General features: G+C 46.3%; 1 protein-coding gene across 1 annotated transcript; it reads right to left on the bottom strand.

Annotated features, from left to right (window-relative positions):
• Positions 1-26,017: 26,017 nt before the first annotated feature.
• PRAP1 (proline rich acidic protein 1) lies at positions 26,018-71,535 on the bottom strand. The gene is made up of 5 exons (XM_038744443.1): positions 71,461-71,535; positions 56,798-56,864; positions 39,659-39,714; positions 32,210-32,292; positions 26,018-26,518 (listed from the first exon to the last, which is right to left on the bottom strand). Exons 1-5 carry the CDS (start codon positions 71,469-71,471, stop codon positions 26,319-26,321), a joined length of 417 nt encoding a protein of 138 aa, XP_038600371.1. The 5' UTR covers positions 71,472-71,535; the 3' UTR covers positions 26,018-26,318.
• Positions 71,536-72,089: the final 554 nt, after the last annotated feature.

The following is a 72,089-nucleotide window of genomic DNA, read 5'->3' as shown; positions in this document are numbered from 1 at the left end:
TAAAACGGGGATTAAAACTGTGAGCCCCACATGGGACAACCTGATCACCTTGTATCTACTCCAGTGCTTAGAACAGTGCTTGGCACATAGTAAGTGCTTAACAAATGCCACCATCATTATTATTATTATTATTATCATTATAGACTGTGAGCTCGTTGTGGGCAGAGAATGTGTCTACCAACTCTGTTGTGTTGTACTCTGCCAAGTGCTGAGGACAGTGCTCTGCACAGAGTAAGCGCTCAGTAAATACGGTTGGTTGATTGATTGCATTTGACATTGCCACCGATCAGTCTGCCTAGTCAGTATTTGTTGAGTTACCACAGCACACTCAGTTCTCCTCCTCTTACGGGAAAGAGGTTTAATGGAGGAAAACTCGCATCGTGTAGGAATTGTAGTGATAATTGTGGTATTTTTTAAGAGCTTACTATGTGCCAAGCATTGTACTAAGTGCTGGGATAGATATGAAATCGTCATGTTGGGCATAGTCCCAGTCCGACATGGGGCTCACAGTCTATAGGGGAGAGCGAACGGGTATTGCATTCCCAATTTACAGATGAGGAAACTGAGGCATAGAGAAGGTAAGTGACTTGCCCAAAGTCATACAGCAGGCAAGTGGTAGAGCCAGGATTAGAACCCAGGTCCTCTGACGCCCTCGCCTGTGCTTTTTCCACTAGGCCACACTCCTTCTCTAACCACACCGCTTCTCTGATCTTATTACCTCTACCACTGACTGATTGATTAATAACTGTAGATTTGTTAAGCATTTACTATGTGCCGAGCACTGTACTAAGTACTGGAGTGCTAAGAGTTAATCGGATCAGGAAAAATCCCTGTCCCACACGGGGCTCACAGTCTATGTAGGAAGGAGAGCAAATATTGAATCCTTATTTTATAGATGAGGGAACTACTTAGGTTACTTTCCTAATTTCTCCCTTGGCCTTCCCAGTCCTCCTGAAGCCTCTCCCAAAGAGCTCTCCCCACCACCCCCCACGGCCCTCACACAATCTCCTGATTGTCTCTGCTCCTGTCACCCTGTAATCACCCAGGACTGCTAAAATCTCACTGTATTTGTAGATGTTTAGATGTTTTGGAAGCAGTCAGTCAAGTGTGCAAAGCACTGTGCTAAGCTATTGGGAGGGTACAATATAACAATTTAACAGACATGTTTCCTGCCCATAACGAGCTTAAAGTCTAAAGGGGGAGACAGGCATTAATCGAAAAACATAAATGACTGGTATGTACATATGTGCTGTGGGGCTGGTAGGGGGGAATGAATAATAATAATAATAATAATAATAATAATGGTATAACCAAGCGCTTAGTACAGGGCCCTTTTAAACTGTGAGCCCACTGTTGGGTAGGGACTGTCTCTATATGTTGCCAATTTGTACTTCCCAAGTGCTTAGTACAGTGCTCTGCACACAGTAAGTGCTCAATAAATACGACTGATGATGATGATGCTCTGCACACAGTAAGTGCTCAATAAATACAATTGATTGATTTATTAAGCACTTACTATGTGCAAAGCACTGTTCTAAGCCCTGGGGAGGTTACAAGGTGATCAGGTTGTCCCACGGGGGGCTCACAGTCTTCATCCACATTTTACAGATGAGGTCACTGAAGCCCAGAGAAGTTAAGTGATTTGCCCAAAGTCACACAGCTGACAATTGGCGGAGCCGGGTTTTGAACCCATGACCTCTGACTCCAAAGCCTGGGCTCTTTCCACTGAGCCACGCTGCTTCGTGGGTGGATGAAGGGAGCAAGTCAGGGTGACACAGAAGGGAGTGGAAGAGGAAAGTCTTTTAGACTGTGAGCCCACTATTGGGTAGGGACTGTCTCTATATGTTGCCAACTTGTGCTTCCCAAGCGCTTAGTACAGTGCTCTGCACACAGTAAGCGCTCAATAAATACGATTGGTGATGATGAGGAAAGGAGGGCTTAGCCAGGGAAGTCCTCTTGGAGGAGATGGGCCTTCAGTAAGGCTTTGAAGGAGGGGAGGGTGATTGTCGGATATGAGGAGGGAGGGCATTCCAGTCCAGAGGCAGGATGTGGGCGAGAGGTCGGCGATGAGATCGACAAGATTGAGGTACCGTGAGAAGATTGGCGTTAGAGGAACAAACTGTGCAGGCTGGATTTTAGTAGGAGAGTAGCGAGGTGAGGTAGGAGGGGGCAAGGTGATGGACTGCTTTAAAACCAATGGTGAGAGGTTTCTGTTTGATGCAGAGGTGGATGGACAACCACTGGAGGTTCTTGAGCAGTGGGGAAACAGGGACTGAACGTTTTTGTAGAAAAATGATCTGGGCAGCAGAGCGAAGAATGGACCGGAATGCGGAGAGACAGGAGGCAGGGAAGTCCTCAAGGCAGTAATCAAGGTGGGATAGGATAAAGGATTGGATTATTGTGGTAGCAGTTAGGATGGAGAGGAAAGCAGGGCCTAGTGGAATGAGCACATATCTGGGAGTCAGGGGACCTGGGTTCTAGTCTCAGCTCCACCTCTTGTCTGCTCTGTGACCTTGGGCAAGTCATTTAGCTTATGCGGGCTGCAGTTTCCTCATCTGTAAAATGGAGATTCAATACTTTTTCTCCTACTTAGACTGTGAGCCCCACGTCGGGCAGGGACTTTGACCTGATTAACTCTTAGTACAGTGCTTGGCACATAGTAAATGCTTAACAAATGCTACAGTTATTATTAATCAATCAATCAGTGGTAGATATAATAAGATCAGAGAAGCAGTGTGGCCTAGTGGAAAAAGAACAGGCCAGGGCATCAGAGGACCTGGGTTCTAATCCCGGCCCCACCACTTGTCTGCTGTGTAACTTTGGGTAGATTACTTTTCATTCATTCATTCATTCATTCATTCAATCGTATTTATTGAGCGCTTACTGTGTGCAGAGCACTGTACTAAGCGCTTGGGATGTACAAGTTGGCAACATATAGAGACGGTCCCTACCCAACAGTGGGCTCACAGTCTAGAAGGGGGAGAGGTTAATTAACTTCTCTGTGCCTCGGTTACCTCACCTGTAAAATGGGGATTGAGACTGGGAGTTGGATTGTGTCCAGTGTGATTATCTCGTACTTACCCCAGCCTTTAGTACAGTGCATGGTACAGAGTAAGCACTTCACAAATATTGCAATTGTTGTCATTATTATTAAGGACTTTGCTATTAGCCTTCCAGAAGGACAGAGAATGAAAGTAAGAAATCTACCCTAAATTATTCTGATCAATTCATTCCAATTGATCAGACGAGAACCGTGAATCTGAATATTTCACTGAGGGACTAACAGAAGTTGAATCGAATCCGCTGGCAGAAGTCCAGAGTCTGATGGATGTGGGTGTGAATTTAATCTCATTCGAAAAATAGGGTTAATAATAATATCGATTATGGTATCTGTTAAGCGCTTAATATGTGCCAAGCACTGTTCTAAGTGCTGGGGTGTCTTGTCTTATGCCATCGAGTCGTGTCTGACCCATAACGATGCCACAGACAAATCTCTGTCAGAATGCCCCACTTCCAACTGCCATCTTTCTGGTAGTGGATCCAGAGAGTTTTCTTGGTAAAAATCTGGAAGCGGTTTACCATTGCCGCCTTCCATGCAGTAAAATTGAGTCTCCTCCCTCGACTCTGTCCTGTGCTGCTGCTGCCCAGCCTGAGTGAGTTTTGACTTCTAGCAGATGGCCTGTCCCTTGCTAACCACTGGCCAAGCTAGGAATGGAATGGACAGGCCTCTGTTTGACTCTCCCTCTCATAGTCGAGGCTGGTAGAGGACTGGAAACTCTCCAGGTGCCACCCTGAGAGGATAGTGCTGGGGTAGATATGAGTTAATCGGATCGGACATAGTCCGTGTCCCATATGGGGCTCATATGGGAAGCAGCGTGGCTCAGTGGAAAGAGCCCGGGCTTTGGAGTCAGAGGTCATGGGTTCAAATCCCAGCTCCGCCAATTGTCTGCTGTGTGACTTTGGGCCTCAGTTCCCTCATCTGTAAAATGTTGATGAAGACTGTGAGCCCCCTGTGGAATAACCTGATCACCTTGTAACCTCCCCAGCATTTAGAACAGTGCTTTGCTCATAGGAAGCACTTAATAAATGCCATTATTATTATTATTATTATTATTATTATGGGGTTGAGTCTAAAATTTCCCTGTGGTGGCAGGGAAGGGAGAGAGTCTGCTGGGCCCACTGTTGGGTAGGGACTGTCTCTATGTGTTCCCAACTTGTACTTCCCAAGCACTTAGTACAGTGCTCTGCACACAGTAAGCGCTCAAGAAATACGATTGATGATGATGATGATGATGATGATGCTGGGCCAGAGCATTCATGGATGAAAGCTGTGGGCTGCAGAAACACGGAGGGCGGCGTCCCGTGAGGTGATGGGGCTGGAGGGGGATCCTGAGAAGCACCAGGTGGTAAAGACCGTGGCATCTGCTGTCTCGACCAGTGCTGTCTCTGGTGATCACTGGCCCAAAATAGGTCCTTCCCTTGGTGCATTGGCATCAAGCCCCACTCCTGCCTGCCTATTGGCTCGTCCCCCTCCATGCCCCAGGGGAAGCACCAATCAATCAATTAATCGTATTTATTGAGCGCTTACTGTGTGCAAAGCACTGTACTAAGCGCTTGGGAAGTACAAGTTGGCAACATATAGAGACGGTCCCTACCCAACAGTGGGCTCACAGTCTAAGAGGGAGACAGGGAACAAAACATATTAACAAAATAAAATAAATAGAATAGATATGTACAAGTAGAATAAATAAATAGAGTAATAAATGCAAACAAACATATACATAAATATAGGTGCTGTGGGGAAGGGAAGGAGGTAAGGCGGAGGGGGAGAGGAAGGAGGGGGCTCAGTCAGGGAAGGCCTCCTGGAGGAGGTGAGCTCTCAGTCGGGACTTGAAGGGGGGAAGAGAGCTAGCTTAGCGGATGTGCGGAGGGAGGGCATTCCAGGCCAGGGGGAGGACGTGGGCCGGGGGTCGATGGCGGGACAGGCGAGAACGAGGCCCGGTGAGGAGGTGAGCGGCGGCAGAGGAGCGGAGGGTGCAGGGTGGGCTGTAGAAGGAGAGAAGGGAAGTGAGGTAGGAGGGGGCGAGGGGATGGACAGCCTTGAAGCTGAGGGTGAGGAGTTTCTGCCTGATGCGTAGGTTGATTGGTAGCCACTGGAGATTTTTGAGGAGGGGAGAAACATGCCCAGAGCATTTCTGGACAAAGACAATCCGGGCAGCAGCGTGAAGTACGGATTGAAGTGGGGAGAGACAAGAGGATGGGAGATCAGAGAGGAGGCTAATGCAGTAGTCCAGACGGGATAGGATGAGAGCTTGAATGAGCAGGGTAGCAGTTTGGATGGAGAGGAAAGGGTGGATCTTGACAATGTTGCGGAGCTGAGACTGGCAGGTTTTGGTGACAGCTTGGATGTGAGGGGTGAACGAGAGAGCGGAGTTGAGGATGACACCAAGGTTGCGGGCCTGTGAGACGGGAAGGATGGTAGTGCCGTCAACAGTGATGGGAAAGTCAGGGAGAGGGCAAGGTTTGGGAGGGAAGACAAGGAGCTCAGTCTTCGACATGAGTTTTAGGTGGCGGGCAGACATCCAGATGGAGATGTCCTCAAGGCAGGTGGAGACGTGAGCCTGGAGGGAGGGAGAGAGAGCAGGGGCAGAGATGTAGATTTGGGTGTCATCAGCGTAGAGATGATAGTTGAAGCTGTGGGAGCGAATAAGATCACCAAGGGAGTGAGTGTAGATCGAGAACAGAAGGGGACCAAGCACTGAACCTTGTGGAACCCCCACAGTAAGGGGATGGGAGTGGGGGGAGGAGCCTGCAAAAGAGACTGAGAATGAACGACCAGAGAGATAAGAGGAGAACCAGGAGAGGACGGAGTCAGTGAAGCAGTGATGGGACAGTCTGGCAAGGGCTGCCCAAACTGATATCAATCAATCCATTAATCATATTTATTGAGCACTTAACTATGTGCAGAGCGCTGTACTAAGCGCTTGGGAGAGTACAATACAACAGAATCAGCAGACACATTCCCTGCTCATAGCGACCTTACGGTCTAGTTTGCTGTAGGCAGGGAATGTGTCTACCGGCTCTATCACAGTGTACTCAGTGCCCAGAGCTTATAACAGCGCTTTGCACATAGAAAGCGCTTAATAAATGCCATTATTATTATTATAATTACTCTCCCAAGCATTTAGTGCACTGCTCTGCACACAGGAAGTGCTCAATAAATACTCTGTGCTATTGATTCATTGATAATAGTAATAGTATCTCTTGAGTAAACACTGTGTACCTGGGGAAGCACAAAAGAAAGACGTACTACATTCCCTGCCCCTAACGAGCTCACTCTGTCACTCTTACGTTAATAATAATAATACTGTTGGTATTTTGTAAGTGCTTACTATGTACCAATCACTGTTCTAAGCTCTGGGATAGATACAAGGTAATCAGGTTGTCGCACGTGGGGCTTACAGTCTTCATCCACATTCTACAGATGAGATAACTGAGGCACAGAGAAGTTAAGTGACACGCCCAAAGTCACACAACTGACAAGTGGCGGAGCCAGGATTAGAACCCACGACCTCTGACTCCCAAGCCCAGGCTCTTTCCACTAAGCCAAGCTGCTTCTCATCACTGTTACTATCGCTCTCAGGGTTTAGTACAGTGCCCGGCACATAATAAGCGGTTAACAAGTACCGTTATCATTATTTCATCATTTTTTACGCACAGGTTCTCGGTCTTGAAATCTTCCTGTCACAAAAGGACCGGGGCTCATCCGTCTTTGTTCAACGGGAGACTCCATCGGAGCAGGGAGGGATAACCACGACTGACAAAGAGGCAAGTTGAGGGAAGCCCAGGAGCCTCAGAACAACTCCCCCAGAATAGGCTGATTCATTTCATTGCATTTTTGCCCATTGAACTGTTTGTTTTAGTGGGGACAATTCAATTAAAATCTAGGTTCTAATTATCCAAGTGTAAAATGACTCTGAATGTGGTACCGATTACATGGCAGTTCTTCCTGCCCCTCTTTAATCGCCTAGCCTATTTCCCCAGAAATAATTAAGTTGGATTCCCTAAATAATGCAGGACTTTTCTCTATTAGCATGGGGCTCCGTGAGGGCACGCAATGCTCTGAAGTTTCGGGTTCTGACTCGGTTTTATAAAACTGCTGGGCTCTGCTCTTCTCCTCCACCCAAGTCAAATATGAACGGGTTCCTGAATGGCTCCCCCACTTGTCTGCTGTGTGAACTCGGGCAAGTCACTTCACTTCCCTGGGCCTCAGTGATCTCATCTGTAAAATGGGAATTAAGACTATGAGCCCCATGTGGGACAGGTTCTGTGTCCAACCTGATTAGCTGGTATCTACCCCAGCACTTAGAGCATTGAGGGCAGGGGATGTGTCTGTTTGTTGTGGTACTGTACTCTCCCAAGCGCTTAGTACAGTGCTTTGCACACAGTAAGTGCTCAATAAATGCGATTGAATGAATGAATGAATGAATGCTTGACACATAGGAAGTGATTAACAAATGACTTGTACTTCCCAAGTGCTTAGTACAGTGCTCCGCACACAGTAAGCGCTCAATAAATACGATTGAATGAGTGAATGAAATACCATCGTTAAGAGACAGCCGGTTAGCAACAGCACACTCCAACTTGGGAGAATGATCTGTGTCTGGGAATGGAGGGGAAAGAAGTGGAGAAATGGAAGTGGAAATGACAAGAATCCAAAAGACCTTAGCAAGGAAATTAAATTATGAGGCCCCAATTTTCCTTCCTCTGCTGGGCAGCTCCCCAGATTGTATTGCAGACACCTCTCTCCTCCCCATGGACTGATGGAGGGGAGAGATGGAGGCAGAGAAGGAGCATGGTGAGGTGGGTAGAGCAAGGGCTTGGGAGTCAGAAAATCATGGGTTCTAATCCTGGCTCTGCCACATATCTGTTGTGTGAACTTGGGTAAGTCATTTCACTTCCCTCTGCCTCAGTTACCTCATTTGTAAAAATGGAGATTGAGATGGGAAGAAGCTGATTTGCTTGTGTCCACCCCAGCACTTAGTACAGTAAGCACTTAATAAATACCGCAATTATTGTTTGGCATAGGTTAAATATTTGGAGCCTGTGATTAGCTGTTAAATCGCCTTTTTGTCTGCTTTTACCGTACTGGGACTCTGAGGTCTATAATAATAATAATAATAATAATGATGGCATTTGGTAAGTGCTTGCTATGTGCAAAGCACTGTTCTAAGCACTGGGGAGGATACAAGGTGACCAGGTTGTCCCACGTGGGGCTCACCGTCTTCATCCCCATTTTACAGATGAGGGAACTGAGGCCCAGGGAAGTTAAGTGACTTGCCTAAAGTCATACAGGTGACAAGAAGTAGAGCTGGGATTAGAACCCCTGACCTCTGGTAGTTCCCTTTCCCCCCATCAAACCCAGCATGCCATCAATAGGACAGAAGCCATACTCTGCTGGAGCCTTGGGCACGAATGATACTTGACTTAATCATAATAATAAATATGGTATTTGTTAACCATTTACTCTTTGCCAGGTACTGTTCTAAAAGTGCTGGGGTAGCTACAAGGTAATGGGGTTGGACACAGTTCCTGTCCCACATGGGGCTCACAGTATTAATCCCCATTTTACAGATGAGGGAACTGAGGCACATAGGAGTGAAGTGACGAGCCCAAGGTCATGCATCAGACAAGAGGGGCAGCCAGAATTAGAACCCAGGTCCTTCTGATTCCCAGGCCCGTGCTCCCTTTTCCAGCAGACCATGCTGCTTCTGTAATCCATCTAAGGACCTGAGTACTTACTGCGTGCAGGGTACTGTACTGAGCATGTCCTTCATTCATTCATTCAATCATATTTATTGAGCGCTTACTGTGTGCAGAGCACTGTACTAAGCGCTTGGGAAGTCCAAGTTGGCAACATACATGGTCCCTACCCAACAACGGGCTCACAGTCTAGAAGGGAAGAAGGGCTCACAGTCTCCCCTTCTGCCTCCAGCCCCCAAACCAGAGTCCCTCAAGGTTAATAAGAACAACAAAAATAATAATGATTGTGGCATTTGTTGAGCGCTTACAATGTGCGGGGCACTGTACTAAGCGCTGGGGTGGACATAAGCGAACTGAGTTGGACACAGTCCCTGCCCCACGTGGGGCCCGCAGTCTCCATCCCCATCCCCAAGACGAGGGAACTGAGGCACTTCTTCAGGCATCCCAGTCCGGCCCTGGGAGACCCTCTGTGCCCCCCTGCAATCCCTCCCACTGACATCTCCCGGAGGAGGAGCTGACACAGACACGCACGGCTTCTTCCACACGGAACAGATGTCGGATTCAATGGGGAAGAGACCGTTCAGGCTGATCTGTGTGAAATGTGTTTGATTGGAAAATGCGTTTCCTGGAAAATTAAATGAGAAGCACAGGAGGTAGCAGGGAGTGTTTTCTGGGCTCTAAATGGCTTCGTTAAAGAGAAGCAAACCCCCTCGGCCTCACGAAAGGATTTTCCCTCCATCCCTTTCAGCGCGGGCCCCACTTTGACCTCTGGGCAGGCCTCAGCCTCTAGGGCTTGGGACAAAATTGTCCTCTGGGGTGGATTTTCCTTTAGTCCTGCTGCTCAGCCTCTAAAACTCATTACCAAACACATTAGGATTGGGCACAGAGCCCTCCTTTGCAGCCTGCAGAAAGGTTTTGGATTTCCTTGGCAAGTTTCCCCCGCGCTTCCTTCCCCACCGTATCTCAAAGGAACAGCCAGGGGAGCGGGATGCTGCTGAAACCTTGTTAAGGTATTTTCAAAGCTTCTTTCATCTAGTCTCCCAGCGTCCATTTTTGAAGCTGAGTTTCAGAGATTCGCAATAGAGATGACAGGACCAGGCGGCGCAAAGGGCAAAAGGGAACTTGGGATGGGGTCGGGTTTCCGGGGATCTGAGTGGGAGAATCAATCAATCAATCGTATTTATTGAGCGCTTACTGTGTGCAGAGCACTGTACTAAGCGCTTGGGGAGTACAAGTTGGCAACATATAGAGACAGTCCCTACCCAACAGTGGGCTCACAGTCTCAAAGGGGGAGACAGAGAACAAAACCAAACATACTAACAAAATAAAATAAGTAGAATAGATATGTACAAGTAAAATAAATAAACAAATAAATAGAGTAATAAATATGTACAAACATATATACATATATACAGGTGCTGTGGGGAAGGGAAGGAGGTAAGATGGGGGGATGGAGAGGGGGACGAGGGGGAGAGGAAGGAAGGGGCTCAGTCTGGGAAAAATATGGAATGCTTCACGAATTTGCGTGTCATCCTTGCGCAGGGAAGAAAGCGCTCTGTCCTGGCTCGGAGATGCTGATGGGAATACTGCTACTACTATTACTATTAGTAGTGAAGCTGCTTAAAAGAAGCAGTGTGGCTGAGTGGAAAGAGCCCGGGCTTTGGAGTCAGAAGCCGTGGGTTCAAATCCTGGCTCCACCAATAGTCAGCTGTGTGACTTTGGACAAGTCACTTCACTTCTCTGTGCCTCAGTTCCCTCATCTGTAAAATGGGGATTAAGACTGTGAGCCCATCGTTGGACAACCTGATCATCTTGTAACCTCTCCAGCGCTTAGAACAGTGTTTGCACATTGTAAGTGCTTAAAAAATGCCATAATTTATTTTTATTTATTTTAGTGGCAGAGAAGCAGCATAGCGTAATGGTTAGAGCATGGCCCTGAGAGTCAGAGGGTCTTGGGTTCTAATTGTGGCTCCACCCCTTGGCTGCTATGTGACCTTGGGCATGTCACTTAACTTCTCTGTGACAGTTACCTCTTCTGTAAAATGGGGATTGAGACTTTGAGCCCCATGCAGGACAGGGACTGTATACAACTCGATTTGCTTGTATTCAACCCAGGCCTTAGTACAGTGTCTGGCACATAGTAAGTGCTCAACAAATTCCATAATTGTTTTTTAAATTTTACTACTACTACTACTAACTGAGGTATTTGTTAAGCACTTACAATGTGCTAGGCACCTTACTAAGTGCTGGGGTAGATTCAAAATAATTGGGTTGGACACAGTCCCTGTCCCAAATGGGACTCCCAGTCTTAATCCCCATTTTATAATAATGATGGAATTTATTAGGAAACTGAGTCAGCCAGTCAGTCGTATTTATTGAGTGCTTACTGTGTGCACAGCACTGTACAAAGTGCTAAGGAGAGGGCAATATGACAGTAAACAGACATATTCCTTGCTCACAACGAGCTTAATTTCTTTAAACAGTGCTTTACACACAGTAAGTGCTCAATAAATAAGATTGAATATGATTCAATGAGTTTACCGTCTAGAAGATGCTGAAGCACAGAGAAGTTAAGTGAGTTGCCCAAGGTCACACAGCAGGCAAGTTTGGGAGCAGGGATTAGAACCCAGGTCCTCTGACCCCGAGTCCTTTCCACTAGGCCATGAGAGGCTCAGTCCTCAGTGTGTGTGTGAGTGCTTATCTTGTGAAGAGCAAGGTACTTAGCAAAACATTTCCTGCTTACAAGGAGCTTAGAGTTAGCAGGGGGAGACTCATTAAAATAGATCAAGGATAGTGAAAATAGTAGAGGATAAGAATCTAAAAGGGAGGGAGAACTGGTATCTTATCCCCATTTTCCATATGAGGGAACTGAGGCCCAAGAATGTTAAATGATTTGCCCAAGGTCACTAGGCAGGCCACTAGTGGAGCTGAAACCGGACCCGAGTCTTCTGATTCCCTGGCCCATGGACTTTCTAGCAGGTCACACTGCCTCCCCACTATCCCTGCCAATGGAGAAGCTTAAAGTGGGGAAAAGGATGAGCAATGCCATTCTTCAAGGGGAGAATCTGGAATGCCATCCAGGTGACCAGGGAATGAGAGTGGAGTCCAAGAAGTGGAGTGGTCATCCTCTGACATCTCTACTTGGATTTCCTCCTGTTACCTCAAGCTTAACCTGTCCAAAACAGAGATCCTTATCTTCCCTCCCAAACCCTGTCCTCCCACTTCCTTTCCCACCCCCCTAGTTAACACCACCATCCTTGCTGTCTCACAAGCCCATAACTTTGGTGTTATCCTTGTCTTTGTGCTTTCATTCACCCACGTATTCAATGCATCACTAAATCCATCACTAAATCCTGTCAGTCCCACCTTCACAACATGGTTAAAATCCACACTTCCCTCTCCATCCAAACTGTTACTACGTTAATAATCCCACCTGGATTACTGTATCACCCTCCTTGCTGACCTCCCTGCCTTCTGTCTCTCCCCTCTCCATCCCCTACTTCACTCCGCTGCCCAGATCATTTTTCTGCAAAAACACTGAGGGCATGTTTCCCCATTGCTCAAGAACCTCCTGGAATGCCCTCCCTCCTCAAATCCGCCAAGCTAGCTCTCTTCCTCCCTTCAAAGCCCTACTGAGAGCTCACCTCCTCCAGGAGGCCTTCCCAGACTGAGCCCCTTCCTTCCTCTCCCCCTCCTCCCCCTCTCCATCCCCCCGCCTTACCTCCTTCCCGTCCCCACAACACCTGTATTTATGAATATGTTTGTACATATTTATTACTCTATTTATTTTACTTGTACATATTATTCTATTTATTTTATTTTGTTAATATGTTTTGTTTTGTTGTCTGTCTCCCCCTTCTAGACTGTAAGCCCGCTGTTGGGTCGGGACCGTCTCTATAGGTTGCCAACTTGTACTTCTCAAGTGCTTAGTACAGTGCTCTTGGAGGAGATGGGCCTGCAATAAGACTTTGAATGAGGGGAAAGTAATTGTCAGATTTGAGGAGGGAGGGCGGTCCAGCCCAGAGGGAGGATGTGGCTGAGGAGTTTGCGACAAGATAGATGAGATCGAGGTACAGTGAGAAAGAGCAAGATAGATGAGATCAAGGTGCAGTGAGTAGGTTGGCATTGGAGGAGTGAAAGTGCGTGGGCTGGGTTGTAGTACGAAAGCAGGGAGGGAAGGGAGGAGAGGGCAAGCTGCTTGAATAACCTTCTACCTCTCCATCTCCAGCCCTGATCTTCCTCCTTCTCTGCAGTCTGATCTGGGTTTTTTTCCCTAGTTTTCCTTCACAGGTTTCTGATTAATGTGCTTGAAGGCAGTTGTCCTTAGGCCAACAACCAATAAATCAATACCATCTTCCTTTCTCTTCATAGTGCTATCACCTTACACCTTCCTCTTGTAATCTGAGGGTTTATTTTACAGTTCGTTCTCACCCTCATGGTCTGCCTCCATGCCCTAGTTTAAACTTCGTTTTCAGTCTGGGATTCCTGGATTGGCATCAGCGTGGTTTAGTGACAAGGGCACAGGTTTAGGAGTCAGATTGGGTTACAATCCCGGCTCCGCCACTTGTCCGCTGTGTGAATTTGGGCAAGTCATTTAACTTCTCTGTGCCTCAGTTTTCTCATCTGTAAAATGGGGATTAAGACTCTGCGTCCCACGTGGGGTAACCTGATTACCTTGTATCTACCCCAGTGCTTAGAACAGTGCTTGCCACATAGTATGCGCTTAAGAAATACCATAATTATCAGCACTTAGAAAAGTGCTTAGCATTCATTCAATTCATTCAATCATATTTATTGAGTGCTTCCTGTGTGCAGAGCACTGTATTAAGTGCTTGGGAAGTGCAAGTTGGCATATAGAGAAGCAGCATGGCTCAGTGGAAAGACCACGGGCTTGGGAGTCAGAGGTTATGGGTTCTAATCCTGGCTCCACCACTTGTCTGCTGTGTGACTTTGGGCAAATCACTTAACTTTTCTGGGCCTCAGTTACCTCATCTGTAAAATGGAGATTAAGACTGTAAGCCCCACGGGGAAGAACCTGATTACCTTGTAATCAAGAAGAGTGCGTGGCACATAATAAGCGCTTAACAAAAGCCATCATTACTTAATATAGTAAGTGCTTAAGAAATACCATTATTATTATTATATCAATAATAGTGATGTTTCTTAAGTGTTTACAATGTGCCAGGCAATGTGGTAAACACCAGGGTAAATATAATACAATCTGATCTGACCAAGTCCCTGTCCCAAATGGAGCTCACAGTCTAAGCAGGAGGGAGAACAGGTATTGAATCCCCATTTTGCAGATGAGGAAACTGAGGTGCACAGAGAAGTGAAGTGACTTGCCCAAGGTCACCCAGCAGATAAGTGGCGGAGCTGGAATTGGCATCCTGATCCTCGGACTCTGAAGCCCATGCTTTTTTCAGATAATTACAATTATCTGTAATTTGTCACAGACGTTAATACATCAGTCTCCCCCCTCTAGACTGTAAGCTCATTGTGGGCAGGGAATGTGTCTGTTACATTGTTACAGGGTACTTTCCCAAGAGCTTAGAACACCTCCCCACAGCACTTGCATATTTTTGTACAGATTTATTACTCTATTTATTTTACTTGTACATATTTACTATTCCATTTATTTTGTTAATGATGTGCATTAGCTATAATTCTATTTTTTCTGATGATTTTGACACCTGTCTGCATGTTTTGTTTTGTTGTCTGTCTACCCCTTCTAGACTGTGAGCCCGTTGTGGGTAGGGACCATCTCTCTATGTGGCCGACTTGTACTTCCCGAGCGCTTAGTACAGTGCTCCGCACACAATAAGCGCTCAATAAATGCGATTGAATGAATGAATGAATGAACACTGCGCTGCACACAGTAAGCACTCTATAACTATGATCGACTAATTGACTGACTTTCCATTAGGGCACACTGCTTCCTCATGCTATGATGATGATGGTATTTTGTTAAGCGCTTACTATGTGCTAAGCACTGGGGTAGAGACAAGGTAATCAGGTTGTCCCACGCGGGGCTCACGGTCTTAATCCCCATTTTATAGATAAGGTAACATGCAGAGCACTATTCTAAGTACTTGGGTAAATATTATAGATTGAGTAGACTTGATCCCTGCCCATAAGGAACATAAAGTCTACAGATTTACAATGATCCTCACAAAAAATAAATTGTAGAGAGTCAAGAAGGGAGTTAGAGGACGGGAAATAGAGGCAACGGATGTAATCGGCTCATATGAGGAGTTTGGACAGGAGTATGAAGGCGAGATGAAGTGAAAGCTGGATGATGCCAAGGATGATAAATATGGATGTGTTCAAAGTCAGACAAGAAGGAGCCATGAGAAAGAGAGCGCCATTTTGAACTGCACATAAAAGTATTGACAAGCTGTTCAAAAAATAAATTTTTGAATGTACACTTGAATAAATGTAGATACAGCATGGCATAGTAGAAATAGCACGGGCTTGGGAGTCAGAGGACATGGGTTCTAATCCCAACTCTGCCAGTTGTCTGCTGTGTGACCTTGGGCAAGCCACTCAACTTCGCTGTGCCTCCATTACCTCATCTAGAAAATGGGGATGAAGACTGTGAACCCCAAGTGGGACAAGCCGATTATATCTACCCTGGTGTTTAGAACAGTGCTTGGCACATAATAATAATAATAATAATAATAATAATAATAATAATGGCATTTGTTAAGCACTTACTATGTGCGGAGCACTGTTCTAAGCTCTGGTGGCGGGGGGGGGGGGGAGTGATCAGGTTGTCCCACGTGGGGCTCACAGTCTTAATCCCCATTTTACAGATGAGGTAACTGAGGTCCAGAGAAGTTAAGTGACTTGCCCAAAGTCACACAGCTGACAAGTGGTGGAGCTAGTATTAGAATCCATGACCTCTGGCTTCCAAGCCCATGCTGTTTCCACTGAGCCATGCTGCTTCTCAAATGCAGTTATGCATTATGCACTTAAGAAATGCAACTATTATTATTATTATTGTTATCAGGTCTGAGGAAGAGCTTCAAGAATTCAACTAGTCCATTCTCCTCTCTCCGCACCAGAGAAAGCCCCCTTCCTTCCCACTCCCAAAGATCTCTGGGGAACATGTTCTTTGTTATAGAATGTCAGTTTCCTCAGCTTTGGTCCTCTGTAGAAAGAGAGCTGCAGATCTGTATTTTTTTTCCTAATTTTCCCCCATTTCCTTGAAATTGGTTATTATTAAGCAGTGTGGCTCAGTGGAAAGAGCATGGGCTTGGGAGTCAGAGGTCACTTATCGGCTGTGTGACTTTGGGCAAGTCACTTAACTTCTCTGTGCCTCAGTTACCTCATCTGTAAAATGGGGATTAAGATAGTAAACCCCACGTGGGACAACCTGATCACCTTGTATCCCCCAAGCACTTAGAACAGTGCGTTGCACATAGTAAGCGCTTAACAAATAACATTATTATTATTAAGCAGTCATCCACAGAATCAATCATTGGTATTTATTAAGCAGTTCCTGTGTGCAAGGCATCACACTGAGCTCTTGGGAAAGTACAGTACAGTAGATTTGGTAGTTTTGGTGATTTAATAGACACAAGTCCTGCCCACAAAGAGCTTTTACAAACTAGGCCTCTTCATAATAATAATGATGATGGCATTTATTAAGCGCTTACTATGTGCAAAGCACTGTTCTCTTCATCTTCTCTTTTTCTGGCTAAGCCTCATCCTAGAAAAGGAGGTGACTGACATCTAAATCCTCTCTTCATAACCTCCTCTCTCCAAATGAATCTGACTCTAATTTCAGTCCTTCTTCAAAGTTCTCCTAAACCCTCGTTTCCCCAAGAAGTCTTCAATGATTAATTCCCAACCTGCCAGTCACTTCACCGCACCACGTCACCCTTCAATTTTTCATTCTATTCCTCAGCACATCCGCATCGACGTATATTGGCTTTGCAAGTTTTATGTGAACATCTCATTATCTTTTCAGCGATTTTATCCCGATGCATTCGTGCCATTTCCAGTGACGCCCTTATTCTTCATCCCGCTTTCACTTGTTCGCGTGTTCTCTCTGTTAGAGTAGAAGCTCCCAGAAGCCAGGGATCGTATATCTTGCTTCTGTTGTCCCCCTCCCCAAGTGCTTGGCACAGTGCCTAGTGCACAGCAGGTGCTCAGGAGAGAGCAAGGATGATGACGATAATAATAATTGTGGTATTCGTTAAGAGCTTACTCTTTCATTGGGTTGGGTAGGGACCGTCTCTGCATGTTGCCAACTTATACTTCCTAAGCACTTAGTAAAGTGCTCTGCACATAGTAAGCGCTCAATAAATACGATTGAATGAATGAATGAATGAATACAAGACAATCAAGTTGCATGCAATCCTGCCCCACATGGGGTTCACAGTGTGGGTAGGAGGGAAAACAGGTACTCAGTTCCCATTTTACAAGGTGAGGAAACTGACCTTGTAAACCCCCCGGCTCTCAACACTTTCTGCTACTCTCCCATCCTTCCCAGCGGTATCCTCAGAGGAGCTCTCCTCCCTCCTCTCAAGTGCTACTCCGGCCACCTGTATTTCTGACCCCATTCCCTCTCATCTCATGAAATCTCTCGCTCCATCCCTTCTCCCCTCCTTAACTTCCATCTTCAACCACTCACTCTCCACTGGTTCCTTCCCCTCTGCCTTCAAACATGCCCATGTCTCTCCCATCCTAAAAAAACCCTCTCTTGACCCCACCTCACCTTCTAGTTATCGTCCCATATCCCTCCTACCATTCCTTTCCAAACTCCTTGAACGAGTCGTCTACACGCGCTGCCTAGAATTCCTCAACAACAACTCTCTCCTCGACCCCCTCCAGTCTGGCTTCCGTCCCCTTCATTCCACGGAAACTGCCCTCTCAAAGGTCACCAATGACCTCCTGCTTGCCAAATCCAACGGCTCATACTCTGTCCTAATCCTCCTCGACCTCTCAGCTGCCTTTGACACTGTGGCCCACCCCCTTCTCCTCAACACGCTATCTGACCTTGGCTTCACAGACTCCGTCCTCTCCTGGTTCTCCTCTTATCTCTCCGGTCGTTCTTTCTCAGTCTCTTTTGCAGGCTCCTCCTCCCCCTCCCATCCTCTTACTGTGGGGGTTCCCCAAGGTTCAGTGCTTGGTCCCCTTCTGTTCTCGATCTACACGCACTCCCTTGGTGACCTCATTCGCTCCCACGGCTTCAACTATCATCTCTACGCTGATGACACCCAGATCTACATCTCTGCCCCTGCTCTATCCCCCTCTCTCCAGGCTCGCATCTCCTCCTGTCTTCAGGACATCTCCATCTGGATGTCTGCCCGCCACCTAAAGCTCAACATGTCGAAGACTGAACTCCTTGTCTTCCCTCCCAAACCTTGTCCTCTCCCTGACTTTCCCATCTCTGTTGACGGCACTACCATCCTTCCCGTCTCACAAGCCCGCAACCTTGGTGTCATCCTCGACTCCGCTCTTTCATTCACCCCTCACATCCAAGCCGTCACCAAAACCTGCCGGTCTCAGCTCCGCAACATTGCCAAGATCCGCCCTTTCCTCTCCATCCAAACTGCTACCCTGCTCATTCAAGCTCTCATCCTATCCCGTCTGGACTACTGCACCAGCCTTCTCTCTGATCTCCCATCCTCGTGTCTCTCTCCAATTCACTCCATACTTTATGCTGCTGCCCGGATTATCTTTGTCCAGAAACGCTCTGGACATATTACTCCCCTCCTCAAGAATCTCCAGTGGCTACCAATCAATCTGCGCATCAGGCAGAAACTCCTCACCCTGGGCTTCAAGGCTGTCCATCACCTCGCCCCCTCCTACCTCACCTCCCTTCTCTCCTTCTACAGCCCAGCCCGCACCCTCCGCTCCTCCGCCGCTAATCTCCTCCCCGTACCTCGTTCTCGCCTGTCCCGCCGTCGACCCCCGGCCCACGTCATCCCCCGGGCCTGGAATGCCCCCAATCCCTCTGCCCATCCGCCAAGCTAGCTCTCTTCCTCCCTTCAAGGCCCTGCTGAGAGCTCACCTCCTCCAGGAGGCCTTCCCAGACTGAGCCCCTTCCTTCCTCTCCCCCTCGTCCCCCCTCCATCCCCCCCATTTTACCTCCTTCCCTTCCCCACAGCACCTGTATATATGTATATATGTTTGTACATATTTATTACTCTATTTATTTATTTATTTATTTTACTTGTACATATCTATCCTATTTATTTTATTTTGTTAGTATGCTTGGTTTTGTTCTCTGTCTCCCCCTTTTAGACTGTGAGCCCACTGTTGGGTAGGGACTGTCTCTATATGTTGCCAATTTGTACTTCCCAAGCGCTTAGTACAGTGCTCTGCACATAGTAAGCGCTCAATAAATACGATTGATGATGATGATGATGATGATGACATGTAGAAAAGCTAAGTGACTTGTCCAAGGTGACACAGCAGAGAAATGGCAGAGCTGGGATGAGAACCCAGGTTCTGTTGTCTCCCAGGCCCGTGATCTATTATTAGGCAACATTGCTTCTCTGCCTTAGAGGTAAAGATGAAGATAACTTCAGAGAAAATCAGCAAGGAGTAGAACTCACCTCCTATCTGATGTTCCCCTCAGGATGTGTGTCTGGTAGTCGGACTGAGATCATCTCTGGTGTCATTTCAGGCAAGGAGCACCCCACCCCACACACTCAGAATGGGGATCTTTTTCCCCTAATTTGGAACCCCAGAAGGCTGGGTTTGAAGAAGTCAGTTAGCGTGACCTGCTGTGATTGGCATGAAGTTTCAGTATCCCATTTCGGATAGAAAGCCGTCGGGTCTTGCAACAGTCAGCCTGGTTTTCGGCTGACCTGCCCTCTGTCCTGGATGGCTTGGGAATGGCCTGCTTTTGTGGCCCGTTTTTCATTTTCATGTTGGCCCTCACTCGCCCACAGCTCTCGCTGCTGAGTTCTACAAGTTGAATGCGGCTCCAGAGTTTTCACAGACCAGGAAGATTCATACCCTTTCTCCCCCCAGAAAAATATTTTAGGATTGTGTGCAACTGGTGTGCCTTCACAAATCCAGAGTTCTCATGGATTGGAGAGGCTCATATCTTTTCTCCCCCAAATGAAATAATAATCATAATAATGACGATGGTATTTGTTAAGTGCTTACTATGTGCCAAGCATTGTTCTAAGCGCTGGGGTAGATACAAGGTAATCAGGTTGTCCCACATGGGGCTCACAGTCTGAATCTCCATTTGACAGATGAGGTAACTGTGTCACAGAGAAGGTAAGTGACTTGCCCAAGGTCACACAGCAGACAAGTGGCGGGGCGGGGATTAGAACCCACGACCTCTGATTCCCAAGACCGTGCTCCTTCACTAAGCCAGTCTGCTTCTCCGACATATTAGGATTGTGTCAGGTCGGCTTGCCTCCCCAAAGTGTTGCTTAAGATGTCACTGCCAGGAAAGCAGCGTGGCAGAGCTGGGAGTCAGAGGTCGTGGGTTCTAATTCCTGCTCTGCCACTTGTCTGCTGTGTGACGTTGGACAAGTAACTTCACCTCTCCAGGCCTCAGTTCCTTCATCTGTAAAATGGGGATTAACACTGTGAGGCCTTTGTATGACAGGGACTGTCCAACCTGATTAGCTTGTATCTACCCCAGCCCTTAGAACAGTGCTCGGCACATAATAAGCGTGTACTAAATACCACAATTATTATTATTGCATTATGGTGCCTACCCAGTGTGTCCAGACTGATGTCACGAGTCTCCCCATGACCGTGGGTTATCACTGGACAGTCACCCGACTTCCGTTGCCTGCTCACAGCCCCTTGAAACGTACTCCTGGAAAAATCCATCCAAATGGGTGCTTTGGGATCCTTGTCATGGTGGGGCAGAAGAAGGTCATGGCCAGCTATGGATGGAGGAACATGGAGCCAGGGCTCCGCTTTATTTCTTCACATTCCTGTGTCTCTCCCTCTCTAGACTGCAAGCTTTTTAAGGGCAGGGAATGTGTCTGCTGACTCTGTCGAAATGAACTCTCCCAAGTGCTTAGAACGATGCTCTGTTCATAGTAGATGCTCAATAAATTGAACATTGATCAATTGATCAGGGGCTCCCGTCCATTTCCATGACACGGATGAGTGCCTGCAGCGGCCTGTCCGGTTGGCACTCAAATAATGAAGCAAAAATCAACTTGAGTTTGGGGACAAAAAGTCTTTTCTTCCATTCCTGCATCCTCTCCAGCTTTCCCCCCGTCACCTTTTCCTCCATTTTTTCTTCTGGCCCCCTTCTTTCCTACCCTTCACTCTTGTTTCTTTCCCTGTATCCCCACCCTTTTCCAGTAACTAAACCAGTTTATGGTTTCCTAGACAGTCTCATCTCTGGCTGCTGCCATCCAGAACCTGCGCAGAAACCAGCACTGCCTTTCAAATCCCAGTCAGGCAGAAAAAAGGTAACAGGAAGTAAGCACTCTTGAATGATAATAATAATAATAATAATAATAATTATGCCATTTGTTAAGCACTTATTATGTGCCAAGCACTGTACTAACCACTGGGGTGGATACAAAGTGGCTTAGTGGCAAGAGCAGCAGTAGAGAAGCAGCATGGCTCAGTGGAAAGAGCACGGGCTTTGGAGTCAGAGATCATGGGTTCGAATCCCAGCTCCACCACATGTCTGCTGTGTAACCTTGGACAAATCACTTAACTCCTCTGAGCCTCAGTTACCTCATCTGTAAAATGGGGATTAAGACTGTGAGCCCCATGTGGGACAACCTGATCACCTTGTATCCCCCCAGTGCTTAGAACAGTGCTTTGCACATAGTAACCACTTAACAAATGCCATTATTATTATTATTATTAATGAGTCAGAGGTCATGGGTTCTAATTCCAGCTCTGCCAGTTATCAGCTGTGTGACTTTGGGCAAGTCACTCAAGTTCTCTGTGCCTCAGTCACCTCGTCTGTAAAATGGGGATTAAGACTGGGAGCCCCACGTGGGACAACCTGATTACCATATAACTAACCCAGCACTTAGAACAGTGCTTGGCATGTACTAAGTGCTTAACAAATACCATCATCATTATTATTATTTCACAAAGCGAATTGAGTTGGACACCGTCCCTGTCCCACACAGGGCTCACAGTCTCAACCCCCATTTTACTGATGAGGTCACTGAGGCCCAGAGAAGCGTAGTGACTTGCCCAAGGTTACACAGCAGACAAGTGACAGAGCTGGCATTAGAACCTCCTCTGATTCTCAGGCCCGGGCTCTATCCACTAGGCCATGCTGCTTCTCTTCTAGTAGTTTGCTTTAATGCACCCATCAACTCTGACAAAAATGGGAATTAATTAAAATGGTGGGCCGATCTATCCTGTATCTACCCCAGTGCTGAGTACAGTGCCTGACACATGGTAAGTGTGGAGAAGTAATCTTCTAGACTGTGAGCCCACTGTTGGGTAGGGCCTGACTCTATATGTTGCCAACTTGAACTTCCCAAGTGCTTAGTACAGTGCTCTGCACACAGTAAGCACTCAATAAATACAATTGAATGAATGAATGAAGTGTTTAACAAATGCCATTAAAAAAGTCTCTGTCCCACATGGACAAAAGGTTCCCCTCCTTCTTCTCCCCTTCCTCCCCCTTCCCATCCCCTCCCCCCGCCATACCTCCTTCCCCTCCCCACCGCACCTGTATATATGTTTGTGCATATTTATTACTCTACTTATTTTACTTGTACATATTTATTCTATTTATTTTATCTTGTTAATATGTTTTGTTCTGTTGTCTGTCTCCCCTTTCTAGACTGTGAGCCCGCTGTTGGGTAGGGACCGTCTCTATATGTTGCCAACTTGTACTTCCCAAGCGCTTAGTACAGTGCTCTGCACACAGTAAGCGCTCAGTAAATACAATTGAATGAATGAATGAATTATTTTCGCAGCTGACAGTCTGAAGTAATCGGACATTCAAAGAGGCAGCAACTGCCACCCCAGGGCTGGCATCTCTGCAACATAGCTGCTGGATTTTAAATCCCCCCTGACCCCCCAAAACCCCTTGGCATCTGTCCCTTCCACCCACACCTTGTCCAAGGTCCCCATGAGGGTAGACTGCCTGAGTCAGTCTTCCCTTCGGTCCCATTAGAAGGCTTCTTCAACTCTGCGCTCAGCCAGAGGAAATTGTTTTTAGTGATCGGGAGCAATGATAATAATGATGGTATTTGTTAAGAGCTTACTACGTGTCAAACACCACTTTAAGAGCTGGGGGAGATACAAGTTAATCAGGTTGGACACGTCCGTGTCCCACATGGGGCTCATGGCATTAATTGCTATCGTCCTGTCTTCTGCCGTCGTGTCGTTTCTGACCCATAGCGACACCACGGACACATTTCTCCCAGAACGACCCGCTCTCCATCTGCCATCGTTCTGGTTGTGGATCCACAGAGTTTTCTTGGTCAAAATATGGAAGGGGTTTATCGTTGCCGCCTTCCTTGGAGTAAACTTGAGTCTCCACCCTCGACTCTCACGCTGCTGCTGCCACAGCACGGGTGAGTAGCAGATTGCCTGCCCCTCGCTAGCCACTGCCCACACTAGAAATGGATTGGGTAGGCCTCTTCTCAATCAATCCATCAATCAATCATATTTATTGAGTGCTTACTGTGTGCAGAGCACTGTACTAAGCGCTTGGGAAGTCCAAGTTGGCAACATATAGAGACGGTCCCTACGCAACAGTGGGCTCACAGTCTAGAAGACTCTATACGTTGCCAACTTGGACTTCCCAAGCGCTTAGTACAGTGCTCTGCACACAGTAAGCGCTCAATAAATACGATTGAATGAATGACTCTACCTCCCATAGCCGAGACTGGTAAAGGACTGGAAACTCTCCAGCTGTGACCCTGAGAGGGGGACTCTCCATTGTACAGATGAGGAGATTGTGGCCCAGAAAAGTGAAGCCACTTGCCCAAGGTCACACAGCCCGCAAGTGCTATTTCCGAGGGTCCAGGACCAGCCCGGAGTGAGATCCCCTCGTTCTTCTGTCCCGGGAAGACCCGGGCCTGGTGGACGCCCAGTACACCAAGAACCAAGCCTGGAAATCCGAGAAAGTAATCGGGGCCGGGCTGGGATCAGGGCGGGATGGAATTGGCACCTAAAGACTCCATCTCCGGGCGGGCAGGGGGCACGGAGTGTGAGCCCACTGTTGGGTAGGGACCGTCTCTATATGTTGTGAACTTGTACTTCCCAAGCGCTTAGTACAGTGCTCTGCACACAGTAAACGCTCAATAAATACGATTGAATGAATGAATGCTGGATCCGGAATTAGAACCCGGGCCCTTCTGACTCTCAGGCTCCTGCGCCATTCACTAGACCATGTTGCTTTTCTGACTGCATCCCACCTCTCACTCCCAGGGTGCTTTAAGTCACCCAGGAAATGTTGGGGCTTTCTGCATTAATTCCCCTTGGTTGATAGCAGTGTGATTCTCTTGGATTGGTTGTAATAATAATTATAATAATGGCATTTATTAAGTGCTTACTTTGTGCAAAGCACCACTCTAAGTGCTGGGGAGGTTACAAGGTGATCAGATTGTCCCACAGGGGGCTCACAGTCTTAATCCCCATTTTCCAGATGAGGTAATGGCATTTATTAAGTGCTTACTTTGTGCAAAGCATCATTCTAAGTGCTGGGGAGGTGACAAGGTGATCAGATTGTCCCACAGGGGGCTCACAGTCTTAATCCCCATTTTCCAGATGAGGTAACTGAGGCCCAGAGAAGTTAAGTGACTTGCCCAAAGTCACACAGCTGACCATTGGCAGAGCTGGGATTAGAACCCATGACCTCTGACTCCAAAGCCCGTGCTCTTTCCACTGAGCCACGCTGTTTCTCTTCTCTGGTTATGGTGTATCCGTTCACTGCCTGTCCCAACCCTGGCCTAATGTGGAATGACGAGGCCACCTGTAGGTCAGGATTCCTGGCTGGACCTCTGGAAGTCTGAAGAGGTTACAGTTTCACAGGGAGGAGCTATGGGGGGTGGGGGTGGATGGGGAGTCTGACTCTGCGGGCAGTAGAGGCATGAACAGGAATATGGCCTACGGCATTGCCTAGCTGATAGAGCACTTGCCTGGGAATCAGAAGGACCCGGGTTCTAATTCCACTCTGCCACTTGTCTGCTATGGGACCTTGGGTGAGTCACTTCACTTATCTGTGCTTCAGTTGTCTCATCTGTAAAATGGGGATTAAGACCGTGAGCACCCTGAGGGACAGGGACTGTGTCCAATCCGATTCGCTTGTATCCACCCCAGTCCTTAGTACAGTGCCTGGCTCATGAAAGCACTTAACCAGTACTACAATTATTATTTCCTGGGTTCTTGCTTGCCCCTGGACCTGCTCCTGGAGGAAGCTGCCACAGTCAAGCCCTAAGCCCAGGACTGCTGGAGAAGGAGGAACTCAATTTAAGTGTCCCAGGGGATTGCCAGAAAACTCAAAGGTCTCTGGGATGAAGGACACAGGATGCAGAAGAACCAAAGTAAGCACTGCCCTTCCCCACTCCAGGGACCCCAACCCTTACCCTTCCATTGCTCCTAAAGGCAACTTAGAGAAGCAGCAAGGCCTATATTTATTATTCTATTTATTTTATTAATGATGGGTATATATCTATAATTCTATTTATTTACATTGATGCTATTGTTGCCTGTCTACTTGTTTTGTTTTGTTGTCTGTCTCCCCGCTTCTAGACCGTGAGCCCGCTGTTGGGTAGGGACCGTCTCTATATGTTGCCGAATTGTACTTTCCAAGCGCTTAGTGCAGTGCTCTGCACACAGTAAGTGCTCAATAAATATGACTGAATGAATGAATGAGTAATAGAGTAGAGGCCTGGGAGTCGGAAGGACATGGATTCTAATCCTGGCTCTGCCACATGTCTCCTGTGTGACACTGGGCAAGTCACGTCACTTCTCTGTGCCTCAGTTACCTCATCTATAAAATGAGGTTCACCCTATGCAGGACAGGGATTGCATCCAACCTGATTAGCTTGTATCTAACCCAGTGCTTATTACAGTGCCTGGCATAGAGTAAACACTTAATGGATATCATTTAAAAAAAACAAAAAACAAATCTCAAAGGTGAAGATATAAGCCACCAAGCAGAATTGTTTACCCACTCAGCCCCTCCCAGCCCCTTCCCTCTTCCAAATGGAGGTCTCTAAAATCTCCGTTTCATGAACGTCTGCCAGTGAATTTGTCTTCCAAGTCTTGATCCTTGCCCTGTCTTCGCTCATCTTTCAAACATTTATTTGGTATTTTTTAGACTCGCAGAAGCTTTATCATCATCATCAGCCGCAGCAGCAGGAAACTCACTGCTCTACAGAAAGCTGAGGCAGTGTACTAAACGGTCGGCATTCTAGTCCTGAAATGAACAGGCCAGAAAGACGGACCAGGCCAGAGGGGAATGGGAGGTGGGGTGGGATGGGGATGAGGAAGAGTGCCATTATCCTTCCAAGATGCCGTATTAAAGGAGGTTTGGAGACACAACAGACAGGTTAGGAAAAAAGAGGAAGCAGGCAGAAAGCAGCTTGCTCTCTTCTAGAGAGTCTTGGGACTTGAGGAGCCGATTCTTAGTTGTCTTCAGCGTGATAGAACCGGTCCCTGTCTTTCTCGGGCCCATACAGGGTCTCATGAAGAAGAACCCTCAGCGGCTCGGTCTCCGGAATGACATCTTCCCCGCTGTCGGAGTGGTGGATTTGGTCCTTATCTTCCTCAGGCCCATCCAGCCGGGAACGTAAGTGGTAAAAGGGGTCCTCCTCGGGACCTGGAACTATAAATGGAGAAAGCTTGGTTTTCTCATGCGTACCGATTGTACATCACACCTCTAGACTGTAAGCTCGTCCGTAGACTGCAAGTTCTTTGTAGGCGGGGGATGTGTCTGTTTATTATTCTATTGTACTCTCCCAAGCACTTAGTGCAGTGCTGTGAACACAGTAAGCATTCGGTAAATACAATTGAATAAATTTTTAAAATTCTGACCCCATTTGCTAGTATTTTTACGTGTGTTTCCCTAGAGTGAAAGCTCCTAGGAGGCAGGGAATACGTCTCATGCTTCTATTGTACTTGCCCTGGGGCTTCTCAGTGGAAAGAGCACGGGCTTTGGAGTCAGAGGTCATGGGTTTGAATACCGACTCTGCCAATTGTCAGCTGTGTGACTTTGGGTGAGTCACTTAACTTCTCTGTGCCTCAGTTTCCTCATCTGTAAAATGGGGATGAAGACTGTGAGCCCCTTGTGGGACAACCTGTTCACCTTGTAACCTCCTCAGCGCTTAGAACAGTGCTTTGCACATAGTAAGTGCTTAACAAATGCCATCATTATTATTAGTAGTAGTAGTACAGTGCATTACACCCCAAGGGACTCAATAAATGCCCTTTCAGTCTGTACTAATGAAATTATCAATTTATATGATATTGATGATAATAATAACAATGATGGTGATGATGATAATTGTGTATTTGTTAAATGCTTACTTTGTGACAAGCACTGTATGAAGCACCGGGGTAGATGCAGAAATAATAACTGTTATTTGTTAAGCACTTACTAAGTGCCAACCACTGTTCTAAGTACTGGGGTAGATACAAGTTAATCAGGTCAATCATAGTTCCTGTCCCATGTGAAACTCACAACTGAAGTAGGAGGGAGGACAGGCAATTAATCATCATTTTAGTCAGTCAATCGGTGAGTCAATTGTATTTATTGAGCACTGTACTAAGTGCTTGAGAGAATACAATTCAGCAATGAACAGACCATTCCACGATACAACAATGGACAGATACATCTCCTGTCCACAAAGAGCTCACAGTCTAGAAGGAAGAGAGGCATTAATGAAAATAAATAAATGACAGATATGGACATGAGTGCTGTGGGACTGGGAGGGGGGAAGAACAAAGGGAACAAGTCAGAGTGATGCAGAAGGGAGTGGGAGAAGAGGAAAGGAGGGCTAAGTCAGGGAAGGCCTCTTGGAGAAGATGGACCTTCAATAAGGCTTGGAAAGAAGGAAGAGTCACTGTCTGTCGGATATGAGGAGGAGGGCATTCCAGGCTAGGGGCAGGATGTGAGCCCACTGCTGGGTAGGGACTGTCTCTATATGTTGCCAAATTGTACTTCCCAAGCGCTTAGTACAGTGCTCTGCACACAGTAAGCGCTCAATAAATACGATTGAATGAATGAATGTGAGCAAGAGATCGGCGGTAAGGTAGACGAGATTGAGAAGCAGAGAAGCAGTGTGCCTTAGTGGAAAGAGGAGGGGCTTGGGAGTCAGAGATCGTGTGTTCTAATCCCTGCTCTGCCACTTGTCAGCTGTGTGACCTTAGGCAAGCCACTTCACTTCTCTGTGCCTCAGTTACCTCATTGGAAAAATGGGGATTATGACTGCGAGCCCCAAGTGGGACAACCTGATTACCTTGTATTTAGCCCAGCACTTAAAATAGTGCTTGGCACAAAGTAAGCGCCTACCAAATACCATTATATTTTTAGTGGGAATCAGCATGATGTAGTGGATAGAGACCAGGCTTAGGAGTCAGAAGGTCATGAGTTCTAATCCCGGCTCTGCCACTTGTCTGCTGCGTGACCCTGGGCAAGTCACTTCACTTCCCTAGGCCTCAGTTCCCTCATCTGTAAAATGGGGATTGAGACTGTGAGCCCTATGTGGGTCAGGGACTGTTTCCCACCCGATTTGCTTGTATCCACCCCAGCGCTTAGTACAGTGCTTGACACATAGTAAGCGTTCAACAAATATCATACTTATGATTATCGAGGTACAGTGAGAAGGTTAGCATTAGAGGAGCAAAGTGTGTGGATTGGGTTTTAGTAGGAGAGAAAAGGAAACAGGCAATCATGGCTGCATGACTTTTGCCCTGGAATTGGTCCCAACTTATCCAGCCAGTGTTTCACCCCCTCTTCCTCCACATCCCCGTTTATTTGAAAAGCTCCCACACGCTGGCTATTCACTTCTTGAACACCTACTATAGCCCCTGATTCATTCATTCAATCGTATTTATTGAGCGCTTACTGTGTGCAGAGCACTGTACTACGCGCTTGGGAAGTACAAGTCGGCAACATATAGAGATGGTCCCTAACCAGCAGCGGGTTCACAGTCTAGAAGGGGGAGACAGACAACAAAACCAAACATATTAACAAAATACAATAAATAGAATAGTAAATATGTACAAGTAAAATAAATAGAGTAATAAATTTGTACAAACATAGATACAGGTGCTGTGGGGAGGGGAAGGAGGTAGGGCCCGGGGGATTGGGAGGGGGAGAGGAAGGAGGGGGCTCAGTCTGGGAAGGCCCTGATAACTCAGCCTTCTCTTCAGTCTAGCTCAGGAGAAAATGACATTGATCTGCTTCGAGTTTCATTCACAGTCACGGAGACCCTAAACCATCTATTCATTCATTCATTCAAACGTATTTATCGAGCGCTTACTGTGTGCAGAGCACTGTACTAAGCGCTAGGGAAGTACAGTTCAGCAACAAAGAGAGACAATCCCTGCCCACACTGGGCTCACAGTCTAGAATCTGTGTGGGCCGGGATTGTGTCTACCAACTCCATTGTATTGTACTCTCTCTCGGATTTAGTACAGTGTCCTGCACACAGCACTCAATAAATACCATCGACTGATGGATCAGTCAGTTTGTTACCATTGATCAGTTTGGCAGGGAGCATGGCCTAGCGGAGCCAGGCCTGGGAGTCAAAAGACCCAAGTTCGAGTTCTGATTCTGCTACTGGCCTGTTGTGTGACTACGAGCAAGTCACTTAATCTATCTGGGCCTCAGTTTCCTCATCTCTAAACTGGGGAGACTCAATCAATCGTATTTATTGAGCACTTACTGTGTGCAGAGCACTGTACTAAGCGCTTGGGAAGTACAAGTTGGCAACATATAGACGGTCCCTACCCAACAGTGGGCTCACAGTCTAGAAGAATAATACTCACCTCTCCCTAACCCTGGGGGACGTCGTGAGGGAAAAAAGGAGATGATAATGCAGAAGAGCTTTGGAAAATTCATTCATTCATTCACTCAATCGTATTTATTGAGCGCTTACTGTGTGCAGAGCACTGTACTAAGCGCTTGGGAAGTTGGCAACATATAGAGATGGTCCCTACCCAACAACGGGCTCAAGTGCTGCATAGATTCAAGGCATTATTTAAAGAAAGGAGAAGGAGAAAATGGAACGTGGACCAAATTCCCCAAAGTTACATTTCCTCCAAGAAGGCTTTCCTGACTAAGCCTTCTTCTTCCACTCCCTTCTGCATCACCTTAACCTGACCTTTTTTCATCCTCCCTCTCATCCTCACAGCACATTTGTATATATCTGTAGCTTATTTATTTATGTGTATTAATGTCTATCTCCCCCTCTAGACTGTGAGCTCGCTATGAGCAGGGAATGTGTCCGTTAGTTTTTATATTGTACTCTCCCAAGCACTTATTATAGTGCTCTGTAATAAGTGCTCGATAAATACGATTGAGTGAACGAATGCATAGTACTCAAAAGCCTTGACTACATCTGATGCTGCCACCACACAGGCAAACTCTGGTAGAGAACTCTACCCTCAAAGTCAATCAATCCTTCAATCAGTGGTATTTATTGAGCTCTAAATGTGTGCAGAGCATCAAAGTAAGCACTTAGGAGAAGCAGCGTGGCTCAGTGGAAAGAGCACGGGCTTGGGAGTCAGAGGTCATGGGTTCAAATTCCGTCTCCTCCAGTTGTCATCTGTGTGACCTTGGGCAAGTCACTTAGCTTCTCTGTGACTCAGTTACCTCGTCTGTAAAATGGGGATTAAGACTGTGAGCCTCCAGTGGGACAACCTGATCACCTTGTAACCTCCCCAACACTTAGAACAGTGCCTTGCACATAGTAAGTGCTTAACACATGCCATCATTATTTCTTATTTATTCACTGGGAGAGTACAATACAGCTGAGGTGGTAGACACATTCCCCATCCACAACGAACTTACAATCTAGAGGCCTTGAAGCCCTCCAAAACTGCCACCTCCACCAGGAGACGTTTCCTCATCGCTTCCTACGAACTTCATGGATAGGCCATCCCCACCATCACCTTGCAATCTGGTATTTTTTTTGGTGACTGTGTTGTGTATCCACTCAAGTCTAGGCTATAGGCCGATGAACCTGTCCTCCACTCTCTCTTACCTGCGGTGCATTCACCAATCTGTGTCTTGCCGTTGTTGTTGTCTTATGCTGTCGAGTCATCTCCGACCCATAGCGACGCCATGGACACATCATCCTCATCATCAATCGTATTTATTGAGCACTTACTGTGTGCAGAGCACTGTAGTAAGCGCTTGGGAAGTACAAGTTGGCAACATCTCTCCCAGAACGCCCCATCTCCTCCTGCAATCGTTCTGGTAGTGGATCCAAACAGTTTTCTTGGTAAAAATATGGCAGTGGTTTACCATTGCCTCCTTCCGTGCAGTAAACTTGAGTCTCTGCCCTCGACTCTCTCTCGTGGTGCTGAGGCCCAGCACGTGTGAGTTTTGACTTGTAGCAGATTGCCTTCCACTCGCTAACCACTGGCCAAGCTAGGAATGGAATGGACAGGCCTCTGCTTGACTCTCCCTCCCGTAGCCAAGACTGGAAACTCTCCAGGTGCAACCCTGAGAGGTGAAATCTATGTCTACTGCCTCCCTATTTAGAGTGTAAACTCCTCGAGAGCAGGGATTGTTCATTCATTCATTCAATCGTATTTATTGAGCGCTTACTGTGTGCAGAGCACTGTACTAAGTACTTGGGAAGTACAGGTTGGCAACAGATAGAGACAGCCCCTACCCAACAACGGGCTCACGGTCTAGAAGGGGGAGACAGACAACAAAACAAAACATGTGGACGGGTGTCAAGGCATCGGAACAAATAGAATTAAAGCTAAATGCACGTCATTAACAAAATAAATAGAATAGTAAAGATGTACAAGTAAAATAAATAGAGTAATAAATCTGTACAAACATAGACAGGTGCTGTGGGGAGGGGAAGGAGGTAGGGTGGGGGGGGATGGGGAGGAGGAGAGGAAACAGGGGGCTCAGTCCTTCACTTTTGAAAGTTCCCCAAGAGCCCAACTTAGAGCTCTACTGTAGGAAATGTTTAGCAAGTCCTGTTACTACTGACTCACCCATTTTTTCTTATGGCATTTGTTAAGCGCTTAGTCTGTGCCAGGCACTGTACTAAGCTCCGGGGTAATAGATCCAAGATAATCAGAGTGGACAAAGTCCATGTCGCACGTGGGGCTCACAGTCTTAACCCCCCATTTTACAGATGAGGTGCCTGAGGCACAGAGAGGTAAAGTGACTTGCTCATGTTCATACAGCAGACAATTGGCGGAGACGGGATTAGAACTCGGGCCCTTATGACTCCAAGATCTGTGCTCTTTCCAGTAGGCCAAGCTGCTTCTCCACTTTCTTTTGGTTGATACACCCAGGAAAACCTGATGTTTGGTCTGTTCATACCTGTAAGGGCATGGAAAGCCGGGACTTCAGGATAAAATGCCTTCATGAGGGTGTCTTTTTCCAGTGGATCTAGGTTCAAATCCCTAGAACAATGAAACATGTTTTAGAGTCATGAAGTGTTACAGTTCTCTAGATTGGAAGTTCCTTGTGGGCAGGGAACATGTCCACCAACTCCGTTATCCTGTACTCTTCCAAGCACTCATTGCATTGCTCTGCACACCGTAAGCATTCAATAAATATGATAATCAATCAATTGTATTTATTGAGCACTTACTGAGTGCAGAACACTCTACTGAGCGCTTGGGAGAGTACAATATAAGTGCATGTGTACATAAGTGCAGTGAATAAAACTGAATAAAGAGAGAGAATCAGGGTGACACAGAAAGGAGTGGGAAAAGAGGAAATGAGGGTTTAATAACAATATTTGTTAAGCGCTTACTATTTGCAAAGCACTGTTCTAAGCGCTGGGGGGATACAGGGTGATCAGGTTGTCCCCCATGGGGCTCACAGTCTTAATCCCCATTTTACAGGTGAAGGAACTGAGGCCCAGAGAAGTGAAGTGACTTGCCCAAGGTCACACAGCTGACAATTGGCAGAGCCAGGATTTGAACCCATGACTTCTGACTCCAAAGCCCAAGCTCTTTCCACTGAGCCACGCTGCTTCTCTAGTCAGGGAAGGCCTCTTGGAAGACTAGAAGTTAGAAACAAGAAGCTCTTGTTAAACAGAGAAGCAACGTGGCTCGGTGGAAAGAGCACGGGCTTTGGAGTCAGAGGTCGTGGGTTCAAATCCTGGCTCCTTCACTTGTCAGCTGTGTGACTTTGGGCAAGTCACTTAACTTCTCTGGGCCTCAGTTCCCTCATCTGTAAAATGGGGATTAAGACTGCGAGCCTCCCGTGGGACAACCTGATCACCTTGTAATCTCCCCAGTGCTTAGAACAGTGCTTTGCACATAGTAAGCGTTTAACAAATACCAATCATCATCATCATCATATATATATACACATACACATATGGTAATTATATTTATGTGTACATATATACACACATACTGATGTAAGCCATCTCCATAGAAAGCCTGGTACTAATTAAAAAAAAATTGTGGTAGTTAAACATTTACTATGTGCCAAGTACTGTACTAAGCAATGGAGTAGCTACAAGATAATCAAGTTTGAACACAGTCCCTGTCTCACCCAGGGATCATAGTCTAAGTAGGAAGGGGAGCAGATATTAATCCCCATTTTACATTTGTGGAAACTGAGGCCTGGACAGGTTAAGTGACTTGCCCAAAGTCACACATCAGGTAAGTTGCTATCTGCTAACTCACGTTTCTTCCCAGGGGTGAGGTGAGAAAAATGGGGAAGCCAAGGTACTTGAACTACACCTGCAATGAGTCACAGAAGCCAAGCTCCATGGAATCGGGAATATTTTTCAAAAACATCTGTTGCTCTAGGGAAGCAGAGGTTTTAAAAGTCAATCTCTGCTTGCCCTCAGTCTTCCCTTTGAGCCACACTGAAATGATATCTGTTAAGCGCTTACTATGTGCCAGACACTGTACTAAGCAATGGGGTAGATACAAGCAAATCGGATTGGACACAGTCTCTGTCCCATGTGGGGCTCACAGTCTCAATCTTCATTTCCCACTGTTGGGTAGGGACTGTCTCTATATGTTGCCAACTTGTACTTCCCAAGCGCTTAGTACAGTGCTCTGCACACAGTAAGTGCTCAATAAATACAATTGATTGATTGATTGATTGATTGAGGCCCAGAGAAATGAAATGATTTGCCCAAGGTCACGCAGCAGACAAGCGGCGGAGTCAGGATTAGAACCCAGGACCTTCTGCCTCCCAGGACTGGGTATTATCTGCTACATACTGCTTTTCTGAAATAAATGAATGATCTCGGCTCTCAGAGTTGTCATTCCTTTCTGGAGAAGGGACTGGGCAGTTGAGTCAGTGGAGTTGGCCATCTGGAACAACAGGGCAATGGACAAAAAGTCCAAGAAAAGCAGACTCATGAGATCCCGAAGCCTCCCAGAGCCACCTTCTTTAGAAAGCAGCATGGCCTAATGGTTAGAGCGGGCCTGGGAGCCAGAAGGTCACGGGTTCTAATCTCAGCTCCACCCCCTGTCTGCTATGCGATCTTGGGCAAGTCACTTACTTCTCCGTGCCTCAGTTACCTCATCTGTAAAAGGGGGATTGAGTCTGTGAGCCCCAGTTTGCTCGTATCCACCCCAGCGCTTAGTACAATGCGTGGCACATAGTAAGCGCTTAACAAATACCATAATTATTGTTATTATTATTTAAAGATGGATTTAAAGGAGCAGACTGGAAGCTAGACTGAAAGCTTCTTGCGGGCAATCAATCAATCAGTCGTATTTATTGAGCGTTACTATGTGAAGAGCATTGTACTAAGAACTTGGGAGCGTAATTAGGAGACACATCCTCTGCCCATAATGAGCCTACAGTCTGGACATTAATATGAATAAATAAGTAATTTATAATATAAAATTTAAAGATATGTACATAAGTGCTGAGGAGTTGGGCGAGGGGAGAATATCAAGTGTCCAAAGGTCACAGATTGAGGTACCTAGACAACACAAAAGGGAAAGCAAACAGCAAGGAACATGTCTACCAATTCTCTTATCATCATCATCATCATCATCAATCGTATTTATTGAGCGCTTACTATGTGCAGAGCACTGTACTAAGCGCTTGGGAAGTACAAATTGGCAACATATAGAGACAGTCCCTACCCAACAGTGGGCTCACAGTCTAAAAGGGGGAGACAGAGAACAAAACCAAACATACTAACAAAATAAAATAAATAGGATAGATATGTACAAGTAAAGTAAATAAATAAATAAATAGAGTAATAAGTATGTACAACCATATATACATATATACAGGTGCTGTGGGGAAGGGAAGGAGGTAAGAAGGGGGGGATGGAGAGGGGGACAAGGGGGAGAGGAAGGAAGGTGCTCAGTCTGGGAAGGCCTCCTGGAGGAGGTGAGCTCTCAGCAGGGCCTTGTATTATATTATACTCTTATATTATACTCTCCCAACCTTCAGTACGGCGTTCTGGACAGTGAATGCTCAATAGATAACATTGATTGATTTTAATGGGTTGGATTTTCTCAGTGCCCAAGATTCCCCCTGGTTGGAAATTATTCACTCTGGAAAGTTACGCAGACTCTTTCACCCGTCCTGGGTAACCTGGAGCCAACTTTTAAGAAACAGCACGGCCTAATGGATAGAGCATGGGCCTGGGAGTAAAAAAGGACCTGGGTTCTAATCCCGGCACCGCCCCTTGTCTGCTGTGTGACCTGGGGCAAGTCACTCTGTTTCTCTGGGCCTCAGTTTCCTCATCTGTAAAATGGCTGTGAGCCCCATGTGGGACATGGGTCGTGTCCAATGTGATTAGCTGGTATCTACCTTAATGCTTAGTATACAGTGCCTGGCACATACTAAGTGCTTAACAAGTGACAAATAAAAAAACAAACGAAAAAATGCTTTTCTTTTTGAGTCCAGGAAGCGGAAGTGGGGAAGGATGGTTAGTATGGGAAATCGGGACTGGGAGAGGACAGGCCTAGCACTCAGAACAACGCCTGGCACATATGCAGCGTGGCTCAGTGGAAAGAACACGGGCTTGGGAGTCTGGGGTCATGGGTTCAAATCCCGAGTCTGTCAGTTGTCAGCTGTGTGACTTTGGGCAAGTCACTTAACTTCTCGGATCCTCAGTGACCTCATCCGTAAAATGGGGATTAAGACTGGGAGCCCCCCATGAGACAACCTGATCTCCTTGTAACCTCCCCAGCTCTTAGAACAGTGCTTTGCACATAGTAAGCACTATGCTTACTATGCTTAATAATAATAATAATAATGATGGCATTTATTAAGTGCTTACTATGTGCAAAGCGCTGTTGCAACCTGATCTCCTTGTAACCTCCCCAGCACTTAGAACAGTGCTTTGCACATAGTAAGCACTTAATAAATTCCATTATTACTATTATTATTATTCTCTGAGCCTCAGTTACCTCATCTGTAACATGGGAATTAAGACTGTGAGCCCCACGTGGGACAACCTGATCACCTTGTATTCCCCCCAGTGCTTAGAACAGTGCTTGGCACATAGTAAGTGCTTAACAAATGCAATCATTATTATTATTATCATTTGCCTGGCACGTAGAATGCCCTCCCTCTGCCCATCCGCCAAGCTAGCTCTCTTCCTCCCTTCAAGGCCATACTGAGAGCTCACCTACTCCAGGAGGCCTTCCCAGACTAAGCCCTTCCTTCCTCTCCCCCTCGTCCCCCTCTCCATCCCCCCATCTTACCTCGTTCCCTTCCCCACAGCACCTGTATATATGTATATATGTTTGTACATATTTATTACTCTATTTATGTATTTTACTTGTACATATCTATTCTATTTTATTTTGTTAGTATGTTTGGTTTTGTTCTCTGTCTCCCCCTTTTAGACTGTGAGCCCACTGTTGGGTAGGGACTGTCTCTATATGTTGCCAACTTGTACTTCCCAAGCGCTTAGTACAGTGCTCTGCGCACAGTAAGCGCTCAATAAATACAATTGATGATGATGATGATGATTAATAGGCCAGAAAGCTGCCATTTTGGATCTTTTTAACTCAGCTGGGAAACTGTCAGGTTTGGAATAAGCAAGGCTGGAATCCAGCTCCGGTGGCTACAGCAGCCATCGCCTGGGCCCAGTTTTCAAACCCTAAAGCATGAAGGACCAGTAAGATCATCCGGAGGCCAGGCAGAGCTCATATACTTTCCAAAGATGCTCACTTTTCAGTCAGAGAAGGGCTCAATTACAGCTGAGCGTGGCTCAATTGCTACTTACTCAAAGCTCCCGGAAGGAGAGAAAGGCAACTTGATGTTTGCAAATAGACAACGAGCCGTGGGAAACTCACGAAAATCTAGTTCATGAAAATCTGCTCCTTCTCTAGAGGAGGAGCCTTCAGAGTTGTGTCCAGCATAACCTTTGGTTTTGGCTTACGGAGGTACCGTGTGGTCTAGTGGTTAGAGCACAGGCCCGGGAGCAGAAGGACCTGGGTTCTAATACTGTCTCTGCCATCTATCTGCTCTGTGTCCTTGGGCACATCACTTCACTTCTCCATGCCTCAGTTTCCTCATCTGGAAAATGGGGATTAAGACTTTGAGCGCTACATGGGACAGAGACTGTGTCCAACCTGATTACATTGTATCTAACCCAGTTTTTAGTACAGTGCCAGGCACATTGTAAGCACTGAACAAATACCACAATTATTACTATCAGAAACCAGGAAAACTCTTGGAATCTTGGCAAAGCCATCATTTCGGTCCCTGGGAAGTGCAAATATTCCCACTGTTTCCAGTCAACCCAGAGGGAACTGTTGGGATAGCACATCCTTGTCATTAAGTTCAAACTTCAGGTGTGTGAGGAGCTGGACACCCCCTAGTATCCTTTTTTTTTTTTAAATGTTAAGCACTTACTATGTCTCAGGCACTGTATTGAGCGCTGGTGAAGATACAGGCTAATCAGGTAGGTCACGGTCCATGTACCACATGGGTCTCACAGCCTTAATCTCACAGTCTTAGTCTCACAAAAAAGCAGTGTGGCTCAATGGAAAGAGCACAGGCTTTGGAGTCAGAGGTCATGGGTTCAAATCCCGGCTCTGCCACTTATAAGCTGTGTGACTTTGGTCAAGTCACTTAACTTCTCTGGGTCTCAGTTCCCTCATCTGTAAAATGGGGATTAAGACTGTGAGCCCCCCCCCCGTGGGACAACCTGATCACTTTGTAACTTCCCCAGTACTTAGAACAGTGCTTTGCACATAGTAAGCACTTAATAAATGCCATTATTATTATTATTAATTCCTATTTTACACATGAGAGAACTGAGGCACAGAGAAGAGAAGTGAAATGAAGTTCACTCAGCAGACAAGCACTGAGAGTGTGGAGATTAGTCTGAAACTGGCTTTGTGCAGTAAAGTGGTTTTGACTGGTTGCTTTCCAAGACCTCCCCACAACCCTCAACGTGATTTTTCAAAATGTTATCGCCTTACCACCCTGCTAGACCATAAATTCCTTGAAGGCAATAATTGTGCCCACTAATTCTGTCATGCTCTCCCAAGTGCTTAATATAGTCCTCAGCATGCAGTAAGTGCTCGATAAATACCACTGTTGGATTACTGGAGACAAATTGAAGAATGGGAAGGAGAAAATCTCCATCTCGAAAAACATGTCACTCTCATATTTATTTGTTTATTTATTTATCTACTAATTTATTTATTTACATTAATGCCTGCTTACTTGTTTTGATGCCTGTCCCACCCTCCTTCGAGACTGTAAAGCCCGGTGTGGGCAGGGATTGTCTCTCTTTGTTGAATTGTACTTTCAAATCTCCCAGAGGAGAGAAAGGCAACTTGATGTTTGCAAATAGACAACAAGCCATGGGAAACTCATTAAAATCTAGTTCATGAATATCTGCTCTGCACACAGTAAGCGCTCACTAAATACAATTGAATGAATGAATGAATAATAATAATAATAACGATGATGGCATCTAAGTGCTTTCTATGTGCAAAGCACTGTTCTAAGCTCTGGGGAGGACACAGGGTGATCAGGTTGTCCCACGTGGGGCTCACAGTCTTAATCCCCATTTTACAGATGAGGAAACTGAGGACCAGAGAAGTTAAGTGGCTTGCCCAAGGTCACACAGCTGACAATTGGTGGAGCCGGGATTTGAACCCATGACCTCTGACTCCCAAGCCTGGGCTCTTAGGAGAAGTCAATGAGAATGGCTGAATTTTTTCAAGCCAGATAGCCAGCTGTGCAACTTGAAGGCCATGGGAGTCTGGGCCACCCGAAAGTCCATCAGAATGCACGCGCATGCCTGCCTTCGTCCTGGTGACTGTCTCTCCTATCCAGAGCTCAGTAGAGCAGGACCACAAGCAAGCAAACAACAGAGACGTGCCAACTTGGCTTAAAACCCTTTCATCCCAGCCAATTCCACTAGCCTGGGTTTTCTCTTGAACGAAACAATCGTTCAGTAATTAATGGCCTCACTTGGGGATGTTGGAAGAGGAAAAAAAGACAGTTTGGATGACTTTGCCCGAGGCTAATTGCTCATTAATCTCTAACCCCAGGTTTATTTTTTTTTCCAATTTAATAAATACCCTGTGTTATGTGGGAACCTATTAAAGATATTGATTCTCAAGGAGGGAGAGACTTTCCTCTATCGCGGAAGAGTTCCACAATAGAAAATTCATCTTACTTTGTTTTGCCGTCCTTTGGTTTAGAGGTGCTTCTCGCCGCCTAATCGTTTAACGTATTAGATTGTCAGAGAGAGTGAAAATGAACGGAAATGTAGTAGAGGTTGAACGAGGCTGATTTTCTGGAGAGGAAATGAGAGGCAGAGAAAGTCTTTAAATGCAGCTAAAATGTACGTACATTGGCTCATTAGTGTCCTGTTCAGAGGAGCTGTCCTTTCCATTGTTCAACAGGACCTGGAAAGAAGGAGAAAATCAATAGGAAACTGATAGGTGGGTGGATCCGTGGTGGAGCGCTCTGGAGAGACTCCCCCATCCCCAAAGCCCCCACCCCTCATTATTCATTCATTCATTCAACCGTATTTATTGAACGCTTACTGTGTGCAGAGCACTGTACTGATCGCTTGGGAAGTACAAGTTGGCAACATATAGAGACGGTCCCTACCCAACAGTGGGCTCACAGTCTAGAAGGGGGAGACAGAGAACAAAACAAAACATATTAACAAAATAAAATAAACAGAATAGATATGTACAAATAAAATAAATAAATAAATAGAGTAATAAATACATACAAAGATATATATACAGGTGCTGTGGGGAGGGGAAGGAGGTAAGGTGGGGGGGGGGATGGGGAGGGGGAGGAGGGGACTGCATTACTGCTTTTCCTGCTCTTTTATATTGCCCAGGCATCACTGTGAGCCCACTGTTGGGTAGGGACTGTCTCTATATGTTGCCAACTTGTACTTCCCAAGCCCTTAGTACAGTGCTCTGCACACAGTAAGCGCGCAATAAATACGATTGATTGATTGATTGATCACTGGACCTGCCCAGCCCCCTGACTCAAGCTCTCCAGCATAGGGATTAGCAGAGAGTGAGGTAATTCTGAAGCAGCGTGGCTCAGTGGATAGAGCACAGGCCTGGGATTCAGAAGGACCTTCATTCATTCATTCAATCATATTTATTGAACGCTTATTGTGTGCAGAGCCCTTTACTAAGCCCTTGGGAAGTTACAATTCAGCAACAAATAGAGACAATCCCCGCCCACCACGGGCTCACAGTCTAGAAGGGGGGAGACAGACATCAAAACAAGTAAACAGGCATCAGTAGCATCATTATAAATAAATAGAATTATAGATATATACACATCATTAATAAAAATGAATAGAATTATAATTATAAATATGTACATGCATACACAAGTGCTGTGGGGTGGGGGAAAAAGAGAGTGGGTCACAGCGATGGGGAGGGGAGGAGGAGCAGAGGAAAAGGGGGGCTTAGTCTGGGAAGGCCTCCTGGAGGAGGTGAGTTTTCAGTAGGGCTTTGAAGGGAGAGAGTGTGCTAGTTTGGCAGATGTGAGGAGGGAGGGCATTCCAGGCCAGAGATAGGAGGTGAACCAGGGGTTGAAGGTGGGACAGGAGAGAACGAGGTCCAGTGAGGAGGTTAGTGGTGGCAGAGGAGCGGAAGGTGTGGACTGGGCTGGAGAAGGAGAGAAGGGAGGTGAGGTTGGAGGGGGAAGGGGGATGGACAGCTTTGAGGCCAGTAGTGAGGAGTTTTTGCTTGATACGGAGGTTGATAGGCAACCACTGGAGATTTTTGAGGAGAGGGTTGACATGGCTGGGTGTCATGACCTGGTTTCTAATCATTCATTCATTCGTATTTATTGAGTGCTTACTATGTGCAGAGCACTGTACTAAGTGCTCGGGAAAGTATAACAATAAACAGTGATATTCCTGCCCACAATGAGCTCACAGTCTAGAGTGGGGGAGACAGACATCAGTACAAACAAATAAAATGACAGATATGTAAATAATACTAATAATAATGGCATTTGTTAAGTGCTTTCTATGTGCAAAGCACTGTTCGAAGCGCTGGGGAGAATACAAGATGATCAGGTTGTCCCACGTGGGGCTCACAGTCTTAATCCCCATTTTACAGATGAGGTAACTGAGGCTCAGAGAAGTTAAGCGACTTGCCCAAGGTCACACAGCAGACATGTGGGGGAGTCAAGATTAGAACCCATGACCTCTGACTCCCAAGCCCGGGCTCTTTCCACTGAGCCATGCTGCTTCTCTAAGTGCTTTAGGGCTGGGAGGAGGGAAGAGTAAAGGGATAGATAAAATTACAGATTGGTACATAAGAGCTCTGGGACTGGGAGGGGGACGAGCAAAGTTAGCAAGTCAGGGTGATGCAGAAGGGAGTGGGAGATGAGGAAAAGTGGGAAAGTCTCTTGGAGATATAGCCTTAGATATAGCTTTGAAACTGGGGATAGTGGTTGTCTGTCAGATTAGAGGAAGGAGGAGTTTCCAGGCCAGAGGCAGGATGTGGGCTAGGGGTCGGCGGCAAGACGGGTGAGATCAAGGTACAGTGAGAAGGCTAGCATTAGAGGAGTGAAGTGTGCGGCCTGGGTTGTAGAAGGAGAGAAGTGAGGTGAGATAGGAGGGGGCGAGGTGATGGAGAGCTTTAAAGCCAATGGAGAGGAGTTTTTGTTTGATATGGGGCTGGATGGGCAACTACTGGAGTTTTTTGAGGAGTGGGGTGACATGTCCAGAACAGTTTTGTAGGAAAATGATCCAGGCAGCTGAGTAAAGTATGTACTGGAGTGGGGAGAGACTGGAAGCTGGGAGGTCAGCAAGGAGGCTGATGCAGTAATCCAGGTGGGAAAGAATGAGTGACTGTATTTATGTGGTAGCAGTATGGATGGAGAGGAAAGCGTGGGTTTTAGCGATGTTGTGAAGGTGGGACTGATGGGATTTGGTGATGGACTGATTATGTGGGTTGAATGAGAGAGAAGAGTCAAGGATTTTCATTCATTCATTCATTCAATCGTATTTACTGAGAGCTTACTGTGTGAAGAGCACTGTACTAAGCGCTAGGGAAGTGCAAGTCGGCAACATATAGAGACGGTCCCTACCCAACAACGGGCTCACAGCCTAGAAGGGGGAGAAAGACATCAAAACAAAACATGTGGACAGGTGTCAAGTTGTCAGAACAAATAGAATTAGAGCTAAATGCACATCACTAACAAAATAAATAGAATAGTAAATATGTACAAGGAAAATAAATAGAGTAATAAATCTGTACAAACATATACACAGGTTACGGGCTTGTGAGACAGAAAGGACAGTGGTGCCATCTACAGTGATGGGAAAGTCAGGGGGAGGGCAGGGTTTGGGTGGGAAGATAAGAAGCTCTGTTTTGGACATATTTTCAATTAATTCTGTTGTACTGTGCTCTCCCAAGGCACACCTCCTCCAAAAGGCCTTCCTTGACTAAGCCCTCCTTTCCTCTTCTCCCACTCCCTTCTGCATCTCCTTGACTTGCTCCATTTATTCATCCCCCTCCCAACCCCACAACCCTTAGGTACATATCTTTAATTTTATTTATTTATATTAACGCCTGTCTCTCCCTCTAGATTGTAAGCTCGCGGTGGGCAGGGAATGTGTGCTATATTATTATATTGTACTCTCCCAAGCTCTTAGTAATAATAATTATAATTGTGGTATTTGTTAAGTGCTTACTATGTACCAGGCACTGTACTCTGTACATATTAAGTGCTCCATAAATATGACTGACTGACACGCAGTACAGTGTCCTACATATAGTAAGCACTCAGTAGATACCATTGATTGACTGATTGGCTTCTTTCTCATCCTCTTGTCCTGAATTGAGCAAAAAAGCCATAAGTCTTCAGACTCTGGGCAGGCGCCTTTCCCCTTATCTGGAACGTTTTCACCCTTCAAGCCCATGAGACCCCAGCTCCTCCCATCTTCAAAGCCCTCCTGAAATCCAGGAGGCTTTCCCTGAATCTACCCCAGCACTTTGTTACAGTTCCTGGCACTCAGTAAATGCTTAACAAATACCAAAATTATTATTATTAGATGAGGGAACTGAAGCACAGAGAAGTGAAGTGACTTGCCCAAGGTCACACAGCAGGTCCGTGGTGGAGCCAGGATTAGAATGCAGGTCCTTTGACTCCCAGTGTCTTTCCACTAGGCCATGCTGCTTCCGACTGACTTAATAATGATGGCATTTGTTAAGCGCTTATTATGTGCAAAGTACTGTTCTAAGCGCTGGGGAGGTTACAAGGTGATCAGGTTGTCCCACGGGGGGCTCACAGTCTTAATCCCCATTTTACAGATGAGGGAACTGAGGCACAGAGAAGTGAAGTGACTTGCCCAAAGTCACCCAGTTGACAATTGGCGGAGCCTGGATTTGAACCCGTGACCTCTGACTCCAAAGGCCTTGCTCTTTTCAATTGAGCCATGCTGCTTCTCTTAATAATAATAATGGTATTTGTTAAGCACTTACTACGTGCCAAGCACTGTTCTAAGCACCGGAGTAGATACAACGTAATCAAGTTGCTCCACGTGAGGCTCACAGTCTTCATCTCCAATTTACAGATGAGGTAATTGAGGCACAGAGAAGTTGCTCCATTTATTCATTCCCCCCCACACAACTTAACAACCCTTAGGTACATACTTTTAATTTTATTTATTTATATTGATGTCTGTCTCTCCCTGTAGATTGTAAGCTCGCAGTGGGCAGGGAATGTGTGCTATATTATTATATTGTGCTCTCCCAAGCACTTAGTAATAATAATAATCATTATAATAATTATCTTTATAATAATATAATAACTATATTATTGTAATTATGTAATAATTACATGTAATGATAATACAAAGTCACACAGCTGATAAGTGGTGGAGCTGGGATTAGAACCCTCAACCTCTGACTCCCAAGCCTATGCTCTTTCCACTAAACCACACTGTTTCCTATGTGCCTGGCACTGTACTAAGTGCTGGGGTAGATGCAAGCAAATTGAGTCTGACACAGTCCATGTCCCTTATGGGGCTCACAGGCTCAATCCCCATTTTACAGATGAGGGAACTGAGGCCAAGTCACCTGTCATCCGGGGACGGGTTCGTTCAGTGATCGGCAAGGCGAGAGAGAGAGAGAGAGAGAGAGAGAGAGGCTGGGGACGAAAAGCCTGAGTTTTATATAAAATTTATTCCGCTAGGCGGATTGAATTATTTAGTTGTTTAGGCGCAATGGATTGAGCTTCCCTTTCGGGAGGAATGTAATCAATTAGCAATATTCGAGCTTCCCTAACGGGAGGAACACAATCATACGTTAATCGCGCGTGGGTGAGGCGGCTAGCTCTCACCCATGTGCACTTCGCACTCGGGAAGAATCCACTTACTTTCCCAGATGGGAGGAATTCATTCCATTCCCCGCGCACTTGGTGGGCGGCTAGCTCTCAGCATGTGCTCTTCCTACATGGGAGGAATCCACTCATGATTCCCATCAGCAGCGGGGCTCCTGGGTCCCACCGACGAGACAGTCACCCGTCCCGCGGCCCTTGCCTCAGTGTGTTGGTTCTGGTTGCAGAGTGGGCACCTGGCCTTCTGGGCAGAGAGAGACACATGGGCCGCTGCTGCTGCGTGTCTCGGTGCTCTGACCCCAAAAGGTCAGAGGCGACAGGTATTTATCACCTGTGCCCCTTGGCCATACCAGCTTCCAGCCTCAGTTTATCCAATCTCTGCCCTCCCCCATCCTCCATATCTAATTTGATTGGCACGGGGGTGAGGGACACCTTCTGTATTCCCGGCTCGGGCTGTCAATCTAGCAGATTTGGTCGTGGGGGGTGGGATCCCACCCTCACTTCCAAGTTCCAAGATTTTGACCTTGAAATGGCCGGTATCCCCCCTTGCAGTGGAATTGCTTGGTCACGCACAGGGCTTCCATGCCAGTATCTCCTGGTCTCATGCTCCAGCGTGGGCTGAGGTTACTTCGAACTCAGATCCGGGCCTGTTGCGGGCAGAGATACCCAGCGCTATGCTCAGCCAGCCCCTGGACAGACATAGAGAAGCAGTGTGGCCTAATAGATAGAGCACGGGCCTAGGAATCAGAAGATCGCGGGCTCTAATCCCGGCTCCACCAGTTACTTGCTGTGTGACTTTCACTTCTCTGGGCCTCAGTTCCCTTCTCTGTAAAATCAGGATTAAGACCTTGAGTCCTACGTGGGACAAGAACTGGGTCCAACCTAGTTTACTGTGTCCACCCCAGTGCTTAGTACGATGCCTGGCACAGAATAAGCACTTAAAAAATATTACAATTATTATTTCACAGGCTGGGGTTAATGGCTCAGCCGAGGTGGCGCTGAGGGAAAGGGCTAAAGTTCCTGAGGGAAGGAAACCTTGTCTTTTATCGAAATCGATCAATCAGTCAATTGCATTTATTAGCTGCTTACTCTGCCTTAAGTCCCTGGGACAGTTCAACAGTAGCTAGGAATATAGATGCTAAAAGAAAAAACTGCAAATGTACGGAAAGCAATAGAGTTTAACGTATGACGTAAGTGCCCTAGGAGTCGCATGGCCTAGTGGAAAGATCATGTTCTGGGGGCCAGAGATCCTTGGTTCTAATCCTGCCTCTGCCACGTGCCTGCTGTGTGACCTTGGGCAATCATTTTTAATGTGCCTGTACCTCAGTTACCTCATCTGTAAAATGGGAATTCAACACCTGTTCTCCCTCCGACTTAGATTGTGAGTCCTGAGTGGGACACGGATTATTTTGTACCTTTCCAGCACTTAGAATAGTGCCTGACATAGTAAACTCATAGAGAAGCAGTGTGGCTCAGTGGAAAGAGCCCGGGCTTGGGAGTCAGAGGTCATGGGTTCTAATCCTGGCTCCACCGCTTGTCAGCTGCGTGACTTTGGAAAAGTCACTTCACTTCTCTGGTCCTCAGTCCCCTCATCTGTAGAATGGGGATTAAGACTGTGAGCCCCAAGTGGAACAACCTGATGACCTTGTATCCCCCCCAGCGCTTAGAACAGTGCTTTGCAAATAGTAGTCACCTGTCTACATGTTTTACTTCGTTGACTATCTCCCTCTTCTAGACTGTGACCTGTTGGTGGGTAGGGACCGTCTCTTTATGTTGCCGACTTGTACTTCCCAAACACTTAGTACAGTGCTCTGCACACAGTAAGTGCTCAATAAATATGATTGAATGAATTGAATGAATGATTAAGTGCTTAACAAATGCTATTATTATTATTATTATTATAACAAATACCACAGTGGTTCCAGGGAGGGGCTAGACTGTGAGGCTGGGAGCAGGGAATGTCACTGTTTATTGTACTTTTCCACGTGCTTAGTGTGGTGAGCCCACAGCAAACTGCCTTATTAATGACTGTTTGTGATCCTGTGAATGACAAGAAGGAAGAGACTGGGGAAGGGGCTGATGGGCTCTATCTGAGACAGGTGATGGTGGGCCTGTTGGGGGAAAGCAAGGAGGGAGTTGGCCTCGTGTCTCTCATGCCTCCCATCCTCGTGTCTCTCCCCACTTCAATCCATACTTCATGCTGCTGCCCGGATTATCTTTGTCCAGAAACGCTCTGGGCATATTACTCCCCTCCTCAAAAATCTCCAGTGGCTACCAATCAACCTGTGCATCAGGCAGAAACTCCTCACCCTGGGCTTCAAGGCTGTCCATCACCTCGCCCCCTCCTACCTCACCTCCCTTCTCTCCTTCTCCAGCCCAGCCCGCACCCTCTGCTCCTCCGCCGCTAATCTCCTCACCGCACCTCGTTCTCGCCTGTCCCGCCATCGACCCCCGGCCCACGTCATCCCCCGGGCCTGGAATGCCCTCCCTCTGCCCATCCGCCAAGCTAGCTCTCTTCCTCCCTTCAAGGCCCTACTGAGAGCTCACCTCCTCCAGGAGGCCTTCCCACACTGAGCCCCTTCCTTCCTCTCCCCCTCGTCCCCCTCTCCATCCCCCCATCTTACCTCCTTCCCTTCCCCGCAGCACCTGTATATATGTATATATGTTTGTACATATTTATTACTCTATTTATTTATTTATTTTACTTGTACATATCTATTCTATTTATTTTATTTTGTTAGTATGTTTGCTTTTGTCTCCCCCTTTTAGACTGTGAGCCCACTGTTGGGTAGGGACTGTCTCTATATGTTGCCAATTTGTACTTCCCAAGCGCTTAGTACAGTGCTCTGCACACAGTAAGCGCTCAATAAATACGATTGATGATGATGATGGGCCTTTCTCTCCCTGTTCTACCCAGTAACGGGCCTGGACCAATCAGTGATTGCCACATAGAGCCACACCTGTGACACCTAAGGCAGGTAAAAGGTGGTTGCTTTGAATCGTGAGGAAGTACATGGAGATAGCATGAAGAGCACCCGGAGCAGAAGCCTGCAGTGAAGCAAGAAGGAAGCCCACTGAGAGCAGCACTTGGAAGCAGAAAGAAGTAGCATTGGCAGAACGGGCTCCTTTGACCACAGACTGGACCCTTGGTGGAGTGGGTGAGTGTATGTATCTGTCACTAACTTTCACTCTGGTAAAACGAAGTTAAAACCTTTCCCCAGTAACCTTGGTGGTCAGAGGTGTGGTTTGACTTCTACTACGTGTCACCGAGGCTCCCCCGATCCAGGAAGATCCTGGTTGGTACGAACCAGGGGCTCGTGGCACACAGTATAGTGCTCTGCGCACATTAAGTGCTTAATAAATACCATTTATTGACAGATTACAATTTAGTACAGTGTTTTGCCCGCAGTAAGTGCTCAATAAATACGATTGAATAATAAATATGATTGAATGAGTGAGTACCTAAGTATTTGGGGAGTGGGGACTCAACTGAATGTGTGATGCAGCTATGCAGTAGTAATAATTATGGTATTTGTTGAGCACTTAACTATGTGCCAGGTACTGTACTGAGTACTGGGGTGGATACAAGCAGATCAGATTAGACACAGTCCGTGAGCCGCGTGGGGTTCACGGTCTCAATCCCCATTTTATAGATGAGGGAACTGAGGCCCAGAGATAGGAAGTGATTTGTCCAAGGTCACACAGCAGACAAGTAGCAGAGCTGGGATTAGAACCCATGACCTTTTGACTTCCAGGCCTGCAGTTTAGACACTCTGCTCAGCTGCTTCTCAGTTGTGTGTGTGTTTTTGAGGGGGAATAGGGTGAAGTTAGACTGCAGACTGTGAACTCATTATGGGCAGGGAACATGTCTGCTAATTCTGTTGTACTCTCCCAAGCCCATACACTTCTCTCTTCTATTTCTAACTTTCTCACTGTACCTCGATCTCATCTATCTTGCAGCTAACCCCTTGCCCGTGCCCCGCTTTGGCCCGTACCGTGCCCGGTACGCCCTCCCTCCTCAAATCTGATAGACAATTATTCTCCCCACTTTCAAAGTCTTATTAAAGGCCCATCTCCTCCAAGAGGCCTTCCCTGACCAAACCCTCCATTCTTCTTCCCCCATTTCCATCTGCATCACCCTGACTTGTTCCCTCTATTCATCTCCCCCTCCCAGCCCCACAGCACTTATATCTGTAATTTATTTATGTTAATTTCTGTCTCTTCCGCCCCCCAGACTGTAAGCTCATGGTGGGCAGGGAATGTGTCAGTTTATTGTTCATTCATTCATTCAATTGTATTTATTGAGCGCTTACTGTGTGCAGAGCACTGTACTAAGCGCTTGGGAAGTACAAGTTGGCAACATATAGAGACAGTCCCTGCCCAACAGCGGGCTCACAGTCTAGAAGGGGGAAACAGACAACTAAACAAAACATATTAACAAAATAAAATAAATAGAATAGTAAATATGTACAAGTAAAATAGAGTAATAAATCTGTACAAACATACAGGTGCTGTGGGGAGGGGAAGGAGGTAGGGCGCGGGGGAGGAGAGGAAGGGGGGGCTTAGTCTGGGAAGGCCTCCTGGAGGAGGTGAGCTCTCAGTAGGGCTTTGAAGGGAAACAATTGTTACAATTGCTACATTGTATGCTTCCAAGTGCTTAGTACGGTGCTCTGCACACAGTAAGTACTCAATAATATGGTTGAATGAGTAATTTAATTAATTCATTCATTCAATCACATTTATTGAGCGCTTACTGTGTGCAGAGCACTGTACTAAGCGCTGGGACAGTACAATTCAGGAACAGATAGACAATCCCTACCCAACAATGGACTCACATTCTAGAAGGGGGAGACAGACAACAAAACAAGTAGACAGACGTTAATACCATCAAAATAGATAATTATAATTATAGATATGTACTCTTTAAAAAATAGAATAATATGCATATATATACACAGGTGCTGTGGGGAAGGGAAGGAGGTAAGACAGAGGAAGGGAGTGGAGGCGATGGGGAGGGAAGGAGGAGTAGAGGAAAAGGGTGGGGGAATCAGTTTGGGAAGGCCTCCTGGAAGAGGTGAGCTCTCAGTAGGGCTTTGAAGGGAGGAAGAGAGCTAGCGCTTAGTACTGTGCTCTGCACATAGCTAAGGCTCAATAAATATGAATGATTGATTGAAATGTACTTTTCCAAGCACTCAATATGGTACTCTGCACACAAAAGGCATTCTCTAAATACCACTGATTGACTCTTCAAACCAGTCAACCAATCATTAGGATTTCTTGAGCATTCACTGTGTGCCAGGCACTGTGCTAAGCACTTGTGAGAGTCAGTACAATAAAGTCAATGCAAAATGGTCTCTGCTAATTTGATTGAAGTGAGTTTAATACTCTGGACTAGGCACTTAACCGGATTCTGTGACTGTAAAATTAGGATAATTCCTCCTGACAGAGTCATTGTGAGGTTAATGAAGATCATGATTATAAAGGGCTTTGAGCTTCTTTCCAGAAACTTGTCAGACACCAGAGGTCCCTCATCACCTCCTGACTGTCATAGAAATTCTTGAAATGTTTGCTAAGCCTCCAGAAGGTTAAAGGGGCCATGAGCGTATAAATTTTGTCTGGAAATAAATCCCTGAGCCAGACCAGCCCTGATATTGTCCTTTAAATTTTCTGGTGTGGTGGCCAGCGGCTGGGACGTTTGAAAGCAACCATCTCAGGAAGATGATGATGGTGTTTGTTAAGCGCTTACTATATGCCAAGCACTAATCTTAGCGCTGGGGTAGATACAAGGTCATCAGGTTGTCCCATGTGGGACTCACAGTCTTAATCTCCATTTTACAGATGAGGGAACTGAGGCACAGAGAAATTAAGTGACTTACCCAAAGTCACACAGCTGACAAGTGGCTGAGTCAGGATTAGAACCCACGACCTCTGACTCCCAAGCCCATTCTCTTTCCACTAAGCCACACTGCTTAGCTCTTTGCTGGAGTTCTCCCCTTCCTGCCTCCCCCTACCCTCAAGCCCCCAATGACTTCCAAGTTGCCTGCGTTGGGGAAACCCTGCTTTTGAAAATTGGGTTGTTTGGGGGATAAAAGGAGGCTGTAACTTGCAACTTTTTTTTATTACAGCTCCAAAAATCAGAGACCAAAGCTGATTCAGATCTAAAGTTTCTGTGGTGGCTACAGAGCTCTTTAGTAAACACTCAATTCCTTTCTGCTCCTCAATCTCTGGCATTATTTAGAGGACTTCAGAGGGGGCTGGGGTCTCCAACGAGCCAGAGAAAGTGTCCAGAAGTCGTGAGGAGAATCTCGTCCGTTTCCCCCTCCCGCCCTCCTGATGACCAGACCCAGATGCAACACCACAGCCCCGAAGTGGCTTTCTGTGGCCCTGCTTCTGAAGGGAGGTGAGGTGCTTTCAAATTCATTCATTTGTTCATTCAGTCAGTCATATTTATTTTGTTAATGATGTACATTTAGCTTTAATTCTATTTATTCTGATGACTTGACACCTGTCCGCATGTTTTGTTTTGTTGTCTGTCTCCCCCTTCTAGACTGAGCCTGTTGTTGGGTAGGGACCAACTCTGTATGTTGCCAACTTGTATTTCCCAAGGGCTTAGTACAGTGCTCTGCACACAGTAAGCACTCAATAAATACAATTGAATGAATGAATATTTATGGAGTGCTTACTGTGTGCAGAACCCTGTACTAAGTGTTTGGGAGAGTACAATATATCAATGAACAGACACATTCCCTGCCCACAATGAGCTTACAGTCTAGAGGGGGAGACAGACATTACTATGAATAAATGACAGATATGAATCAAGTGGAAAGAGCCAGGGCTTTGGAGTCAGAGGTCATGGGTTCAAATCCTGACTCTGCCACTTGTCAGCTGTGTGACTTTGGGCAAGTCACTTAACTTCTCTGTGCCTCGGTTACCTCATTTGTAAAATGGGGATTAAGACTGTGAGCCCCCTTTGGGACAACCTGACCACCTTGTAACCTCCCCAGCGCTTAGAACAGTGCTTTGCACATAGTAAACTCTTAATAAATTCCATTATTATTATTAAAACTGTGAGCCCCACATGGGACAACCTGATCACCTTGTAACTCCCCTGGCGCTTAGAACAGTGCTTTGCACATAGTAAGTGCTTAACAAATACCATTACTATTATTATTATAAGTGCTGTGGGGCTGGGAGGGAGGGATGAATAAAGGGAACAAGTCAGGGTGACATAGAAGGGAGTGGGAGAAGAGGAAAGGAGGGCTTAGTCAGGGGAAGAGTTCTTGGGGGAGATGTGCCTTCAATAAGTCTTTGAAATGAGATGTGCCTTCGATAAGTCTTTGAAATGGGAGAGGGTAATCGTCGATAGGATATGAGGAGGAAGGGCGTTCCAGGCCAGAGGGAGTCAGCTCTGGCTGCAGGGCCGAGATCAGAGCAGCCTGTCTGGATGGGGGTCTGATTCAGAGTCCCAAGGTGACCCCAGGGTGCCCACCATCTCAAGGTCAAATGCTACCTCGTGACCACCCGTGCCATTAAGGCAGAACTCGGAAGTGCGGGTGGGATACTGCCCCCACAACCAAAACTGCTAGATTGACAGCCCAAGCTGGAAATACAGAAGGTGTCCCTCGGCCCCTCGCCAAACAAATTGGGTACAGAGGAGGCGGGGAGGGTGGAGATTGGATAACCTTAGGCCAGAAGCTGGAATGGCCTAGGAGCACAGGCGATAAATACCTGCAGCATCTGATCTTCTGGGCATTGGATCAGGTGACATTCAGTCAGTCAGTCATATTTACTGAGCACTTACTGAGTGCCAAACATTTTACTAAGTGCTTGGGAGAGGTCGATATACCAATAAGCAGACACATTCCCTGCCCATAGCACACTTACAGTTTAGGGGGTGGGGACAGACATTAATATAAATAAACTACAGATACGTACAGTCCGTATGAATCTGCACCTCTTGGCTATCAGCTTGTGGGCAGGGAGCAAGACTATCAACTGCATTATATTGTAATAATAATAATAATGTTGGTACTTGTTAAAGTGCTTATTATGTGCCAAGCAATGTTCTAAGCGCTGGGGTAGATACAAGGCAATTAGGTTGTCCCACATGGGGCTCACAATCTTAATCCCCGTTTTACAGATGAGGTAACTGAAGCACAGAGAAGTGAAGTGACTTGCCCAAAGCCACACAGCTGACAAGCGGTGGGGCTAGGATTAGAACCCACAACCTCTGACTCCCAAACCCAGGATCGTTCCACTAGGCCATGCTTTTCCAAGTGCTTAGTACAGTGTTCTGCACGTAAGCATTCAATAAATACCATTGACTGATTGTAAGAGTACAGGTCCAAAGCCTTAGGACGGATGGAAGGGAAAGGGATTCCCAAATCCTCTCATCCTCCACTAATTATCATCTGCGTCCTAATCCTGGGAGAAGCTGGGAGAAGCAGCACCGCATAGTGGAAAGAGGACGGGGCTGGGAGTTAGAGTATCTGGGTTCTAATCCCAGTTCTGCCAATTACTTCCTCTGTGGTCTTGGGCAAGTCACTTAAATTCTCTCTGCTCTGTTCCTCAACTGTAAAATGGGGATTAAATACCTGTTCTACAGTCTTCTAGACTGTGAGCCCGCTGTTGGGTAGGGACTGTCTCTATGTGTTGCCAACTTGTACTTCCCAAACGCTTAGTGCAGTGCTCTGCACACAGTAAGCGCTCAATAAATACGATTGATTGATTCTCCCTCCTACTTAGACTGTAAGCCCTATGTGGGACAGGGACTGTGTCCAGTCTAACTTGTAACACCCCAGTGTTCGGCACCTAGTAAGCAGTCAATAACTAGCATTAAAAAAAACCCCTACCCTGCCATGAACTGTTTGTTCACCTCCAGGAAAATGGGAGAGGGACTCGCTGGAAAAGGTGACCAAATTCTCTGTATTCCCCCAGAAATAAAGCTTGTGGTGATCAGGGAATGTATCAGTTCATTCATTCATTCAGTAGTATTTTTTGAGCGCTTACTGTGTGCAAAGCACTGTACTAAGCGCTTGGGAAGTACAAATTTGCAACACATAGAGACGGTCCCTACCCAACAGCAGGCTCACCGTCTAGAAGGGGTTGACAGACAGACAACCAAACAAAACATATTAACAAAATAAAATAAATAAAATATGTACAATTAAAATAAATAAATAAATACATACAGTAATAAATACGCACACAGTTGTATTATTCTCTCCCAAGTGCTTAGTACAGTGCTCTGCACACAGTAAGTGCTCAATAAATACGATTGATTGATGAATGGAAGTAGCAGAACGGTGCTTTGCACCCAATAAGCGCTTAACAAATGTCATTATTATTATTATGGGCTCACCCCCAACAACCTGAAACTGACACACTCAGCCAACCAGGTTTGGCTGCCCTGTTTCCCTCAGCTTGTAGCTTCCAGCCTCCAGGGCCCACTGACTCCTTTCCTTGCTGGACTGATCTTCAGGCCGAAAGCGAACGGTTATTTCTTTTTTTTTTGTTGGCGTTAGGCTGAGGGGAAGTCATGGTGTGTCAGATAATAGATGGATTTTTATTCAGCTCAGCCACTGCTGGGAAGCTTTTCAGAACTACGTTTTCCTAAAGGACCTGGATCTTGAGATTGCAAAGGAAAGTTGGTTTGGGGTTTTTCTTTGCGTTTTATCCTGAAGAAATGGGGGAAGAGCATATACTTAATTCTCGTGATTTCAGTTTATCTGACTTTTTTTTGCCCCCAGACATGCTAAATTTGAGACAGGATGGGGAAAAAGAAAGTCTTGTTAGCCTGCTTAGAAAACCGCTTGGGTCGTAAAGGATTTTGTTCAAGAAAAGATAGTATGGCTTAGTGAATGGAGCATAAGTCTAGGAGTCAGAGCACCTAGCTTCTAATCCCAACTCTGCCACTTGCCTGCTGTGTGACCTTGGCCGAGTCACTTAATTTCTCTGGGCCTTAATTTCCTTAACCATAGGGTGAAAATACCTGCTCTCTCTCTAATAATAATCACCTTGTGTCCTCCCCAGCGCTTAGAACAGTGCTTTGCACATAGTAAGCGCCTAACATGCTATTATTATTATTATTATTTTACAGATGAGGAAACTGAGGCCCAGAGAAGTGAAGTGACTTGCCCAAAGTCACACAGCTGACGATGGGCAGAGCTGGGATTTGAAGAATTGAATGGAGTGGCACGGCAGGGAAGACAGCAGCCACTTCAGTGCTTAGAGAAGCAGCGTGGCTCAGTGGAAAGAGCCCGGGCTTTGGAGTCAGAGGTCATGGGTTCAAATCCCGGCTCTGCCACTTGTCAACTGGGTGACTTTGGGCAAGTCACTTCTTCTCTGGGCCTCAGGGACCTCATCTGGAAAATGGGGATTAAGACTGTGAGCCCCCCGTGGGACAACCTGATCACCTTGTATCCTCCCCAGCGCTTAGAACAGTGCTTTGCACATAGTAAGCACTTAACAAATGCCATTATTATTATTATAGTATTTAAGAGCTTAATATATGCTAGTCGTACTCAGCATGGGGGTGGCTACAAGCAAATTGAGTTGTAGACGCGCCCTGTCCCATGTGGGGCTGACAGTCTCAATCCCCATTTTACAGATGAGGGAGCTGAGGCACAGAGAAGTGAAGTGACTGGCCCAAGGTCACACGCAGACAAGCGCTGGAGCCAGGATTAGAACCCACGACCTTCTGACTCCCAGGACCGTGCTCTATCCACTAGACCACGCTGCTTGTAAGTACTTAATGAATACCATCGAGTACAACAAACTTATGTCCAGACTACAGATCTCTGGGGACTGGCCATACATTTGGTGATGCATTTCAAATGATGAAACTCAATCAATCAGTGATATTTTTTTGAGTGCTTACTATGTGCAGAGAGCTTGGAAGAGTACAATATAACAGAATGAGCAGATACGTTCTCTGACCATAATGATCTTAGGCTAGCCCCCTTATTAACAGGGGTTCAGTTCCATTCATGTGAGCTTGAACGTAAACATTTTAGAGACAGGGTGAACCACTGAGAGGAATTTAGGAGTCCTGAGGCCTAAAACTCGGGCCTAACATTTGCCGGATGATATAGGATGAATCATTTTTGATTAAGAAGTCTTTATCCTCACCACCTTTTTCAGCATCATCAGCATGTTCATATATATGGTAATTTAATTGTAGTATATTCAAGGATTTATTTTGATTATTTGTAAATTTGTCTCCACCGCAAGAGTGAAAGCTCTTTATGACCAGGAAATGTATCCTCCCCAAAAGCTTAGTTTACAGTATGGCATCTCAATCAAACGATAGTATTTATTGAGCTCTTACTATGTGCAAAGCACTGTACTAAGCGCTTGGGAGAGTACAGTATAACAATATAACAGACACATTTCCTGCCCACAAGGAGCTTCCAGCCAATAAATCCTATTACCAATACAACTATTACTACTACTATTACTGCCATTACAACGAGCTTAGAATGAGTCTAGAGGGGAAGATGGACCTAAATAGAAGCACTGTGGTTCAGTGGAAAGAGCCCGGGCTTGGGAGTCAGAGGTCATGGGTTCTAATCCCAGCACCGCCACTTGTCAGCTGTGTGACTTTGGGCAAGTCACTTCACTTCTCTGTGCCTCAGTCATCTCATCTGTAAAATGGGGATTTAGACTGGGAGCCCCATGTGGGACAACCTGATTACCTTATATCTCCCCCAGCACTTAGAACAGTGCGTGGCACATAGTAAGTGCTTAAGAAATTCCGTCATCGTCATAAATATAAATGAATATGTTAAAGCTCTGTAATTTAGTGCTAGGAGATGTTATAGGCTAGTTCATGAGTGTGTGTAATAATAATAATAATGATGGCATTTATTAAGTGCTTACTATGTGCAAAGCATTGTTTTAAGCACTGGGGAGGTTACAAGGTGATCAGGTTGTCCCATGGGGGAGCTCATAGTCTTAATCCCCATTTTCCAGATGAGGTAACTGAGCCTCAGAGAAGTTAAGTGACTTGCCCAAAGTCACCCAGCTGACAATTGGTGGAGCCAGGATTTGAACCCATGACCTCTGACTCCAAAGCCCTGGCTCTTTCCACTGGGCCACGCTGCTTCTCCCGTACAGGAATGGGGTGAAAATGAGAGGGAGGAGGTGAAGCCATACCTTCGACTTGGGGACTGCATGGTTTCCTTGCAGGACTAGAACAAACACACCGGTGAAAAAGATCAACCTGAAACAGTGACCAAAGAGCTAGAATTAGAACAGTACTTTGCACATAGTAAACACTTAACAAATGCCATCATTATTATTATTATTATTAGAATTAGTAGGTGAGCCAGGACGCGGCCACCATTTTCCATTGGACCACAGGTCTGGGCTTTCAGCTTCCACTCTGAATCCAGGGAAGGGGCAATAATAATAATAATAATAATGATGGTATTTGTTAAGAGCTTACTATGTGCAAAGCACTGTTCTAAGCGCTTGGGGAGACAAGGTGATTAGTTTGTCCCACGTGGGCTCACAGTCTTAATCCCCATTTTACAGATGAGGGAACTGAAGCCCAGAGAAGTGAAGTGACTTGCCCAAAGTCACACAGCTGACAATTGGCGGAGTGGGGATTTGAACCCATGACCTCTGACTCCAAAGCCTGGACTCTTTCCATTGAGCCATGCTGCTTCTCTAATCCTGAGATTGAGCCCAGGTGACCCTTCCCCCAGCTCCCCTGAACCACCCGTGCCAGAGGTCTTGCAGAATAGAGATATAATAATAATAATAACAGTATTTGTTAAGTGCTTACTATGTGCCAAGCACTGTTCTAAGCGCTGGGATAGATACAAGTTAATGAAGTCCCACGTGGGGCTCACAGTCTTAATCCCCGTTTGACAGATGAGGGAACTGAGGCCCAGAGACGTTAAGTGACTTGCCCGAAGTCACTTAGCTGATAAGTGGCAGAGCCAGGATTAGAACCCATGACCTCTGACTCCCAAGCCCGGGCTCTTTCCAATAAGCTGGCAAGCTGGCATTGGATGGTAAGGGCCCTGACCTCTGAAGACAGAGCTGGAACCCTGATGGTTCTCTTGTAGGGCAGTAAAACCAGAACTGTCCACCCTGGAAGTCACAAGAGATCATCTTCAGAGCTTGAAAACCACTCGTCCCAAGTGCCTGGGAGGTGGAAGGTAAGACGTGTCCCAGGTAACGGAGGATGGAGAAGACATGTCCCAGGTGATGGGGGATGGAGGGGAAGACATAATAATTAATATATAATAATTTATAGTAAATTATTACTATAATAATAATATATTTATATATATAAACGGAGGGGAAGACATAATAATTAATATATAATAAAATTATAGTACTTGTTAAGCGCTTACTATGTGCCAAGCACTGTTCTAAGTGCCGGGGTAGATACAAGGTAATCAGGTTGTTCCACGTGGGGCTCGCAAGTTTAATCCCCATTTTACAGATCAGGTAACTGAAGCACAGAGAACTTAAGTGACTTGCCCAAGGTCACACAGCAGACAAGTGGCGGAACGGGGATTAGAAGTCAGAGGTCATGGGTTCAAATCTCGGCTCTGCCAGTTGTCAGCTGTGTGGCTTTGGGCAAGTCACTTCACTTCTCTGGGCCTCAGTGACCTCATCTGTCAAATGGGGATGAAGACTGTGAGCCCCCCGTGGGACAACCTGATCACCTTGTAACCTCCCCAGCACTTAGAACTGTGCTTGGCACATGGTAAGCACTTAATAAATGCCATTATTATTATTAGAACCCACGTCCTGTGACTCCCAAGCCCGTGGAGCGGGAGAAATGACCCAGGTGATGGGGGATGGAGAGGAAGACATAATAATAATGATTATGGTATTTGTTAAGCACTTACTTTGTGCCAGTCACTGTACCAAGCACTGGGGTGGATACAAGCAAATCGGGTTGGACCCAGTCCTTTGTCCCAAGTGAGGCTCACAGTCTCATTTCCCCATTTTACGGATGAGGTAACTGAGGCACAGAGGAGTGAAGTGACTTCCCAGTGTCACACTGCAGACAACTAGCAGAGCTGGGATTAGAACCCATAACCTTCTGACTCCCAGGCAGAGACTCTGTCCACTATGCCATGCCCCAGGTGATGGGGGATGGAGGGGAAGACATGTCCCTAGCAACTGGGGAATGGAATCAATCTATCAATCAGTGGTATTCATTGAGTGCTATAGTGTTTGGTCACGTGTAGGCCCTCAATATATTTGAATAAGTGAATGAAAGAATAGATGGCTCGACCCTCTAGACTGTAAGCTTGTTGTGGTTAGAGAACTAGGCCAGAGTTGGTACTCAATTCTACTGTCTACAAAGCACTGTACTAAGGACTTGGGAGAGCACAAAAGAGTAAGAAATCCTTGCCATTCATTCATTCAATCGTATTGAGTGCTTACTGTGTGCAGAGCACTGTACTAAGCGCTTGGGAAGTACAATTCGGCAACATATTGAGACGGTCCCTACCCAACAACGGGCTCACGGTCTAGAAGGGGGAGACAGACAACAAAACATATTAACAAAATAAAATAAATAGAATAGTCCTGTCCCCAGGGAGTTTACAGTCTAGTGGGGAAGACAGACATGCAAATGAATTAATAATAATGATAATAACGTTGGCATTTGTTAAGCACTTACTACGTGCCAAGCACTGTTCTAAGCGCTGGGGTAGATACAGGGTAATCGGATTGTCCCATGTGGGGCTCACACTTTTAATCCATTTTACATACGAGGTCACTGAGGCCCTGAGAAGTTAAGTGACTTGCCCAAGGTCACACAGCCGATAAGTGGCGGAGCCAGGATTAGAATCCAAGTCCTCGGACTCGCAAGCCTGGCCTCTTGCCACTAAGGAATGCTGCTTCTCAGGTAGGGAGAGTAACAGAGTGTATAAGTGAAGTAGGTTCAGAGGTTGTGGAAATTTTTGTGTGTGGTATTTATTAAGCCTTTATTATGCGTCAAGCACTGTTCTAAGGTTTGGAGCAGATACATGATAACCAGGTCGGACACTGTCTCTGTCCCTCATGGGGCTCCCGGGCTAAGTGGGAGGGAGGAAGGACAGGTACTAGATCCCTATTTTACAACTGAGGAAACTGAGGGCCAGAGAAGTGACTTGCCTAAGTTCATACAGGAGGAAAGCGATAGAGCAGGGATTAGAACCCAGGTCCCTTGACTCTCAGTCCTGCGCTCTTTCCACTAGGCCCCACTGTTAAGTGTTTAGGTCGGTGATGTGAAGGAGGCAGATAGGGAATACAAGGTGAGAGACGTGACAGATTTCTCCCAGAAACACTTCAGGAGGACACAAGTGCTCAGAGGAAGGGAGACCAGAGGATCGTGGGAGGAGTAGGGAGGGAGAGTTCCAGACTGTAAGCGCCTTGTGGGCAGGAAACTCATCTACCAACTCGGTTGTACTGTACTCGCCCAAGCTGTCTGCAGAGCTCAGTGCCGTACAGTGTTCTGCACCCAGTAAGTGCTCAATAAATACCACTGATTAAGCAACAGCAGGGAGGGTGTGAACCCCACGTGGGGAAGGGATTGTGTCTGATTCATTCATTCAATCGTATTGAGTGCTTACTGTGTGCAGAGCACTGTACTAAGCACTTATCTTTTTACCTGATTATATCTTGCATCCACTCCAGCCTTGACACATAGGCTTCATAAAACTGTGAGCAATGTGTAGGACAAGGGACTGTGATCAGTCTGCTTCTATTGTATCTACCCTTAGTGCTTAGGACAGTGCTCAGCACATAATGAGCACTTAAATGCAATCATCATTCTTCTTTTTCTTCTTCTTCTTATTATTATTCATAAATTCTGTCATATTTGTCCATGTCCTCCCATCTAGGTCAAAGTCACTGAATAATGATGATAATAATAATAATATTTGAAAGCGCTTACTGTGTGCCAGGCACTGTGCTAAGCCCTGGGGAAGCTACAAGACAATCAAATTGGAAACAGTCACTGATCCGCATAGGGCTCACAGTCCGAATCCCCATTTTATGGATGAGGAAATGGAGGCACAAAGAAGTTGACCTACTTGCCCAAGGTCACTCAGGAGGACGAGTGGCAGAGTCAGGATTAGAACACAGTGCTCTTCCAATTAGGCCACACTGCTTCTGTGGCCTAGTGGAAAGAGTGGCTTGAAGTAACAGAGGCAGCGTGGCTCAGTGGAAAGATCGCGGGCTTTGGAGTCAGAGGTCATGGGTTCAAATCCCGGCTCCACCAATTGTCAGTTGTGTGACTTTGGGCAAGTCACTTAACTTCTCTGGGCCTCAGTTACCTCAACTGTAAAATGGGAATGAAGACTGTGAGCCCCCTGTGGGACAACTTGATCACCTTGTAACTTCCCCAGTGCTTAGAACAGTGCTTTGCACACAGTAAGCGCTTAATAAATGCTATTATTATTATTATCATTATCGTTCACCCTCCCACACCTCCTGCCTCATTCTCCAGAGGAGGAAGGAGCTTGCCGTGGCCAGGAATCAGTACGACTCAAGCAGGGCAGCTCCTTGGTCCATTGAAAACAGACCAAGATCCAGGCTGAACCAAGGTTCATTAGTAATAATAATAATAATAATAATGGTATTTGTTAAGCACTTACTTTGTGCTAAGCACTATTCTAAGTGCTGGTGGGGGGGATACAAGGTGAACAGATTGTCCCACATGAGGCTCCCAGTCTCAATCCCCAGTTTACAGATGAGGTAACTGAGGCCCAGAGAAGTGAAGTGACTTGCTCAAAGTCACACAGCAGACAAGTGGCGGAGCTGGGATTAGAACCCATTTGTACATATTCTATTTTGTACATATTTATTCTATTTTATTTTGTTAACATGTTTTGTTTTGTTGTCTGTCTCCCCCTTCTAGACTGTGAGCCCGCTGTTGGGTAGGGACCGTCTCTATATGTTGCCAACTTGTACTTCCCAAGCGCTTAGTACAGTGCTCTGCACACAGTAAAGCGCTCAATAAATACAACTGAATGAATGAATGAACCCATGACCTCTGACTCCCAAGCCCAGACTCTTTCTACTGAGCCATGCTGCTTCTCTAGTAATGATGGTATTTAAGTGCTTACTATGTGTCAAGCACTGTTCTAAGCACTAGGGTAGCTGGGCTTGCAGTCTTAATCCTCATTTTACAGATGAGGTAACTGAGGCCCAGTGAAGTGACTTGCCCAAAGTCACACAGCTGACAAGTGGCGGAGGCGGAATTAGAACCCATGCCCTCTAACTTCCAAGCCCAGGGTTGTTTCCACTAAGCGACTCTGCTTGAAGCTGCGATGCACTGGAAATTGATTTGCCCTTTGAGGAGGAGGAGGAAATGAATTTTGCTGCCATTATTTGCTTTGGCCAGATTCCAAGCCCATAGAGAAGGGAGAAGAATCAGGCAGGTAGGCAGGAAGCGCAGAGGATTGACAGAAATCTGGTTGACCTTCTTCCCCCTCCACTGACCCTCTGTCGGACCTTGCCTTTCCAGGACTAGGAATCAGAGGACCAGGTGTCTAATCCTGGCTCTGCTGCTTGTCCGCTTTGTGACCTTGGGTAAGTCACTTCACTTCTCTGGGCCTCAGTTTCCGCATCTTTAAAATGAGGATTCGGTGCCTCAGTTCTCAAGTTTCCTCAACTGTAAAAATGGGGTCCTTCTGGGACAGGAATTGGGTCTGACCTGATTAACTTGTATCTACCCAGAGAAGCAGCGTGGCTCAGTGGAAAGAGCCTGGCCTTGGGAGTCAGAGGTCATGGGTTCTAATCCTGGCTCCGCCACTTGTCAGCTGTGTGACTTTGGGTAAGTCACTTAACTTCTCTGAGCCTCAGTGACCTCATCTGTAAAGTGGGGATTAATACCGTGAGCGCCACGTGGGACAACCTAATCACCTTGTATCCACTCCAGTGCTTAGAACAGTGATTTGCACATAGTAAGTGCTTAACAAATCAATCAATCAGTCAATCATATTTATTGAGCGCTTACTGTGTGCAGAGCACTGTACTAAGCGCTTGGGAAGTACAGGTTGTCAACACACAGAGACAGTCCCTACCCAACAGTGGGCTCACAGTCTAAAAGGGGGAAACAGAGAACAAAACCAAACATACTAACAAAATAAAATAAATAGAATAGATATGTACAAGTAAAATAAATAAATAGAGTAATAAATATGTACAAACATATATACATATATACAGATGCTGTGGGGAAGGGAAGGAGGTAAGATGGGGGGGATTTATTATTACCCCAGTGCTTAGAACAGTACTTGACACATAATAAGCACTTAAAAAATACCATAAAAGATACCTGATGATAATAATTCTGGTACTTGTGAAGCACTTACTATGTGCCAAGCACTGTCCTAAGCACTGAGCTATATACACGTAAATCAGGTTGGATACAGTCCCTGTCCCACATGGGGCTCACAGTCTTAATCCCCATTTTATAGATGAGGTAACTGAGGCCCAGAGAAATGAAGGGACTTGCCCAAGGTCACACAGCAGATAAGTAGCTGTTCTCCCGCCTCCTTAGACTGTACACTCCATGAGGGACAGAGACCGTGTCGAACTGATTATCTTGTATCTACCCTAGTGCTTAGTACAGTGCTTGGCACATAGTAAATGCTTAACAAATAAGACATTATTATTGCTATTGGTGAAAGCTTTTTTGGCCCGACCGGTGGGTGAATTGGGCTAATCTCCCCCTCTAGACTGTAAACTCGTTATGGGCGGGGAATGAATCTGCTAATTCTGCTGTACCTTATTCCCCCGAGTGCTTAGTACAGGGCTCAGCACATAATAGGCACTTAATAAATATCATTAATTGGTTAATAGATCAGCAGTACCCCTTCCCACCCAGCCAGAGCCCCTGACGGCAGAGAAAAAGCCCGGCTTCCAGGATCCCTCAGCTGTCAATAATAATAGGGTGGGCTCACATCTGTGCTCCCATGTCCAGCTACTAGGCAAGATCTACCCCAGCTCTTAAAACAGTGCCTGGCACATAGTAAGCGCTTAACAAATGCCACAAATATCATTATTATTATTAAATGGGTTACTGGGGTTAAGCATCCTTACTGTCTAAAGAACCGACAGAGAGCTGAGCGTCACAGACAAGACAGCCCCAATGCAGAGGAGGCTGCATTTTCTTTTCGCTAAAAGCGAGTTGTGTAATGAACAATTTAATTAAACGGCCTCCCACGTCAAATGCCCTGTAGGACAGATGCACATCCTTGGCCTCATTTTTCTCAGTAGACACCACATGCGGTGGTTCTTCGGGGCTGTGTCCGCGCATGAGGGTTTTCTGCAGACTGGAGGTTACAGAGGATTTGGTGAATCAGTCAGTCAGTTATATTTATTGAGTGCTTACTGAGTGCAGAGCACTGTACTAAGCACTTGGGAAAATACAGTACAACAAAATACTTGTTAGATAATACTCTCCTAAGTACTTAGTACAGTGCTCTGCCCAGAGTAAGCACTCAATAAATATGATTGAAAAATAACAGATGCACTCCCGGCCCACGATGCACTTACAGTCTAGAGTGGGAGACAGACATTATTATAAATAAATAATTACAGATATGGACATAAGTGCTGTGGGGCTGGGAGGGGGGGATGAATAAGGGGGAGTCTTGTCAGTAGGGAGGAGAGAGGCACAGGGGCGACTGTGACTCTTTCCAAACAGTCCCACAGTGTCTCTCTCCGTTCCCCTGGGTGGGTCCTGGCCGGAACCAGACAGCAGAAAAAACGAGGTGGGCGCCAACCAATTAGGAGAATGAATTCCACCTCCCCTAAGGGTCATTTGCACTAAAACCACCCTATTTCTCTACATCCGCCAAGGAAGCAGTTTTGATGAAGTGATTTGCTTGAATGACTTGCTGCAGGAGGTGTTGAAATGAGCAGTTCCTGAGAGGAGATGGGGTGGAAATCCCAGCTACAGGAAGTCCATAGTGTCTCTCTTTCTCTGTCTCTACCCTTCTCTGTCTCTTTCTCTCTCTCTCCCCTTCTCTCTCTTTCACTCTCCAAGCCTCTAAATCATTCCATTATCAGTCGGAGTGTCTTCTCTTTCAGGGCACATAACACGTTCTGCTGCTTCTAGGCATGGAATAGTCAATGCTCATGTTTGGGCTGGGATTGAAATAATGAGGCCAAGCCAAAAGCGTTTGGAAACCTCTTGGTGAGGCAGAGGTACAGCAGGGTTGGGGTTCTCCACACCTAGGATGATGGGCTTTTGGCACAACTAAACTAGGAGAAGCAGTGTGGCTCAGTGGAAAGAACACAGGCTTTGGAGTCAGAGGTCATGGGTTCAAATTGCGGCTCCACCAACTGTCAGCTGTGTGACTTTGGATGTCACTTAATAATAATAATGGCATTTATTAAGCGCTTACTATGTGCAAAGCACTGTTCTAAGCGCTGGGAAGGTTACAAGGTGATCAGGTTGTCCCACGGGGGGCTCACAGTCTAAATCCCCATTTTACAGATGAGGTAACTGAGGCCCAGAGAAGTTAAGTGACTTACCCGAAGTCGCACAGCTGACAAGTGGCGGAGGTGGGATTTGAACTCACGACCTCTGACTCCAAAGCCTGGGCTCTTTTCCACTGAGCCACGCTGCTTCCCTTAACTTCTCTGTGCCTCAGTTACCTCATTTGTAAAATGGGGATTAAAACTGTGAGCCCCCCGTGGGACAACCTGATTACTTTGTAACCTCCCCAGCGCTTAGAGCAGTACTTTGCACATAGTAAACACTTAACAAATACCATTATTAACAAAAGGACATTTCAGAGAGGGGAAAATGTAAATCTGGGGACTTAGTGGGGGCAGACGCGTGAATGGAAACTCTGAATTCCTAAATCTGGAACTGAGAGGTGGAGTGGAAAGAGCTTCCAGTGGGAGCCTCTCTGCCCATCAAAGCTGTACTCATTTTAACACAGCTATGCTGGGTCGGTCATTTGAGGAGAATGAGTGACAGCAGGACCCCCAAACTTCTGATGTATGGAGAGCTGAAACTGGGAAGCCCGAAGCAAGGAGGGCAGAGGGAGCATTTTAAGGACACAGTCAATAAAACCTCACACAATGCTGCATTACAGACTAAAATGAGTCAGGAGAAGTGGATTCTAATCCCAGTTTCCCCACATGCTTGCTGTGTGACTTTGAGGAAGTTACTTAACATCCCAGGGGCTCAGTTTCCTCATTTATAAAATAGGAATTCAACACTTGTTTTCGTTCCCCTTATGACTGCGAGTCTTGTGTTGAATAGACTGTGAGCCCACTGTTGGGTAGGGACTGTCTCTATATGTTGCCAACTTGTACTCCCCAAGAGCTTAGTACAGTGCTCTGCACACAGTAAGCGCTCAATAAATATGATTGAATGAATAGAGACTGTTTCTGGTCGGACCACATTTTATGTACCTCAGCTCTTCACACAGTGCTTGGCACCTAGTAATTCCTTAATAAATACCACTGTTATTAACAATTAACTGCTGAGAAAAGTTTAGCATGGCACAATGCTAGCAAGAATGGAGCAATTCATTGTGAGCAACAGCATTGTAAGGAATGAGAGACAAAGAGGCAAAGGAGAAGATGGATGTTATCTTCACAACGTCTCTAGAATTTTCTCCTTCCCCTATATCCAAATAACCACCATGTTGGGCCTAGGATTTGTCCTCTTCCTTAGCCTCGTTGCTGACCTCCCTGCCTCCACCATTTCCCTCTCCACTCCATGCTTCACTTTGCTCTCCTCATCAATTTTTTTAACCATTCTGCTCCCATCTCCGTAGTCCTTAAAACCCTCCAGGAGTTGCCCATCCATCTCCGCATCATACAGAAATTCCTCACTAGTGGATTCAGTGATAATGATGGTATTTGTTAAGCGCTTACCATGTGCCAAGCACTGTTCTCAGCACTGGGGTAGATACAGGGTGATCAGGTTGTCCCATGTGGGGCTCACAGACTTAATCCCCATTTTACAGATGAGGTAACTGAGGCACCGGGAAGTTAAAGTGACTTGCCCAAGGTCACATAGCTGACAAGTGGCAGAGCTGGGATTAGAACTCATGACTCCCAAGCCCTGGCTCTTTCCATTAAGCAACGCTGCTTCACTGCTCCTTCAAGACACTCAATCAGTTCTCTTCCTCAGTCAATCATATCTGTTGAGCATTTACCATGTGCAGAGCTGTGTCCTAAGCACTTAGGAGAGTAAAATAGAAGAGATTTGGTAGACACATATACCGTCCCACAGGGAGCTTACAGTTTATAGGGGAGACAGATACTAAAACAAAACTACAGCTATGGAGAAGCCGCGTATCTTAGCGGAAAGAACACAGGCTTGGGAGTCAAAGGATGTGGGTTCTAATCCCAACTCTGCCAGTTGTCTGTTGTGTGACCTTGGGCAAGCCATTTAACTTCTCTGTGCTTCAGTTATCTATAAAATGGGGATTAAGACTATGAGCCCCACATGGGACAACCTGATTACCGTGTATCTACCCCGGCACTTAGAACAGTGCTTGGCACATAGTAAGCGTCTAACAAATACTATGATTATTTTTATTATTATATACATCAGTGCCGTGAGGCCGAGGGTGCGGTGAACGAAGGGTACAAATCCAAGTAGAAGGGTGATGCAGAAGGAAGAGGGAAAAGGAGGAAGGTCATTTGAAGGAGATGTAGTTTTAATAGGAATTTGAAAGTGGGGAGAGAGCTTGTCTGTTGGATAGGAAGGGGGAGGGAGTTCCAAGGCCGAGTCAGGATGTGGCTGAGGGGTCGCCCAAAAGATAGACAAGATGGAGGTAAAGCGAATGGCTGGCGTTAGAGGAGCAAAGCGTGCGGGCTGGATTGCATTAGGAAATCAGAGAGGTTGAGGGGTGCAAGGTGATTGAGCACTTTAAATCCAATGGTGAGGAGTGTCTGTTTGAGGAGGTGGATGAGCAATCACTGGAGATTCTTGAGGAGTGGCGAAATCTTGGCCTGAACGGTCTCCAGAAAAATGATCTGGACAGCAGAGTGAAGAATGGACTGGAGTGGGGAAAGTTGGGAGGCTGGGAGTTCAGCAAGGGGGCTGATGCATTAATTAAGGTGGGATAGAGTAAGTAGTTGGATCATTCATTCATTCAGTCGTATTTATTGAGCACTTACTGTGTGCAGAGCACTGTACTAAGCACTTGGGAGAACAAGTTGGGTCACGGTAATAGCAGTTTGTATTCAGAGGAAAGGATGGATTTTAGCCATTTTTGTGAAGTCTGAAATGACGGGGCAGAGGACCTGGGTTCATTCAATCATTCAATCGTATTTATTGGTTGCTTACTGTGTGCAGAGCATGGTACTAAGTGCTTGGAAAGTACAATTCAGCAACAAGTACAGTTCTATTCCTGGCTCTGCCATTTGTCTGCTGCGTGACCTTGGTCAAGTAGGTTAACTTCTCTGTGCCTCAGTTATTTCATCTGTAAAATGGGGATTAAATCATGCTCCCTTCAACTTAGACTGTTGAGCCTCATGTGGGGCAGGGAAGCAGCGTGTCTTAGTGGATAGAGCACAGCCTGGGAGTCAGAAGGACTTGGGTTCTAATCCTGGCTCTACCCCATGTCTGCTTGGTGACCTTGGGCAAGTCACTTCACTTCCCTGGGCCTCAATTACCTTATTTGTAAAATGGAGATTTTGTGAGCCCCTTGAGGGACAGGGACTGTGTCCGAACATTTTAGCTATTATCTACCCCAGTGCTTATAGCAGTGCGTGGCACATAGTAAGCACTTATAAAGTACCATTATTATTATTATTATTATTATAGGGACTGTAATAATCTTATCTTGGATCTATCTTTTCTTGTATCTACCCCAGCCCTTAATACAGTACCTGGCACATAGTAAGTGCTTTTCAAGTACCATGAAAAAAAAATGGGTCGAGGATAATGCCAAAGTTATGGGCTTTGAGACAGGGAGGATGGTAGTGCTGTCTACAGTGATGGGAAAGACAGGGAGGACAGGGTTTGGGCGGGAAGATGAGGAATTGAGTTTTGGACATGTGGAGTTTGAGGTGTCAAAGGGACATCCAGGTAGAGATGACCTGAAGGCAAGAGGAAATGTAAGGCTGAAGATGAAAGAGATCAAGACTGGAGATGTTCATTCATTCATTCATTCATTCATATTTATTGAGCACTTACTATGTGCAGAACACTGTACTAAGCGCTTGGAAAGTACAATTCAGCAATAGAGCCTGCACACAAGGGGCTCGCAGTCTAGAAAGGGGAGACAGACATCAAAACAAGTAAACAGGCATCAATAGCATCAATATAAATAAACAGAATCATAGACATATACACACCAGTAATAAAAATAAATAAAATTATAAATATGTACATATGTAAACAAGTGCTGTGGGGCGAGGAGGGGGGTAGAGCAGTATATTTGGGAATCATCTGCATAGAGATGGTGGTTGAAGAGGGAGCAAATGAGATCTCTGAGGGAGTGGGTGTAGATGGAGAATAGAAGGGGACCCAGAACTGAACCTTGAGGGACCCCCACAGCGAGGGGATGGGAGGCAGAGGAGGAGCCCATGAAGGAAATTGAGAATAAGTTGCCAGAGGGATAGGAGGAGAACCCGGAGAGGACAGTGTCAATGAAGCCGAGGTTGGATAATGTTTCCCGGAAAAGTTTGTGATCCACTGTGTCGAAGGCAGCTTAGAGGCTGAGGAGGATTTGTAAGCCCACTGAGGGCAGGGAATGTGTCTTTTATTGTCGTATTGTACTCTTCATTCATTCAATCGTATTTATTTATTGAGTGCTTACTATGTGCAGAGCACTGTACTAAGCGCTTGGGAAGTACAAGTTGACAACATATAGAGACGGTTCCTACCCAACAACGGGCTCACAGTCTAGGAAGTGCTTAGTACAGTGCTCTGCGCGCAGTAAGCACTCGATAAATTCATTCATTCAATCGTATTTATTGAGCGCTTACTGTGTGCAGAGCGCTGTACTAAGTGCTTGGGAAGTACAAGTCGGCAACATATAAAGACGGTCCCTACCTAAAAACGGGCTCATGGTCTAGAAGGGGGAGACAGACAACAAAGCAAAACATGTAGACAGGTGTCAAAGTCATCAGAACAAACAGAATTAAAGCTAAATGCACATCATTAACAAAATAAATAGAATAGTAAATATGTACAAGTGAAATAGAGTAATAAATCTGTACAAATATATAGACAAGTGCTGTGGGGAGGGGACGGAGGTAGGGCGGGGGGGATGAGGAGGAGGGAAGGAAAAAGGGGGCTCAGTCTGGGAAGGCCTCCTGGAGGAGGTGAGGTCTCAATAGGGCTTTGAAGGGAGGAAGAGAGCTAGCTTGGCGGATGTGTGGAGGGAGGGCATTCTGGGCCAGGGGGATGATGTGGGCCGGGGGTTGATGGCGGGACAGGCGAGAGAGGTACAGTGAGGAGGTTAGCAGCAGCAGAGGAGCGGAGAGTGCGGGCTGGGCTGGAGAAGGAGAGAAGGGAGGTGAGGTAAGAGGGGGCGAGGGGATGAAGAGCCTTGAAGCTGAGAGTGAGGAGTTTTTGCTTGATGCATAGGTTGACAGGCAGCCACTGGAGATTTTTGAGGAGGGGAGTAACATGCCCAGAGCGTTCCTGCACAAAGATGATAAATCGATAAATACGTTTGATGGATGGAGTAGAGGCCATTGGATTTGTCAAGAAACAAGTCATTAGTGACCTTAGAGAAAGCAGTTTCCATGGAGTGAAGAGGTTGGAAGCCAGATTGGAAGGGATCAAGGAAAGATTTGGAAGAGCGGAAGCGGGTATAGACAAACATGCTACCTACCTAAGCCTCTCTCCTCTCACTTTAAAACCCAGACCACAAATTTCACTCCTCCAACAGCAATCTACTCACCGTGGCTTCATTTCATCTTTCTCACCATCGACCCCTCGCTCACATCCTCCCTCCATCCTGGAGCTCCCCTCCCCCTTTACATCACCCTCTCTCCACCTCTTTCCCTCTTTTCAAAGCCCTACTAAAGTCACATATCATCATTATCTGTAATTTATTTCTTCTATCTGTAATTTATTTATTTATATTAATGTCCATCTCCCCCTTTAGAGTGTCAGCTGGCTGTGGGAAGGGAATGTGTCTACCAACTCTGTTGTATTGTACTCCCCCAAGTGCAGTGCTGTATCCACGCCAATGCTTAGTACAGTGCCTGGCACATAGTAAGCGCTAACTTGTACTTCCCAAGCGCTTAGTACAGCGCTCTGCACACAGTAAGCGCTCAATAAATACGATTGATTGATTGATTGATTAACAAATGCTAGTGGTATTATTAGTAATACAGGCACATGGTAAGCACTCATAAGTACGACTGATTGATTAGAACAGTGCTGTATCCGTAACAGTGCTTAGAACAGTGCTTGGTATGTAGTAAGTGCTTAACAAATGCGCTTAATAAATGCCATTATAAAATGCCATTATAACAAATACCATTGTTACTATTATTATGGTGGAGCAGGGAGGATGATGATGATGGCATTTATTAAGCGCTTACTATGTGCAAAGCATTGTTCTAAGCGCTGGGGAGGTTACAAGGTGATCAGGTTGTCCCACGTGGGGCTCCCAGTCTTCATCTCCATTTTACAGATGAGGTAACTGAGGCATAGAGAAGTGAAGTGACTTGCCCAAAGTCACACAGCTGACTAGTGGCGGAGCTGGGATTCGAACCCCTGACCCCTGACTCCAAAGCCCGGGCTCTTTCCGCTGAGCCACGTTGCTTCGAGGGTGGAGGCCATCTGTGGGCCAAGGCCTTCCGGACCTGTTTGGGTGGGATGCGGCCAAAGGGAGAGGGATCGGAAAGCACTTTACCCGCTCTTCATGGTGGAGTTTTCCCACTCTGTGACGTCTCTCCGGAGCGGTCTCTTGCTGAGCTGGAGGATCGGGAATCTCCGGTGCTGGGTTGGGGCGACTGGATGTTTGGTATCTGCCGTTATCACTGGCTGGAGGTGGAAGGTGAAACGGTCAAAGCTCAAACGTTGGCGGACCGTGTGACTGCCTCTCCCAGCGGTCGCACCCAGCGCTCCTCCGGGGCCCCGGCATTTCCGCAGGCAGGGCACGGTGGGGGTGGAAGCTGGGAAGACTTGTGCTCCCCTTACCTCCCAGCCCCCTGTGACACCCCCATCTGAACCCTGGCATGGGGAGGGAACTGGAGAGCGGAATGCCGGAGGAGCAACCCTGAAAATCCCGGGCAGACACGTCCTCTGGCTTCTCCTGAGGCCCACTTCCTGTCAGACTGGGAGATACCGTGGCACAGTGGAAGAAGCGCAAGACCCGGGCATCGTTCGTTCATTCATTCAATCGTATTTATCAATCAATCAATCAATCAATCAGTCGTATTTATTGAGCGCTTACTGTGTGCAGAGCACTGGACTCAGCGCTTGGGAAGTACAAGTTGGCAACATATAGAGACGGTCCCTACCCAACAGTGGGCTCACAGT

The sequence above is a fragment of the Tachyglossus aculeatus genome, chromosome 3 (genome assembly GCF_015852505.1).
Source record: "Tachyglossus aculeatus isolate mTacAcu1 chromosome 3, mTacAcu1.pri, whole genome shotgun sequence".
NCBI classification, from domain to species: Eukaryota; Metazoa; Chordata; class Mammalia; order Monotremata; family Tachyglossidae; genus Tachyglossus; species Tachyglossus aculeatus.
Note: the sequence above shows the minus strand (reverse complement) of the source record. Positions and strands in the feature narration are given on the sequence as shown.

What these genes read in the sequence shown, in the direction of transcription:
- PRAP1 (XM_038744443.1), bottom strand. An exon ending in CAGGACACTAATGAGCCAAT is followed by an intron (nt 32,293 to 39,658) that starts GTACGTACATTT and finishes TCATTGTTCTAG; the next exon opens with GGATTTGAACCTAGATCCAC. An exon ending in GGCTTTCCATGCCCTTACAG is followed by an intron (nt 26,519 to 32,209) that starts GTATGAACAGAC and finishes CTCCATTTATAG; the next exon opens with TTCCAGGTCCCGAGGAGGAC.